Source organism: Cheilinus undulatus, linkage group 4 (genome assembly GCF_018320785.1).
Source record: "Cheilinus undulatus linkage group 4, ASM1832078v1, whole genome shotgun sequence".
NCBI lineage: Eukaryota > Metazoa > Chordata > Actinopteri > Labriformes > Labridae > Cheilinus > Cheilinus undulatus.
In genome coordinates, this window is record NC_054868.1 from 43,259,847 (window position 1) to 43,318,301 (window position 58,455).

The window sequence follows — 58,455 nt, forward strand, 5'->3', positions numbered from 1 at the left end:
TAATTTCCTTGTGCAAAAACTAAAATTCTAGAGGTGTATTTGTCCTATTCAATTCAAGGAAGAACTCATCACATGTAACGCATGCCCCATTATTACACTTCAGATTCTTAACTGTACTTAAATGCCTTCTGGTGTTGGCTCAATTTACTCAATAGACTTTGGCTCACTTTCAAAGTGATTCCCATGGTTTTATATAAGTAAACTACGAACATGAATTTGCATTGATATAACAGTCATTATTCTTGACATTTAGAAAAGTTACGGTTTTATGGTTTAATTCGTGTCACATGAAAAAATCTATCCAGCTTCCTATATGGGATGAGTCATCTTGCCCTCCCTTTCCTACATATGTTTGCCCAAATATGTACATATATTTAAACATCAAACATGATGGTCTGTTTAACTGCATTTTAAAAATATCTTTTACGACATAGTTGAATATACTAGTAATTTACAAATATGTGAATTATCTTTCCATGTGGAGACTTGTTGTAGCCTATCAACCGTTGTAGGTCACTATTCAGTGCCTATAGTTACAAATGACGATTAGACAATGTACATTATTTCTAGGTCGAAACATTGCTAAATGTGGTTGATTTATGAGACTAAAAATGGTAGATAAACTTCACAAAACCCCTGTAGGATCATAAAGACCGGAAAGTATCAACGCTTGTTTTTCCCCCTCCCGGCCGACAGGAGGTGCTGACAGAAAGCTAGTTCCCGTTGGTATTGTTTACTTCCTGGGTAAACGGTCGTCCGCTTTGTGGACATGTTTCTGAAATTTTGATAGCCCCCCTCCGTAAGAGCCAACAAAATATAGTCATTTAAACTACTTTTTCACCTCTGCTTATATTTTGCAGCTCATACCACCACAATGACTGAGGTAAGTCGATGTTTAAAGTCTGTTTTTGTCTCCCGCTCAGCGTGTAACGTGTCGGGCTAGGCTAATTGCTAGCTGAGGTTACGTTTACAACACGATTTCTCCGCTGTGGTTATTTGTGCTACAGAAAGAGAGAAACTGTATCGGAATAAAACTTTTGTTTTAAGATAACTCTTTACTTCACAGGAAGTCCAGAAGCACTCGGTCCACACCCTGGTCTTCAGGTCTCTTAAAAGGACTCATGATATGTTTGTGTCCGACCATGCTAAATCCGTGGCGCTGGACGACGTCAGGTAATGTTTACATCAAGAGGTTTTATATTGTAAAAGTTACTGTATTTTCAATGTTTTTCCTCAAACCAAAAGTCTGAAGACTGTTGTTGCCTTCATTTTAAGTGGAAAGTGCTTAAAATGATTTTAACGACAATAAAACGATCATTGTCTTATTTGTTTGCAGCTACAACTTAAAGATGGGTGTGAAACTAAAAGCAGAGTATGGTGCAGTCTTACACATGCCTGTCCTAAAAGAAGGAAAAGACAGAGTCTCACAGCTTCCAGGCAGCATGCAGATCCATCAGAGCTACACACAGCAAGGTCAGGACAGCCAGTTTTACATAAAAAATGCTCATATTTAAAAATTGTACCAAAACGCCAGGTATTTACAGGTCTATACAGATTAATCTGAAGATGTTCTGATGTCTTTAAGGGGAAGACCCCGAATACCTGATCACAGGGACCCATGCTTATCCATCTGGACCTGGTAAGTCCTGTGTTGTCAAACAAGTTACATGAATGCTTGTGATCACTTAGAGCAGTGGTTCGGGACCCAAAAGGTGATTGACAGAGGTCTTTCCAGTAGGTGGCAAATTTGTGCCAAGAGAAAAAGAATTTGTTTCTACTTATGTTTATAATATGTATACAGAAAAAAACAACCATTTTCCCAAAATAAGTTGAAATACCTCAAAAAATTACCAAATTTTGGTCCTAATGTAATGATTTGCTATTAAAACATGTCTTTTCTATTTGTTCAGTTAGGTTTTGTTCCATTTGGGTTCCAAACTACAAATTTGAGTGGTTGGAAATTTGTAAAAATTTTGGTTGCAATTTCTCTTAAGGGGATGGTGGTGGATCCTGATGCTGGACCAGTTCAGGACCACTGGTTTAGAGTATGTCCACTTCAACTAAACCAGCTCTAATACATGTTTTTCCAACAGGAGTTTCCTTGACTGCTGACACAAAGCTGCACAGGAATCCAAGCGAGGGAGGAGTTCACTCCATGGCGCTGGCTTTGCCCCCATCACAAGCCAGGTAAACCTGTCTCTGTTCCCTACACTTTAAGTACTGGACAGTTAATCAGTTTATAATTTTCAATCACAATTTTGGCTTCCAAGAGAAGCCAAAATTATTGGACTGTATTCCATGTGCTTTTGTTCATGGGTTTTGTCGTTTGTTGAGCACGTTTGTGTATTTTGCAACAATAGCACATTGCCAATACTTAAAAAATTAACTAATTTTCAGCTATTTATAATGATCATTGGTATGTTCATATGTATATTTTAAATATATTGCATGTAGTGCTTGCTTATCAAAGTGTTCTGATGTTGTTTAATGTTTAAGTAAGTAGATGCATGTTTCATGATTATGATCAATATCAGTTAAAATAATCATGATCATGGATGATTGAGCAACCCTACCATAAAGTGTTATTAAACAATGTTTGATTGTAATTTTTGCCTTGTTTTAAACATCCAGGCAGGATGCGAGCCGCACTGCAGCCAGTGTTGCAGACATCCATCGACACGCAGGAGGAGCAGAAAGATCTCATCCTCAGTCGTCAGCTGTGGTGGGTTGCAGTATGTTTTATTGTTAGCTTGAGTGTGTTACCTTGTTGTAGAATACCTGAAAAAATGCTGTTCTGATTATATATTTTAGTCACTATTGGAGGGAGGAGGAACCAGAAACTCAGCGCTCATGAGGAAAGCACCAACCATGCCTAAACCACAGTGGCATCCTCCATGGAAGCTGTTCAGGGTAATTACAGCTCATTTCAACTGTGTGAATTATTTAGCTTTTTTGTATATGCACTTGTACCCACTCCAACACCTGGGTTCTCTTCTTGTGCTATTTTTAACGGCAGTATTTTTCTAATCTGATAGGTCATCAGTGGCCACCTTGGCTGGGTGAGATCCATCGCTGTGGAGCCGGGGAATCAGTGGTTTGTCACCGGGTCTGCTGATAGAACCATAAAGGTAAAAAGATAGCAACTTTATTTGTTTTAATTGATTTCATTGTTTAGTAATTTAAAAAAGATAATAGATATCTTCCAAAGGTTTTTCACTTTGATTGGCTTTAAAAGCAATGCAATTAGTAATGAGTATTTAAGCTCCTATTTAACCTTGAAAAAATAAATTTAATATAATAGTCTTGACGCATATGAGGAACTTTTGTTTGCTTAGATTTTTGGCCCCTCCCTGAAGAAAATGGTACTTTTTAATCTTTGTTTTGTTCTAGTGTTGTGCTTTTGTAAGTCATGTTATCTCATTAAAGCTCTCCTGCTTTCTTTTGAGGGTCAGCTCTATCACTAGCTGTGAATATTTGCTGTGAAAATATAAAGTCAGCTTCTGCCACTTGCTGTTAAATTAATCTCCCCATCTGAAGCCAACCTGACTCAGTGAAGTTCAGCGTGTAGAAATGATCATTCTTATAAGTGATTATCTTTTTTTGTTTGTTTGTTTGTTTGTTTGTTTACAGATTTGGGACTTGGCCAGTGGGAAACTGAAGCTCTCGCTGACCGGACACATCAGCACTGTACGTGGAGTTGCAGTAAGCAACCGCAGCCCCTACCTGTTCTCCTGTGGAGAGGACAAACAAGTCAAGTGCTGGGATCTTGAGTACAACAAGGTATGAACCATGAATGAGTTGCACACAAATCTAAAAAAATAAAAAATAAATAAATAAATGGTCATACAATTATTTTTGAATTCTGAATTTTCTTCTTCATGTATTTATCAGGTCATCAGACATTACCATGGACACCTAAGTGCTGTGTATGATTTAGACCTGCATCCTACTATTGACGTGCTGGTGACGTGCAGCAGAGATGCATCAGCAAGGGTAAGCTTCTGCTCTTCTTATTCCTTATTAAATTTATGACTGACAAAGATGAATAAACTATTGACATGTTTTATTAATGGGTTAAGAAAGGATTCTCAGCATTGATTTCCATTCGTTGTTTTGGCATTTTCTGTTTTTGTCGCTAATATTTCCTTCCTCACTGTTTTAGTAAAAGTAAAACAAAATCTAAAGTTACATGAATGGGAGAGTGATTTTTACAAGTGACACAAATTTCCCTCTAGTCTTTATGGTCAGGAGTTAATCTTTCATTTTGCTTTCCAAGAGGAGAAACCTCTGGCTAATACATGTCTGCGTCTGACTCATGAAGCTCAGAGTGAACAGTTGTGAAATAATGCCCTCTGCTGGTTCATAAGTTAAACTACATGCATTTCTTTCACCAAGTTGAGCCCCTTTTCATTGAGTTTCTGTAAATTCTAGGACTGATTTTAAGATTTTATTGATTTTTTTTAAGGTTTTAAATGGTTAGCATCCTCCTTTGTGTTTGCAGTACCATACCCAGACTAGACCAGTGGTTCTCAAATGGTTTGGCAAGGCACATTGGTGTTCCTTTAGGAACGTTGAGGTGTGCCTTGGGAATTTGTATAACCATGCGTGATGAATTTGACTTTACAACAACTTAAGATACTTTTCCATATGTTTGCACTATTATTTTTTAATCCTATCCCTGATTAAGATACTCATTGCTACAACAATATTGTTGTAAAACTCATATTACCATCAAGTATCCAAAAATTGGACAACCTTTTAGAAAGCTTAAGTTTTTTCTGTGGTATGTCCGATATTCTCTAACTCTACATATTCTGAATAGTTTTGTATAAGAATGCTTAATAACCGGTGCAATTTTTTTTTCATTTATAAGCAGATTGCTTTAATAAACAACTGTGAATAAGATAGATTTAGCAAACATGTACGCTGCAGAAACACACATTTTAAAGTGCATTTGTGTACCTCAGTTGTTCCCAAATGATGATGGCTAGGGGTGTCTAGCTGGTTCTTGTGAAATTTAACAACCATGCATTATTACTTCAACTAAACATCAAATAAAAACATGTTCAAGATGGGATTTTGCATGAATATGGGGATGGTGTGTGTGTTTTGATTTTGGCTTGATCTTAGGTGTACCTTGGGCAAAAAACATTTGAAAAATCACTGGACGAGGCCACTTATCTTATATGGAAGGGGAGCCACTGCTGAAGACTCGCGTCTATATTTATCCATGACCCTGTGTGTTATTTTATATTTTATACTGTAAAGGAAGAATCTTAGTAATGTTTGTTGTATTATTTGCATTAATTGGTTAATTATCATTATTTGTGTAGATTCCTACCTTTTTGGTGTTTTTGTTTAAAAATGTTATTGTGTTTTTTGTTTTTGGGTGTTTGCCGTCGTTTGTTATGTTTTTATCTCAATGTTATTGTCTCCCCGTGGTTTTGCAGCACTTTGGTCCACACATATGTTTTTGTAAAGTGCTTTATAAGTCAGATTGACTTGATCTAACTTCTCTGCTTGTGCAGGTGTGGGACATCAGAACTAAAGCCAACGTTCACACCCTCACCGGCCACACCAACACTGTGGCCACAGTGAGATGTCAGGCAGCAGAACCTCAAATCATCACAGGTGAAGAATAGCTGTCTGTATTCAAAGAGTGCTAAATAAAGTGTCCTCTTTCATTAGAAATGTTGTAACTGTAAATGATGAATCACAGCTGATGACTGATGAATTTGTCACAGGCAGCCACGATTCGACCATCAGGCTGTGGGATTTGATCGCCGGCAAAACCAGAGCGACTCTAACAAACCACAAGAAGTCTGTACGAACTATCGTGCTGCATCCAAGACAGTAAGTTGCCTCAGCTACCAATGATGAACATTTGTAGTTTAAAATATCTGGTGTGTAATAGTAGTAGTGTAAAGCCTGGCAAAGTACCTCTAGAGAAGAAACTAAGAATTTGACATAAAGATGGATGGTACAGGTTGGTTATTTGGGACCCTGTCCAACTTTTAAACATGGAAATGCAAATAAATGTGTACGGACTGCTCAGTAGAAATGACCTATATATTTTTATCATATTCTGGATACTGTGTTTGCATGGGCACAGAGAAACCCAGTTATTCATATTCCTGTATACAAGAAAAGAATGAGTATCCCGGTTTCTGATCACTGAATCATATCTGTGCAAATAGTTGTGATGTTATTTTACGACACCAGACGAGGTAAGTTTGAAATTTGAGAAAAAATTGATCAGTTGTTTTGGGTTAAACACAGTTAAATGCCAACATCACGTTGCAGAAATGATATCCACCACGTTCTAACAAAGGGAGAAAACAAAAATAATCTCATTTATATTAAGAACGCTAGCTTACAGGTAGTAAAGCATCTGCAGAAAAAAAAGAGACTAAGAGGATGGCAAGGAGTGTAAGGGAGCTCTCAAATAAATAAGCTTAATATAACTTGATATTTCAAATTATTATGACTATTAGGCAATTAGAATTATTATTATTAAACACTACAAAAGTTTGGCAGACACGCCAAGAAAAGAGCGAAGAAACTTGCAGTTGACTAACTTCACTAAGTAACTGTCCCGGAAACGACTTCAAAACAGAAGTCTGTTAAAACAGGGGCTGCTCAAAGTGGGCCTTTAAAAAGGTTACGCTTTTACTTTGAAAAGTGCACCAGAAGAGTCATCGTTTCTAAATTTCATGACTGGAGGAGTTGACAAACTGCAGCATGCTTACCAAGTGTCGTCTTTCCATCTTCAGCTCACAGAGCTCTAATTCCCGGTAACTCGTGGCGTGAGCGGTCATTCTCTGTCTCCACAGTAAACTTCACTCAGGTTTCATTCATGGCTGAAAAGTTAAACTGTTCAGTTCAAGTTTTATCTTAACATGAGGGCGTTATGAAACAAAACTGCTGGTGGTTCACAGACAGATCCGCTGCAGACAGCCGCTCAGCTGTCACTCTCTCTTGCCAGAGCAGATAAGCTGTTCCTCCTCCACACAGATGCAGTATTTACAAGTATCTGAAGTTAAATTAAGTTAAATCAAATTCGTGTAGTCTGCAGCAGCAAGGAAACGGGATACTGCATATATATGACACAGTATCCCGTTTTACTTTGGAGTTCTCCGGGTTTCTCCAGGTTTCTCAAAACCAAGATACTGTAATATCCCGGTTTCTGAAGTCGTATACATGCACAAAGAGAAACCAGGATACTCAAAAAAACCCAACAGAAACCAGGATACTCAAGTCAGTGTAAACACAGTCAATGACTGTAAAGGATTTTCATCCAAGTATTAAAAACTGCTGTTATAGATTTAATAATATTAGCTTGTCCAAATACTTTTGAGTCCATGATAATGTAGGTACTCTGAATAAAACAGCTGTAATTCTTTAATGATAGATGCCACACTAGTATGAAACACCTTAACTCAAACCTTAAAGTCTACACTTAAGACACATCTTTGTTGATTTATTTCTAAACCTTTGTGGTGGTTAATAGAAGTAAAATGATTTTGAAAATGTGTCCAAACAATTATGGACCTAACTGTACATCCAGTTAAACTCTGAGTGTAGCATTGATATAAATATGAACAGTTGTCATAGTGCCAAGCTTGATAACTTTTCCTCCAGCTTTGGTTTCTGCAGCCAAAAGAAACAAATAGTTAATAATATGTGTGAAAGTCTGTTTTTGTATTTCCTGTGCTGTACAGATACACTTTTGCCTCCGGTTCAGCTGATAACATCAAGCAGTGGATGTTCCCAGATGGAAACTTCATCCAGAACCTTTCTGGTCACAACGCCATCATTAACACACTGGCTGTTAACTCTGATGGCGTTCTGGTGTCTGGAGGTACAAAAGAAAATCATAAACCTTTATACTTCTAATGTTAAATGTATTTCTAATTGTTTAATGATGCCCATTGTGATGCTTATTGAAACTTTCTCTCTCTGCAGCTGACAATGGGACCATCCACATGTGGGACTGGAGGACGGGATACAACTTCCAGCGCATTCACGCAGCCGTGCAGCCAGGATCCCTGGACAGCGAGTCCGGTATCTTTGCGTGCGTGTTTGACCAATCAGAGAGCAGACTGATCACCGCTGAGGCTGACAAGACCATTAAAGTGTACAAAGAGGACGACACGGCTGTAAGTTACACTGTCAGATTGTAAGTTAAACCAGATTTTAGCAGACGGATTGTTTGACAACTCTGTTTTCTTTCTTGCAGACGGAAGAGAGCCATCCAGTCAACTGGAAACCAGAAATCCTCAAAAGAAAAAGATTCTAATGTTTTTTATTTGTCCTTTTGCCAGTTTTTTTTTTTTTATTTCTACCTAACCTCCTGATGTAGATACACCCATGAAGCTTTTGCTTGTTACGTCTGTCAAAATTCTTCATAAACTCTCAAATGAACTTCAGCAGTCCTGTCTATTCTAAAAACCATTTGCAGTCTTCGTTGTACGATGTGAGTCCTATAAAATGGCCATCTCTGACAGCCAGGAACTTCCCTGAGTGTTTGTTCTTGATGACGACAGCTCTGAGGTGGCTCTGGTCCGTCTGATCCACCAACATCAGCCACTCGTCAGACACAGACAGACTGACCTCAGAGTGGACTTGGTTTCTGATCGGGTCGAACCCTGCAGAGGAAAAAGATGTCAGTTGTACAGAGGAAAACAGGCGTTGTGCTTTTTCTAGCTTGCTTTGTGAAGTTAACTTGGCTTCATTTAATAAAGACCTCATTTTTTCACACATTTGCTGTCCCTTTTCTTCAACGCTGATTATTTTCAGGACTTACCCAGGTATCTGTGGGTAATGACATTCCTGTAGTACTTGCAGCCGTTTCCTTTGATCTCCTCCCAGTAACAATGCTCTGTAGGCTTCTCATTGAGCTCCACTTTGTGTCTGGTGTCACCAGTCGTGCGGATTAGCTGCTCACCTGTGAAACATTTCAGTGTGAAAGGAAGCATCAGATACCCTGTTTCTAAAAGGAATCTGCTTTGCTACACTGCAGGGAAGTTTTTGTTTTTTTTGCAAGTCTCGGACTGATAATGGATCAAAAAACGTCTCAGTGGAAATCAAACTACTTGACATTATAGAAGCCCTATATCCACACATTTATGTACTCCTTTTGTGTTTGGTTTCTGAAGATTTCAACTCATTTATCTTGCTATCCCAGGATAACAACATTGCAACGTTGGTTTTTCCTTTTTAGTGAGTTATTTTTGTTGTACCTTGGGAAATTTAGCAGCATTGTCCTGGAAAAAACAAGATATGTGAGAGTTTAGAAAAATAAGCAAAAACTTACTCTTCATCACAGGAAAACTGTAAAAAAAATAAGACTGGATGGCTTCCATATATGAGATATGGCTATTAAAAAACAAAACTAATGCTTGTAATACAATTTTATAGAACAATAACATCTTTCAATGTCTTTCTCCTTCAATATTCTCCCCTTCTGCATCAACACACCGCTGCATTCAGGTCTTCCACTGATCAAAGCAGTGCAGTCGGTCTTCTTCAGACAGTCATCTAAGAACCTCTGGTTCTTGTCTTAACTTTGGACACAGACTCTAAACATTTTCCTTTGAGCACAGATTTGAAAAAGGAAAAAGGAGAAAGTTGCACAGTGCTAGATCAGGTGAAGGATGGATGATGGAGCACTGATTTGTTTTTGGGTGAGAAACTGCTTTACTGAGAGCGCAGTGTGAGCTGGTGTGTTGTCTTGATGAAAAAAGAAACCATTTTTCTCTTTTGGTCTCTTCTGACTTTTCCATACAGTTTTTCTAGAACCTGTTTTTAATAGTGCTGATTCACCGTAACCCTCCTGGAACCCACTCCTCCAAAGTGATTCCCTTAATGTCAATGAAAACAATTCACATGGCCTTGATTTCGGACTTGCTGTCTTCATCCTTGGTGACAATGGTGTTTTTCAATGCATTGACTGCATACTCTAAACCACTGGTTCTCAACTGATCCAGCCTCATGACCCACCAGTCTGTCTTACAACAGATCGCGACCCAAGTTTCCAAAACATTTTCAACAATGCATGTTTAGTTAATTGAATATGTTGCAGTTTGGAGCCTGATTGGACCAAAACATCTGATATAAAAAAGAAAAGGGATAAAACCGACTAATTTCATACCCTCTTTCCCCATCATCATGTGTCAATTTTTACCAATTTTCCTGAGAACTTGTGAAATTACTTCATTATCATGGGAAAAGTAGCCATTTATTGCAAGAAGAGGAGATTAATTAGCTGAAATATTTATCAAAAAAATTAAATTTACCCAATTTCACAGTAAAACAGGGTAAAATAATAGGTATCCAATGCATGTCCAATGAACACTAAAGGACTTTAGCCACCATTTTCTGTAGACACCTATTTGATCTGCTTTCTTATTGACAGACTATTTTTGTGTTACCTTGGGGGCTCATCCGCAAAAAAAAAAAAAACTATACTTGTCTGTCGATAAGAAAACAGAGAAAAATAAAGTCTGTGAAGAAGGTATGAATTTATTTGGATTCAAGTATGTTTTAGTTTCTGCTATCATGCTAAGTCTGTAAACAAACATTTTGACACGACAGTTCATTGATGTGCTTTTTTTGTGACTTAAACTGACACAATGTAAATTCTCGTTCTGACCGTGGTTGAGCCAGTAAAAGCCAGGGCCAACCAGGGGCTCCCCTGATATCTGACTGGCCTCCTTAACAAGCTATATCGAATCACTTAGCATATCTTTACCTAAATTGGACTCTACTGACTAACTTTGATATTATAAAAATTCAGTGTGAGAAAGTGGCTCCACCCTCCCTAATGTTTTCTGTATGTGGCCCATGGCGGAAGAGATCTAAACTCAACACCCAGAAAGGTATTCCATAACCACGAGAAAAGCAGCGTTTTTATTCGAAGAGAATAAGATCATTTCTGAGTTACAAGCTAAAAACAGCCATTTTAATTTCCAGACAATTAAATAAATAAGACATGTCCAGAAGAAAATGACTTGTTATCAAAAGTAAATGGAGTAAATGAAATCTGTGGATGCCTGTCCACTCGGGGCGTTGGCTTCGTGGTGTTAAAGTGAGTACCTGAATCATGGATGTAAAGCTTTGACAGCGCATGCCGAAACCCCCGGCCTGGTTTCTTCTTCAGGCGGCGTCTTGACGGTTGTGGCTCATCCACTTCCTCTGATGGAGGTTGTTCTTCTACTGCCAGGAGGTGACCCGCGTTATACATGATCTCCTCCTCCAGAGAGCTCACACACATCTCAAAATTCTCCTCTTTTTCTGCATTTCTGAGAGACATCATCATTGCTGGTTAATGTAGAACATCTGAAGGCTTACGTGAGCATTATGCACAAACTTTTCACTGTCTAGGTGTAGGCCATTTATCCATCTAACCTTTAAAGAAGATGAACTGTGCTATCTTTGATAGCTGCCTCCTCACCTGAAGTCAACCCACAGCAGACCTGCAGTGATCAGTCCTAGCCACTCACTGGCCTCCCAGTTGTTTGCCACCATGACGGGGACTATGATCACCTCCCGGCTGTCTGCATAGTTCAGCTCCTTCTTACAGCTTCTAGACGCCTGGTAGGCCGGAGTCATGAAAGGACAAATGACGACAGCCTCCTCTACTCCTGCAGCCATCCTAAAAACACACAAAGGACCACATTTATTCTTGTGTTTATCATCAGTGTGTGAGCAGAGATTTGAAGAGGCTTAACCCCATCCCTGTGTACTCACGCATCATTTATGTTCCCAGTCACCCCTCCTTCGATATCCATCCACACCGGCAGACCGTCCTCTCTGAGTCGGTCGTAGATCTTTTTCACAAGAGCCTGATCGTCCCACTGGTAAGAGAGCATGATATGAGAAGGCATTTTCCCTGTTTTCACTGAAATCTGTGAGGAAGTTGTTTTAAAGCGGTGGTTTTTACAGTTTATGGAGTCACTGAACAGAGCAATCCAGACAAAGGGACACTCTGTCGTTATGCCGCTTGTTTATCCAGGTGTACAGTTCAGGTTACACCTGTTGCTGGGTAACAGCTATAGAGCTCACAAACACAGATGGGAGAGTGTGCAGCTGAGTACGGAAGCCCACAGGGGACATGAATATGTATTTTATTTTACTCCATTTTTACATGACAGCTGCTAAATTCCAGCTGCTTTCTTCAAATCTTACCTTTTCGTTATTTGTATTATCTCAAGATAACAGTGATGGTTTTCCTGAATTGTTATTCTGATATGAATACATAAATTAGGTAATGTCAAGAAAACAACTCAAGTATCCTCATTATCACGGCACAGCAGATTAAAATGAAATGTATGGATGCATGATCACTTAGGGCTTCCATAGCAACTCATGAAAATAGATCCTTGCATTTTGAATTTGAACTTCACAACCGTCAATACCTTCATACTGACGTGTGTCTATTATTTTGGAGCAGACATTGAAAAATGAATCCACTAGAGGTCTTCGCTTCTCACCAAGCTACTTTGATGCTGCTCTGGGTTGAACTGTCAGTCGCATTCCTCAACACTGCCCCACAACTGTCAGCAGTATTGCAGCATTTGATCCCAATCTGTAAGCTTCGAGAGAACAGACTGAGAGGTCCGACTGTCAGGTTCAAAATGTAAATAAGCCTTAAGACTAAGCCCAGACACCCTCAAGAGAAAATGTATTATATTTATTTTGCTTGTATTTGTGATTTTCTGGTCATTACCCAAAGCTCATAGTTGAGGGTTTTGAGGTAGCTCGACAAGTGAATCCCACTGGCTCAGCTCGCTCTTCCCCACAAAGGTCTGGCACAACACCTGCAGTACTGCTGGCGCTGCACCAGTCCACCTGTTAATCTCACACTCACTTTTACCCTCACTCGTGAAGAAGACCCATAGCTATTTGAACTTCTTTACCTGAGGCAGAGACAGGCTTCCCAGCCATAAAGAGCAATGCACTGCTTTCTGGCAAAGAACCATGGCCTCAAATTTGGAAAAACTGTTGCCTCTGGCAAAGCACATAGCCAATCACAGTTGGCTAAAATTTTGGGTTGGGGTCAGATTTACAGGGTGGATATGGCCACCCCATGAATATGCCTATGTTGGTTTGCTTGCAGCTTTCTTTTCAATCTCATAGAAAGGCACCACCAAAGTGAACTGATAGAGTAAACCTTAACGCCAGTAGAGGGAGCCAACAATCACTACATTGTTTGGGCTTTTATCAGCTAGAGAGCCACATTAATCTCTTTAGCTTATTATCTTTAACCACTTTACTCTGGACAAACATCTACATTAGGTCTTTAGTGTATTTACCCACATCTCTATTGTTTAGGCCTACCTTCTTATTTATTTTGAATGGATATTTCAAACATGTATAATGCATTTATGCTTATCATGAATGTGGAGTTCAAGCTTTTACATTTTTTATAGCGTTTCTGTCCTATAACTATCAAAAATCAGATTCATATCTACCACACTTTAGTCTTGTTCTTTATTGTTCCATATTAGTTGTATATTTGCATCAATCTCTCTGAGCTCTCTGACTTGAACACTCTCAAACCCTAACACCTCCTTTTCGTTGTTTACGTGACTTTTCATGGGTTTTGTATTGGTTTTAAACTTTTCCCCACCTTTCAGGACATTTACTAAGTCAATAGGTCACACACATACCGTGCCACATTCAGCACGCGCTCCTGTGGGTAATCTCTCGGCCTATTTAGTGGACTCTTAAGCAATCATGGCCACAGATGGAGCTGATAAGCGTGGGACGCACGCGCCGCCTGCCAGGAGGTGTGTTCAGTGCGTTTAGTTGGTGCTCCGTGGTCACTCGGTGCCATGATGTGTGAAGACGCCAAGGGGGATTTACGCTTCTGCATGTGTGGATTTCTACCCTTTATAATCACGCAACAAGCTGATGGATAAGAAGAACGAAGTGATGGATACTGAAAGGCTGATAGGTGCTCTGTTGCGCGCGAAAATGCACGGTTTTGTTTACCTGTTCTTCTTTGGAAATTGCTCTAAAATGTGAGTTGGGGGAGTAACTTCAGCTCAGAAATATGTAGTCTAACTTGAAGCCTAAAGTTAAGAGCTCAGAGCCGTGCGTAAAGGAGCTATGGCTCGCGTAAAAGTGCTGCTTCCGGCGCTCGTTTTGTGGCTGCTTTGCGCGCAGACCCTTGGACAGGTGTTCAACCTAACGCTCTCCGTAAAGGAGGGGCTGCCCGCTAAAACTATCGTAGGGGATCTGAGAGCTGTGTTGAGCACGCCAAGCACCGGATTCTTCATCTCAGAGAGCAGGGACTCTTACGTGTTCAGAGATTTGGAGATAGACGCGGACACAGGTATCATCTCCACAGCTGTGGTCCTGGATAGAGAGAGCAGGGAGAGGTATGAGTTTGTAGCAGCCACTCTTACAGGAGAGATGATAAAAGTGAGAATAGAAGTGAAAGATGTTAACGACCACTCGCCTGTGTTCACCTCAGAAGAGGCTGACTTGGACATATCAGAGCTGAGCCCACTGGGGAGTCGATTCCAGCTGGAAGGTGCCAAAGATGAGGATGAGGGGGAGTTTGGTACCCAGGGATACAGGATCACAGAGAGCGAGATGGGCCAGTGGTTCCAGTTGGATTACCGCACTGGATCTGACAGTCTGGATCTCATTCTTGCAAGAAAACTAGACCGAGAAACCAAAGACTCCTATAGAGTAATTATTGAGGCCTTCGATGGCGGCATCCCAGCCAGGACGGGGACCCTCCAGGTGAACATCAAAGTCCTGGATGAGAATGACAATCCTCCGATGTTCAACCAGACTGAATATCATGTCTCACTTCCTGAAGATGCTGCGGTGATGTCTGCTGTGTGTCAGGTTCATGCCACTGACCTAGACCTGGGTGAGAACTCAAGAATCACTTATGAGATCAACAGGCGACAGAGTGACCCAAACGAGGTGTTCTCCATCCATGAAACCAGCGGGGTGGTGTACCTGAACAAGCCGCTCGATTTTGAGACCCATCCGTTCCACGAGTTGATCATCAGTGCCAGAGATAACGGGGCTCAGCCGGAGTACAGCAGCACTTTTGTGGGGGTGAAGGTGCTCAACATCAATGATAACAGCCCCATCATCAGCGTCCTGTTTCTAAGTGAGACAGGAGATCCAGTGGTGCCAGAAGCAGCAGCCATCGGGGATTATGTTGCACGGATTTCAGTGTCAGATCCAGACTTTGAAGAGGAACAAGTCATTGTCACGCTTGAGGGAGGTGATGGGAACTTCACCCTGAAGCAGACAGATGATTTTCTGTATGCCTTGTGCGTCAGCGCCGAGCTGGACAGGGAAGAGAAGGATCTCTATGAGTTGAAGGTGCAGGCCTCAGACTTTGGGAGTCCATCACTGAGCAGTGAGATGGTCTTCCTCCTGAAGGTGGCTGACACCAACGACTGCCACCCAGTTTTTGAGAAGAATGTCTACACCACCAGCATTCCAGAGGACGCTCCTCTGGGGAGCTCGATCATCCAGATGCAGGCCCGAGATGCAGACGAAGGAGTCAACTCAGAGGTCAGATACTCCATCCTCAGATCCAGCCAGGACAGCTTGATCAGCATCGATCAGGAGTCCGGCCTGATCACGACGGCTGCAGCTTTGGACAGAGAGACACAGGAGGAGGTTTGGTTCCTGGTGGTGGCGGCTGATGGAGGGGAACCATCGCTGTCGTCCACGGCTACAGTCACGCTGCAAGTGGAGGACGTCAATGACAACGAGCCGGTGTTCCAGCAGCAGTTGTACAACGTTTCCATACCAGAGCACAGCGACATTGGGAGCTGCTTTCTACAAGTATGTGGAAAAGTTTTACTTTTAGCATTCATCAGCTCAAACTACAAAAAAAAAAATCCTAACTGTGTTAGGGGCCATTCTTTCAAAAAAGGATGTTAATTTTGATTTAAACTAAATTAAGATTAGATTTGAAAAAAGATTATAAGTTAAAAATATATGACAAATAAGACTTACTGCTCTCCCTCAGATTAGTAAGTCACAAATATTACCAGGAATAAAAGCACACTCGATGATGCCTCTGAAACTGAGTTTTGTTACTTATAATCTGGTATATATATATATATGGCACCTTTAAATTCTTGAGATTGCTCTAATATGCTGGTATACTGAGGTAAATCTTTTCATGCAAAAAGTGTTTAAATCCTCAACTTTGGGATATCTGTCCTGGAAAGGTGAAGTTACTTTAGTGTTAGTACTTGAAGAAGAACGTTTAAATGTATACAGTGATGGAATGGAGTCATAAAAAGGCCCTGGCATCTGCAAAATCTACACTGAGCCAACTATTGGCACAACCCGAGACCAAATGCCCAACCAGGAACACTTAAATCATGTAAAATATTATCACTAAAGTTGTTGATGTATGTTGACAAGGATATACAGTGCGTTTAGAAACTATTCAGACCCTCTTCACTTCATTAAGTTTGTTATGTTGCACAAAGGAGAAGCTTCTGTCCAGCCACTCTGGGCTGCAGCAATGGTTGTCCTTCTGGAACTTTGTCCAGTCTCTACACAAGATCTCTTGAGCTCAGTCAGAGTGACCATCAGGTTCTTGGTCAGCTCTCTTAATAAGACTCTTCTCTCATTGCTCAGTTTGGCCAGGCAACCAGCAAGAGTCCTGGTTATGCCAGTCTTCTTCCACTTGAGAATTATGGAGGCCACTGTGCTCTTGGGAACCTTTAAAGCAGCAGACATTTTTTGTAGCCCTCTCCAGATCTGTGCTTTGCAACAATCCTGTATCTGAGCTCTGCAGCAGTTCCTTTGACCTCATGCCTTTTTTTTTTTGCTCTGATATGCATTGTCAGCTGTGAGGCCTTCTATAGAGATGTGCGTGCCTTTCCAAATCCATTCACATTAATTTACCACAGGTCAGGCCAGTCAAGGTGTAGAAACATTTGTGCAAAGATCAGGAGAAATGGGAGTAACCTTAGCTGAATTTCAAGTGTTTTTTGCAAAGGGTCTGTATACTTTATACTTACTAGTTGTTGGATTTTAAATAAACTGGAAAAAAATCTAAAACTCAGTTGTCATTTTGCCAATATGGTGTACTGAGTGTAGATCAATGAGAATAATTTTTTTTTTTTTTTTTTTTGACTGCATCAGGCTGCAACATAACAAAGTTGAAAAAAGCGAAGGGGGTCTGAATATTTTCTGAATGCACAATGTACAAGAACACTAGGAGGCACAAGGATATGGTCCCATAGAGGGAAACATTTACCACAAATGTTCCCTTAAAAGGCCATTTCATAATTATTACAACCATTTTTGCAGTTTCTCTTTCTGACTCTCTAACATCTACTGACATCTCATCAGACAAAAGTAGCTCTCAGTCTGTTTGCACAAAGACGGCAGTGTTCTCCCTCAACACTCAACACAAACACTCTGTCCAGCTTAGCGCTGAGGCTTCGATACAACAGATGTGATGCCTGGTACCACACTGGCACAAGCTGACGCCTCATTACAGAAGACGTCTTATTTGGCAACAAATATCACACCAGAACACAAGAGATAACTTAATGTATAGCAGTGGAATAAACAAAATCTTCTTGCCCCACTGGAATATATTTTTACTGAATTTAAGCAGTGCCGGCATTACTTTTGGGGTGGATTATCAATTGCCAGAAATGTTAAATACAATAAATGCTATACAAAACAAATATGTGAAATTTTATGGCATTTTTTCTTCTTCTGGATTTTAGTACAAATTTAAAAAAATCCACTTAACATCTCAGTTCCAAAAAAAGACATTCTGACTATTATTATTTGAGGTTTTAGGATTTAAAGGGTTAAAGTGCAAAGCATAATTTTTGTAGTGTGCATGGATGGGCAGAATAACAGAAAAATGAAAAAAAGAAACTTTTTCTTTTGTAAAATCTTTACACTTTTATGAAAATAGAGAGACAAAGGTTCAGGTTAATGACAGCATTCATTAGATTGGCTAATAATCCATAAAATGAGAGCTAATGACTGAAACATTAAAATCTGTGCTTTTTGTGTGGTGCAGAAGTCTGCCTGCCACATTTGGATGTTCGTCAGTATGAGGTTGAAAGAAAAGCCTCCTGGGAGTGTTTCAAATCTAATCACACCTTGACCCATGTCACTGAAGTTTCCTCTGATCAGAGTTCATCGAGCCAGAGATGAGATCATGTTTATTGCTTATAGTGAGCGCTCTCTCTGTAGTATTTGCCTCTTGTCACAGTAACATGAAAGAAGCTCCGTCTGAGGCGTGTCTTTACTCGACAGTTTGGCCTTGACAGTTACACTCTCCGCTCTTTGATTGTGGGGATTTTTTATGCTTTTATAGTGTTGACTCTCTCTGAGAGAACAAGACGAGTCATTATGATACGAGGTTAAAACTTAACATTTGTACACGACAGATGGCACGGATCACTGTGGAACATCTCAGTGAATACACAGCTTGTAGCTGAGCAACATCTATATCACTTTTAATATGAAAAAGAGAGATTTATCAGGAAAAGATAAATATTTATGTTGTAAATGGTGTCATTACTAGCTGTTGTTTGGAAATGAATTTACAGTTAAAGTTGAGGGGATGAGCCATACTGGGGCAAGTCTAATGTGTCTGGTAATACATAAAGGAGCTACAGTATATGCTAGATAAAAAAGACAAAAATATGACTAGAATGATTGGTACATTACTGTGTTAATTTCATCGACTAAAACTATGACTTAAAGGTCACATATTTTAACCCTTTAAGACGAGTTTATATTGTTCTCAGAGGTACCCAAAACATTCATGTGAAGTTTGTTTCTGAAAAAACACCCCAGTACTGGATTTGTGCATGTCTAAAAAACACTCTGTTTAGTCCTCTCAGAAAATGGATGTGGCTCTCCTTATCCTCCTCTCAACTCTCAGAGAGGAGGATCAGGAGAGGAGGGTGGGACATTCTTCCAAGAGGAGAGGGCCAACCGAACCTGGGGGCGGGGCTAACTCCCCACATGACATCATGAGGGGAAAATCTGAGAACGGCTTGTTTCAGTACACATTTCCTGAAAGGTGAAAATGGGGGGTGGGAGGTGGGGGGGATTTTCTGATCCTTGGGGGAATTGTGGACAGGCCAGGGGCACATACTTTTGTTAGAAAAGCCCGAAAAAGTGTATTTTGCATAATATGTGACTTTTAAAATGTTCGTCAACAGCCTTTTTTCCATGAGAAAGACTTAGACTAGCCAAAAATAGATCTTTGATGACTAAAACTGGACTAAAAGTAGGTTTAGTTTTTGTCACGATGACTAACACTAGATTGAAATGTAGTTTAGTTTTCATTAGACATTAAACATCCATGATATTTTTCCACTGTGGGTAAATTTGTCAAACTACAATGCATCTCTATCTATTCGGCCTCTCACCTGTAGAAAGCAGGGACCCCAGGTTTGGCAGGGTGAATAAAACATGCTACCATGATTTAGTACCAGATTCAGGCAAAAGAAGTGTGGGGGCAGAGTTGGGGCCTAATACCAGTGTCTGGCCTAGTTTTTACACTAGTACACCTTACATTTAATTTTCATTTATTTCCTTTTTTACTAACATGAAATCATTTTTCTACCCGTAGGTTGTGGCCACTGATGCAGACAGCCGTGAGTTCGGCACACTTCTCTACTCTCTTTCTGATGGCTTCGACAAACAGGACAAACATCCTCTCTTCAAAATCCACCCACATACCGGGGAGCTGTGTGTGTCTCAGGATATCGATCGAGACTCAGGCCAGACAGTCCACGACATCCTGATCAAAGCTGAAGATCCAGTGAGTGGACGTCATTTATCAGTTGTTAACTGTGACTTATTTTTTAAGCTGTATTCATTACTGAAACTCAAACTTCTCTTATTTACACTGTAAACTCCAGGGGGGACTGAGCGCACAAACCTACGTGCACATTGAGATTGAAGACCTGAATGATAACGCTCCAGTGTTTAACCCTGATGAGTACACCATGAGCATCAGCAGCCACACGCAGCCCGGCACAGAAATCCTCAACGTCATCGCTACCGACCGAGACTCTGGGCGCTTCGGACTGGTCACCTACAGCATCCTGCCTGGTGACATGTCCAGTCTGTTCGCAATGGATAAACACACAGGTAGGAGAACACAAGAAAACTTGTCACATTTTTACTGAGTACACAAAGTTATGACAGTAAAAACCTGCAGCAGGCTTTAAAGCCATTTAAGAAGATCATACCTGTTTAAGAAACAAACTGGAATTAATGGTGATTACTCAAAAGCAAGCAAGGCCATCAGCATAAAGATTTTATTTTTGTGAAAAGTTATCTTGCTTCAGAAACATTGTTTAGGTTTTCCACTGCAAAAACTCACTGATCTGTCCGAAAGATATATTTTTGGCCTTTTCATGCCTTTATTGATAGAGGAGGACAGTGGATAGAGTCAGAAACAAGGATGAGAGAGCGGGGAGAGATAGACAGGAGAGGGGGTTAGCCAATCTGCACTGAAAGAATTGATTTTTTGACTACTTAATTCTAAATATACCTGTGCATACACAGCCATCTTTTGTCTATACTGTTTGTCCTGTTAAGTGCACTGCAAAAAAGGTGGGCTTAACATAAGATAAAAACACTAAATCTAAGAAGAAAGGTACTCAAAACTAGTAAAATTTTCTGTCCATGCAGCAAGATAGTTAGACTTAATAAGATATCTTGAAATAAGATTGTTAAATCTAGAAATAAGTAACTCGTTAGAAGTTACACACTAAAAATAAGAAATTCACTTTTAAAACAAGATAAATTATCTAACTCTTCTTAATCCAAGTTTTCAAATCTTGGTAAGCACCAAATAATTCGCAGTGTGTCATCCCCGTCCTGGAGCCAATCCCAGCTGTCATTGGGCAAGAGACACGGTATATGCCAAACTGGTTTCCAGTCAATCATAGGGTTGACCTGTAGAGATAAACCATAGACTGTAAAAAGAATTGGACAAAGCCATTTGATTACAGTAGACGGACTCAAACAGTTTTTGAAGCCAATCCGCGGCAGCTTCCATATTGAAATTGCTGTCTCAACCGAACTTTGGATCAACCTAACGGCAGGCAAGAGCTCGACTTCCTGTCAGCTAGCCAGCAAGCGTTCTGCCTGTCAAGCTATCATCAAATGAGACGTGCCAATCAGTGCGCAGTGAGGTTTTTCCTAAATATAATCGAAACAAATGTGAACCAGGCTGTAAACCAGTTTATTTCTAGTGTAAAAAAACGGTTTGTACATACGTGACTTCCAGTGTTCCTGCAGTCAGCCTCAAGAAGAACACTCATGGTATTGTAATTTTTTGCACTTCTGCATTGGCTTCTTTTTTCAGGACCAGAGGTTGCCACTTGAAATAAACAAGCTGTAACAATCACAGTCACATCTAAGGGCAATTTAGAGTCAACGATTAACCCAACAAGCGTTTATCGCTCTGTTATTTTTTCCTGCATTCCTATTGGTTGGTTGGTCAACGTAGCTCATAGCAGCAGTCACATTGTAAGATGATCATCCTAAATTTCTGACACTGTCATAATTTTATCCCAGGCTATCTTTGGTTGCATGACTGTGACAATGGCCGTCTGTCAGTCTGTCTCACAGAGCCACATAGCCACGACCAAAGATGTCGCCTCAATTGGTCATCTTACATTTGGGACAGCCCAAAATCACCAAGTTTAACACAGTCCATTATATTAAAAAACATGCCACTTTTTATCATATAGTCATTTAAATTGTTTTTAAAATTTTCTTTGGCTGTTCAGTGCCGCCGTACATGTGCCTCTGTTTCCAGTTTCTATAAATTTGCACATTTGCGTTTCGTTATCGAGGTGTTTAAGGTGTACGGTGATGCTTAAATAAAGATTTTATAGTGTGCCACGATGGACTGACTTATCTTTAATTGAATGTGTGACTCACAGGCCGAGTGTTCAGGGATAAACAACGTCTTACTCCATGTAAGTCCTCGTGAGATGATTGGTGGTGTCAGCGCTCAGCAGGGTGCTGCACAAAGCGGCTCAGTGAGAGATAAGATCGGCTCTCTGCCACAATCAAACACTGAATCAGATCTGTTTATTAGTAAATAAGGGGGGCAGTTTTTAGATGAAAGACTTTTGATATGCTTTACAAGCAAATACGCTATGTTTAGTCTTCCAATAACATGAGCAGAGGTGTAGATGGTGTCAGAATAGAGATTAATGCTATAAAAGGGATTGAAGAGTAGATCTAGGTGACAAAAGTTAGCCAAGGTCCTGACCCACTTATCATCACGTTGTTGTTTATCTCTTAATGAAGTTACCAAAATGCTGACTAATGAGGATGTAGTCAACATCAATGCAGACTGTTGCCAATTTTCTCCTTTAAAGAATTCAAAGTAGCAGCTTCTTTCAGTTTTAAATTTCTAAAATAAAAGAGAAATTATTACCAAATATCAAACAAGGAAAAGCAGAATTGTGAAGCCAAGCTCAGTGAAATGTTTAGAAAAAGAGGAAGAGTTAATGATATTAAACATAAAAGTCCTGTGATGGTTGCATGCCTTGATTTTTAAAGCTATTATAATCAAACCTTTCATATTCTCCTATCCCTTCAGGAATGCTCTTTCTGACCTCGCCGCTCACCCACCTGGGTGCTGCCAGTGTGAAGCTCTCCATAAAAGCTCAGGACGGGGAGGGTTTGACCTCCGTCAAGCCTGCAGAGGTCACCATCAATGTTTTACGCAGCGCTCAGGCTCCAGCTGTGTTCCAGAGGTCACGCTACTCCTTCACGGTGTCTGAAGACGCTCCGCCCGGGACCTCTGTGGGGACCGTGCACGCCGTAAACCCAGCGTGTGAGAGTTCGTGGGGCTGCAGGGTTTATCAGTGATAGTTGACATCATAGCAGAATAACCACATTATGATTGGTGTATTTCCTTAGATATTGTGTTTGTTTGATATCACAAGGTGCTGATGACTTCTAGCTTGTCCACTGAGCTATCTGAGTTTTTTAAAGTGAAATGAAACATTAAGGGGCAGTGGTTGACTTATTTTGAATCACTGTCGCTGCAGTAGCTTAACCAAAGTGTGTTGAAAGAGCCAATGAAGTATGCAACTAAAGAATTCAATGCACATATCATGGACCTGCCATCGTCCTCTCCTGCTTGTCTGCTTCTAATGAGATATACACGTGCACATGCACACAGAGTTGCTGAGGTTCATCCAAACTACAACATACAATTACTGAGGTGCAACCTTGTAAGCTTGAGGAACTGAGGAACTGAACTGAACTCTTAATAACCCAAAGAACAGAGAACAATTAAAATGCGATAGCTAGAAATAACCACAGGCTGTAGACAGTATTGAACGAAGCCTAAAGTGAGGTCAGCCATTTGTTAGCTGCTTTCTTGCAACGCTGTCTCAAACTAACTTCGATTCGCCCAGTAACAAGACAAAGGTGGAGGTGAGGCCGGTCTTAAGCCTCCTGACAAACAGCTACAATGTGCTGGCTTGCAGTCGTATTGGCCCTGCTCCTAATTTCACACAACCTTGCAAAGCCAAAGGATCTGCCAGATTCCATGTCTGTCATCGGACATCTTATCTTCCAAAGCTCTGATCTGAAATGTGTATGCTAGGTCTGAGAATGAATTAACCAATCAGTGTCATTTTAGGAGAACAAGGTGGCAGCTATGGGCATGGCTTAGTTTTACAGCAAACAATGGCCGCCTCTGGAGAAGCAATGAGCACGGATGCAGCTATAGCAGCAGTTGTATCAGAAATGGAGAACATTCATTTATAAGAAGAACAGCAAAGAACCGCACTGAAAGCTTTTCTTGATGGAAGAGATGTTTCTGCTCTATTGCCGACAAGCTTCGGCAAGAGTTTGATTAACCAGCTGATAGTGAACAACAGATTTTGCTACCACTGCTTTTTCCAATAGACGCATCTATCGACTACCCTAACCCTACCCTAATCCTTGTGGGTGAGACACTGATGGCGTAGGGCGCATGTGCAGAACCACAAAGTAGCAATTTTTGATGGGTAGCAAAAAATGATAGAACACCGGCTGTCAAGCTCACATTGTGTAGTTTCCTCACAGGGCTACACACGGCTCCTACATCATCTGTTTTGTAATGCAAAGAGAATGAGATCATGAGTTCAAGCAGTCGAAATAAGATTTCTCAGGAAGGTTGCTTGGCACACCCATCCTGATAGGGTGAGGAGCTCTGACATTTGGATGGATCTAGAAGTAGAGCTCCTCCTCCTTAAAGTGGAAGGATGCTAGTTGAGGTGATGTGGTCATCTGATTAAGATGCCTCCTGGACGCCTCCCTGTGGAGGTCTTCCAGGTGCGTGAATTCACTGAAGGGATCATATATCTCATATGGCCTGGGAATGTCTTAAAATCCCCCAGGGGGACCTGGGAGAGAGATGCCTGGGTTGACTTGCTTAGCCTGTTGCCACTGCAGCCTGGACCGGGATAAGCAGAAGAATAGATGGCAATAGATGTGTTTAACAGTCTATCTGGTGTGTCAGGTTAAATTTTGCATAACTCATTTCCATCTTTAAACCAGAGCAGGTGAGATATAAAAAGTCCCTCTCCAACAACGAGTGATTGAATAAAGTGCTGTTACTGCTGTAAAAATCATCATTCTACCATGGGATGTGTATGCAGCTTCTGTTGTTTCTGCAGCCTTCTTCATGCTTCCCATAACTTCCCTTCAGTTTAAAGACCTGTAGCTGGGCCCTCTGGCAGGCCAAGAGAAGCAGCTCAGTTGATTAGGAGACTGAACACACTGTGATATGCTTGGAGCCTTCAGATAAGCAGTAGTAGGACCTGAAAACAAACTCAGAGCTTACTCTAAACAGAAGTTATTGAAGTATTTAAAGCTACCTAAAAAAGACAGATCCTTGCAGGTGAAGCAGCATTCAGGCAGGATTTGTCCTGATAGATGATTAAAGACAGTCCTGTGATCATTGTCGTCATTTAAATCTCCTCTCAGACATAAGGAGGAAGTCTGCAGTTTAATCTTTAATCCCTTTATAATCACATGTACTGACAATAAAGATCAGAGACTGTAAATGAAATTTATTTAAGACATGAAGGATAGTCATTTTGCCACACAGACAGGTGCAGAATTTATTACTAGTATAAACCTATTTGTCATATCAGTCTTTTTTATGGGTGATTTGATTCCGTTGCTGGGAAAAAAAGCAACTTTTAGATTTTATAAACGTCCTGTCAAATTAAGTACTTTTGTTTGACTTTATAATATTTAATAACTGGAGATTTTTGCTTCTCAAAGGTTACCCGACACCCCAGACTATCCTCTAAATGTCCTCTCCATACGTTCCTCTCTCCCTCTAACAGCTAAACCATTTGTTCTTTAAGAGACAGTCATTTCAGGTTGTCTAGTCCATTAACAGATTAACAACTCGCAGCACAAACAAAGAGTTGGACGTGTTTGTCGGGGTCGGGCAGCGTTAAGCTCTCTGCTTGTGTCACAGGTTTGTAATTACTGCTGAAACACAGCAAACACTGAGAGGGGATTAATGAGATCTGCAGTCTGCACTCTAATTACTTAATGTTGCTTACTCTGTCAGTGTGTGGGTGTATTGTGTGTGTGCAGAGTGAGGATATCCGTTTCAAGACTAAGAGATAAATGAGCCGTATTACATCCTTTTTGTTGTTTATTTCCTTTTCTGACTGGTTTTTCTGATATTTTCCTTTGTAATTTTTTTCCAAATGCTTCTTTTTCCTTTAGTCTTTATTGGTTGAAGCTTCTCAGCATGATCCCTCTTATATAAAACTCCCTAGCAACAGTGTACATTATTTCCTCCATCAGACTATCATTACACACTGTTTCAACAGAAAGGTCATTTAATGTGTTTTCCTTCTGTAGCTTTATCTCAGTTTTGTAAATCCTTCTAATTTTTTTTAAATTTTCTTTTCCTAGTTTTTCTCGTTTTTTCACATATTGTAATAAAATATTAACACGATAGGAAGAAGGCAGGGATGCATTAATGCTCTTACCTGACTAGCCAAATAGACTTTCATATACTGTATCCCTTTTTCAACATTCATCTGGAAAACCTTCCACACAAACAATTCCCAGAAGGTGATTGGATGAGCATTCTGTCTGTCACAGTTATCATGGGCCAATTAGAGTGACAAGACTAAACGAGCTAGTAGACAAGTACAGCTCCAGTGCTACCCTAGTGAACACTGCTGTAGTGTGTGAATGGCCGCCTCACACCAAAGCCGGTCAGGAGATGTGCAAAAGCATTTTCTCTGCTTTTGCTCTTGTTTAAAAAACGAATTGTGCCCAAATTCGGATTAAACTGCCTTTATTCTATAGAGACATCCGTGCTAATAGTTACCACAGCCATTGTATACACCCACCCATAACTTTGACTAAGTCATGCCAAAGCAGGCCAGGAGGAGAATGAAAACATCTTTTCTGTCACAGAAAGCTTTCAGTGTTTTATTTTCCTCTTCGTTTCATGCAGAAATGTGGTCCAGTTCTGATACAACTGTCACTATACTATTGCTACGTCTGGGTGATTGCTGCACTAGCTGCAGCCGTTGCTGTCGGCTTTCAGTACAGATAAACCCCTCTCATAGCTGCTGCCTCATTCTCCTCAAATGATGCTGATTGGTCAGAACAGCATAAACACTGCAGACTGGAGCTTTGCAAGATGGATTTGCCTGATGACAGACATGGAGGCAGAGAAATCCATCTGCTTTGCAAGATTATCAATGTTCATCCTGACAACCTAACTGGAGATTTTGCATGTTTTCTTGTAACTATTAGGTTTGCTTTCTTCTTTAGGTTCAAGTAAGTTTGAATATTTGTTGTTAGTTATTTGAAGAATAATTTCTTCATCTTTATTTTTATAGTGAAGGGGGTGTCAACCCTACCTGTCCTTTAATACCAGCAGTCCCTTTATATGGAACGTCATTTAATAGTCATCCTCACAGAGAGTTGAAGTTTTATTTGCCTCTTTTGGGTTGCAATGATTTCTGCTTCCAGACAATGGAGTTGAATTGATTTCCATGTGCCACACTCATAGAAATAAGAAATTACTATTTTAAAGAACTAAATAAGCAGATCATCTCTCGTAGATAAAGCTGTTTTACTGAAAATAATCAGCAATCATCCAAACTTATCAGATAAACTTTTATATGAAACTCTTTTTAGATTGGGATTTTAGATTGGAAAAAAACAGCTTTGTCAAATATTGTTATAAAAAATGCAAATATATTGATACCTTTTTTTTGTAACCAAACTTTATTCAACTATCTGCACATAGAATGAACAGAACAGTGTTACAGAATATTTTTCACCTTTTAAACAAGGCATCTGCCCTTACACCCCCATACCCATACCTTCCCTGTTGTATTCCAAAGGAAGAAAAAATAATAATAATGATAATTTTTAAAAAGAAGAATGGGGTAACAGTAATACACAGTATCAACTTGACCGATAATTCCATCTGAGCAAATACACATATCTATTAGATATCCACAACAGTGCCTTTACATGTATACCTACAAAACTGTCAGAGCAGTCCACAGTTATCTGTCTCCAGATTAGTTAAAATTCTAATTTCATAAATTAGGTCTTGCAGCCAGGATGCGTTAGAAGGGGGGCAGATATTTTTCCAGAAGAGGAGAATTTGTCTACGTGCAATTAAAGAGGCATTTAGCTGTTTAGCAGTCAATCTGATGCTGTCCCTGGGGGTACCGAAGATGGCAACATGAGACGATGGGTCTAGAGTCTGTTTCAGTATTTCAGAAATAGCACCAAAAAAAGACCTTCCAGTAACTTGTCAGCCTCAGACATGACCAAAACATGTGAGTCGGGTCTGCTGGTGTCTGGGAGCATCTGTCACATTAATCAGAGAAGTTTTGGTACATTTTTGATAATCTAGCTTTGCTGAAATGAATCCTATGAAGGAATTTGAACTGAATGAGATTGAGTCTTGCACAGGAGGATGAATTTATTGCCCTCAGTGCATTATCCCACCGTTCATCTGAGAATGTGACACCTAGTTCAGTTTCCCAGCCTGTCTTTATCCTGTGTAAAGCAGGAGGAGTCACTTTAGATAACAGATCATATATGTAAGAGATATGACACTTTGGAAAGTTGGAGACAGCATAAAAATGGTCAATGCCAGAGGCCGCTGGGGCCTGTGGAAATGATAAGGTGTTGGATTTAATATTTTGATACTTTTGATGCTTTAAAATGATATAGTCTGTCCCAATGTAATCATTTGTATTACCAGAGTGCAGTGTCTAAATCAGCAGCACTTCAGTGCAATTGTATTTTTGTAACTTGGACCGTTTGAAAGGAGTTTATTTGCTATTTTTTCTCAACTTAAAAAAGAATTAACCCCATAATATCTAGACCTACCTAGATCGTCTATTTTTGTTGCTTTGGCATCAAAACAGGTGTTAATTTTGTCCGATTGAACTAGTGTCATATCTGGTAAGACAAATAGTAAGAGCTGCTTCACATCAAATAAAAAAAAAAACTCTGAAGCACAGGATCAATCAGCATTTTTAATGTGGTGCAGACATGATGTTTCAACACTGCCCGTGACAAAACAATGTACAAAGGGCAACTTTAAAAAGCAGCCCACACAGAAGAGAGACTGCCAATAAGTGATGGACGAACTACTTAAAGTGCTCATTTGTACATTTTTTTTTTGTTGGCTGTGAGGAAAACACATGCAGTGTTGAGACATCAGTATGTGTGCAGCGTATAAAATGGCTGAATGACCTTTTTCCTCTTTGCTTTAAAATTCTAAGACAATGACAGCCTTGATACACAAGTACTGCATGGTAAATCAAGTGATTTTAGATTTTTCTTGAGACCAACGCTTACATGTTCCATCTTTACTAAAGTCCTCTTTTGTCTCCTCAGACTCAACAGAAACTGTGTCCTACAGAATCTCCTCTGGAGACCCTCAGGATTTGTTCTCCGTCCATCAAAAGTCGGGCCTGATCAGTAACACCAAACCTCTGGATCACGAGTCCCAGCCGTACGTCCTGCTGGTTCTTCAGTCCTTCACTGACTCCTCTCCAGTTTACAGCACCACCCAGGTCAACATCACGATCGCTGACATCAACGACAACGCTCCAGTGTTCCCCAAACTCAGAGACAGCATCACCGTATCTCAAAACACACTCCCAGGGACGGTACTGTTCATCGCCCATGCACACGACTACGACAGCGGCGCCAACGGGAGGGTGCAGTATCACCTGAGGAGCAGCAGAAATGGTTTGTTTGACGTTGATAGAAACTTTGGCACAGTCAGGCTGAATCAGAGTCTACAGGCAGATCATCAGCAGAGGTACAGTCTAGACATCCTTGCCAAAGATGAAGGAGCACCCTCTCTTAGCTCCATGCTGACCCTCACTGTAAACGTCGACCGCACTGCTAATGAAGACAACCTCGCCTTTGAGACACTGGTCTACCAGGTGGAGATCGGCGAGGGCTACAGGAAAGATTCCAGGGTCATCCAGGTGAGGGCGCACAAGAGCCGGGGAGCTCACATGTCAAACTCAGGGATCATGTACTCTTTGGAGGGAGAAGCCGGATTCCCTCCTGCTCCTTTTCGGGTCCACCCAAAGACCGGGTGGTTGTACCTCTCTGAGAGTCTCGACTACGAGGCAGAATCCGTGTTTCGCTTTCGTGTGTTGGCGACATCCAGAGAGACGTCACTGGTGAACATGACTGCTACAGCTACAGTGACGGTGCTAGTTCTGGATATCAATGACAACGCCCCTGTGTTTAGTAAGGAAGTGTACTACTTCACCGTGTCAGAGGGAGCGTCGCCTCGAGGCCTGGTGGGAACAGTGAAAGCTGTGGACAAGGATTCTGGGAAAAATGCACAGCTGTCCTACATCCTGCTCTCAGATGGGAAGTTCTTCCGCATTAATTCTAAAACAGGTAAAAACAACATCTTAATTAAAATATTCAGTCAGTAAATAAGTTGTCAATCTTTCCCTGAGACCCAGGATTAATAAACCATGAGCTATCACCTGGCAACAGTGTTAAGGAAAAATCTTAACAAGACAAAAAACCTCAAACAGACCAGCGTGTTTGGCCCCCAGGCAGACTTAATGGCCATTTCAGATGGGTTGCGTGACAGCCACATAACCGCTGCTGTACGGCTTGATTTTTATTTCACAATGCATGTAAAAAGTCATGGTCTTCAGTCTGCAGTGTGAGCACTGCGTCTCTTAAGTGCAGGCTTGGCCAAAATAAACAAGCAAAAGATAAGTAGAAAGGCATACTGACCTTGTTTTTGCAGGCATAGGTGAAAGTATTCATCCTACAGAAATGACATTGTATTCAAATACATGCACTTCAACATGGAGTTGGCCCCACTTTTGCAGCTATGACAGCCACCACGCCAGATTTTGGATTGTTTTTGTTGACTTTTGTGCCCATTCATTCTGTAGAGTATTACTGAGGTAAAGGAAAAGAAGGAATTTAGAATTTGCTTTCTAAATTTTTGCTTCTATAACCTTCCAGGTGAGATTATAAACTGGGTGGCGTTGGATCGAGAGCAGCAAAGCCAGCACAGCCTGAAGGTGATGGTGACGGACCAGGGACACCCTCGTCTCAATGCCACTGCCACTGTTCACATCCTGGTCACAGACATCAACGACAACACTCCTCAGTTTACACACCTGCCAGCCAACAAGGAGCTCAGTGTTCAGGTAAACAGGATGTGATTATCAGTATTGCTACAACAATGGTAAATTTGATCCCTGAGGATCTGTAGAGAACTGATTAAAAGGTGTTCAACGTGCAAATAACATATGAGAGATTTTGTTCGAGATTCTTCATTTTTGTTTTCTTTAACAGTCCTTCACTTCTGCAAACCTATAAAGGTTTGTTCAGGTGTAGTTATATTCTGTGTATTTCACCATGTTCATTTGGCTCTGTGTACTGCAGATCTGGGCAGGTCTACCAGCAGGATCCTTGGTGACAAACATGTTTGCTAAAGACTTTGACGCAGCAGAAAATGGGACCGTCACCTTCTTTTTGCACACAGGTGACTTATTAACAATGATTTTTCACTAGTATTTCTGTCCGTCGCTCATTTTTACCACTAGATCACCTGAGTCTTAGGAGTCCTTGCTTACGTCTCCTGTATCTCTGTCACCTGGTTTAGAGGATCACAGTTTTGGATGCTTTGAGATTGACAGTGAGAGTGGAGAAATCAGGACTACAGAAGTTTTCACACAGGGAGCTGAAAAGTTCTACACGCTGAGGATAACGGCCAGAGACGGCGGAGTCCCAGCGCTGGAGGACACCGCAGTTGTTCATGTACAGGTACATCCCTCTGATTAATGATACAGTCATGGACCAAAGTATTGGCACCCCTGGAATTTTCCAGAAAATACACCATTTCTCCCAGAAATTGTTGCAATTACAAATGCTTTTGGTATACACATGTTTATTTCTTCAATGTGCATTGAACAAAACAAAAAAGCAGAAGAAAAAAGACAGAATTGACATAATTTTACACAAAACTCAGAAAATGGGCCAGACAAAATTGTTGGCACCCTCAACTTAATACTTGGTTGCACACCCTTGGGAAAAAATACCTGAAACCAATGTTTTCCTATAACCATCAAAAAGCTTCTTACACCTCTCAACTGGAATTTTGGACAACTCTTCTTTAACAAACTGCTCCAGGTCTCTCAGATTTGAAGGGTGCCTTCTTGTAACAGCAGTTTTGAGATCTCTCCATAGGTGTTCAATGGGATTCAGATCTGGACTCATTGCTGGCCACTTCAGAACTCTCCAGCACTTTGTCTCCAACCATTTCTTGGTGCTTTTTGAGGTATGTTTGGGGTCATTGTCCTGCTGGAACACACATGACCTCTTACGCAGACCCAGCTTTCTGACACTAGGCCCTACATTGAGGCCCAAAATCTTTTGATTATCTCCAGATTTCATGATTCCTTGCACACAGTCAAGGCACCCAGTGCCAGAGGCAGCAAAACAACCCCAAAACATCCTTGAACCTCCACCATGTTTGACTGTAGGTACTGCGTTCTTTTCTTTGTAGGCCTCATTCTGTTTTCTGTAAACAGTAGAATGATGTGATTTTCCAAAAGCTCTACTTTAGTCTCATCTGTCCACAAAATGTTCTCCCAGAAGGATTGAGTCTTCCTCAGGTACATTTTTGCAAACTCCAGTCTGGCATTTTTATGTCTCTTTGTCAGCAGTGGTGTTCTCCTCGGTCTCCTGCCATAGTGCTTCATCTCATTCAGATGACGACGTATGGTCCGAGCTGACACTTTTGCACCCTGAGTCTGCAGGACAGCCTGAATTTGTGTGGAAGTTGACCGAGGATGTTTATCTACTATTCCAACTATCCTGCGTAGCATTCTTTTGTCAATTTTTCTCTTCCGTCCACGTCCAGGGAGATTACCCACAGTTCCATGGGTTTTAAACTTCTTGATTACATTACGCACAGTGGACAAAGGAATTTCAAGATCTCTGGAGATGGTCTTGTAACCTTGAGATTGTTCATATTTTTCCAAAATTTTGCTTCTTAAGTCCTCAGACAATTCTGGGCTCTTCTTTTTCTTCTCCATGCTTGGTGTGACACACACAGGCTCACAACTTTTATACATTCTAACTGGCTTCAGGTGTGATTTCTAGATTGCCAGCACCTGTTACTTGCCATAGGTGAGTTTAAATGAGCATCGCAATGCTTGAAATAAAATGATTTACCAACAGTTAAAAAGTTAAAGGGTGCCAATAATTTTGTCCGGCCCATGTTTGAGTTTTGTGTAAAATTATGTCAATTATGGCTTTTTTCTTCTGTTTTTTTTTTGTGTTGTTTCAATGCACATGAATGAAATGCACATGTGTAGACCAAAACATTTGTAATTGCAACAGTTTCTGGGAGAAATGGTGTATTTTCTGGAAAAAATATAAGGGGTGCCAATACTTTCGTCCATGGCTGCACTTACAGAGCATCCAGAAAGTATTAAGATCCCCTTCACTGTTTAAAATGTTCTTATGTTGCAGCCTGATTCTACAGTCAGTTACATTTATTTTAATTCTCTTTTATCTATATTCTGTCCCCCATCACGACAGAGTGAAAAACGGATTTTAGTAACTGATCACATTGGCATAAGTATTCAGGCCCTTTGCAAAAACACTTGAAATTTAGCTCAGATTCCTCCCATTGCTATTGCTGAGATGTTTCCACCTGTGGTAAGTTAAATTGATTGGACATAACATGGAAAGGCAAGCACCTCTATAGAAGGCCTCACAGCTGACAATGCATATCAGAACAAAAACCAAGCCATGAGGTCAGAGGAACTGCTTGCAGAGCTCGGAGACAGGATTGTTGGCAGACACAGATCTGGGGAAGGCTACAAAAATGTCTGCTGCACTGAAGGTTCCCAAGAACACAAGGGCCTCCAGAATTCTCAAATGGAAGATGTTTTGCACAACCAGCTCCCTTCCAAGAACTCTGCTAGATGTCACTTAAAGGATGTGATGAGTGCAGCTGTTCTCAGCTGGTGGGTTGGGACCCAAAAGTAGACTGCATGATTTGTTTTTCCAGTGAATCACAGATATACCTGGATATAAGGATTGTGATTGTATAATGTGTAAAAGCCCTAAGCAGGAACACATTTCTCTGTTTTACTAGGGTAAGGAGAAATTTTTGGTTGTTTTCTCAGTTCAAATTTGGGACATCCCTGCTAATACAAGGTGGCTGGCAACCCTGATTAAATGCAGGGGATTGCACGGGTAGCTTGCATCAAGTCTATGGTTGCAGGAAATGAATGTCATCACCCCTCCAGCCCTGAGCTGGTGAATTTTCTTAGATATTTCAAGCTTCATCGACTCATCCTGTAAAAATTTCAGGACTTTTTTAAGAGTTTAATGTCTACAGGGATTTAGTATCATAAGTCAGGACATGGAGGTGAGAAATGAACAGATTTCTTTGACAAAGGGTTATAAGTCATGGGCTTTATTAAGACTGTAGTTTGGCAGGGATTTTGTTTGTCTTCCCCAGAGATCTTTCAATTGAACCTACATGACAAGAACTTTAGTTATTTTTTTGTCCCTACTACCTAAGCTTCTTATTCCCCCCTTGTTTCTTGGCTTATCATTGACCACCATTAACATTAACAGCAAGCATTGTTTCCTTGTTTACAGGTTCATGGATTGGAGGCTCTTTACAGCCACTCTGACCACCAGATGATGAGGTGTTTCACTGTTAGAGAGGACACAGAGTCGGCAACTGTTATCGGCTCTGCCAGCATTTCAGGTAAAGGCAGACTCCACTACTCCATTTCTGAGGGTGACGGGAGCGTCCACTTTGGCATAGACAGCTCTTCTGGTGACATTTACATCAACCAGCCGCTGGACTACGAGTCTGCAGCGCAGTACTTCCTCCTGGTTCGAGCTGAAGACATAAGACTGGTTCCTGGAGTGAACACATCGGTGCTGGTGAGCGTGATGGTGGAGGACGTGAACGACAACACACCCTGGTTCCCTGACAAGCTTGTGACATTCGGTCTGCCGGAGGACGCTGCCATCGGATCGCTGGCATTTGCTTTTCATGCCAGAGATGCCGACGGGACCTTTTCTAACAGCGCCCTACGTTACTCCCTGGCGTTTGACACTGGAGTCAGTGGCTCCTCATCACGTTTCCCCTTTCAACTCAACCCGTACACGGGGAGTCTGACCATCACAGCACCTTTAGATCGAGAGACCAACCCCAGCTACACCTTCACTGTGACTGCCACGGACCAGGCGAAGAAGAAAGAGGAGCGCAAACAGGCGTCGGTGACGGCTCAGCTCTTCCTGCTGGATGTGAATGATAACCGTCCCGTGTTTGTGTCAGCAGATGCGGTTCAGGTGATGGAGAATGCAGAGGTGGGGAGTCTGCTGCATCATTTCGTGGCCATAGATGGAGATCAAGGGGAGAACGGGGTCACTTTCTTCAGCATCTTGGCCGGGAACAAGAAAGGATTCTTCACTCTAGAGGAGCAGTCAGGTACAGATCACAATTTATGACTTTGAATTTATGATTTAGGACCTGGTTTCAACTTTGCCAAATGTAGTTTGACTTCACCTTTTTAGTTTTTCATTTTAGTTTGAGGTGTCCTGTCCATATTATTGAGTCAAGTGTAGAATTTAAAGGGTCCTGCTAGATAACTCTTTGTTGAATTACATGGTAGAAACCATAAAAGAGCTACTTCAAGTCCTTTACAGAGCAAAGGGTGGTGTCACCAGTTTTACCAGCCCAAACCTTTAAATTCAAAGAATACAGGAAAAAATCTCTTGGAAACTTGTTTTCAAAGCTACACCAAGAGGCTATATGATAAATCATATACCGTTGAAAAGCCTGTTTATTTCCCTTTTGAATGGTGCCACATATGTAAGAACCATGCATTTGTGGGATGAGCAGCAGAGCTGAGTATGTGACATAAATAAAGCATCCCGAACAATAGTCATGGCCTTAAATGATTCTACCTCTCTCGTTAATTGGTTTTATTTTCCTCCATCCTCCATAGGCCTACTGTTCCTGTCTGCTCCTCTTGATTATGAAACCCAGCGCCTCCACCGTCTGACCGTGCGTGCATTTGACCATGGCCTGCCATCCCTCTCCTCCACCCAGACTCTCACAGTGGAGGTTTGGGATGTAAACGACCAGACCCCAGTCTTTAGTCAGAGCGTCTACAATGCCAGCGTGGCTGAAAACAGAGACCCTGGAGAACCTGTAACCAGAGTCTCTGCAACTGATGATGATTCAGGTAATAAAATAGGGTTTATATCTGCCAGTGGAGCAAGAGAAAAAGGTGCTTTATGTTTCTTGATGTAAGATAATGGAACAGAATGTGTCCCTTACTTCAAAACCAGAGATAACTGCTGCCACAATAGCCAGATCTTAGTATTAGTATTATAGAATTAGTATTACAAATTCCCCCCCCCCCCCCCCCTGCAGCTTGTAGGATTATGAAATTTGGTGATTGTACAATGCAAATGAAGTCCCCCATTTAGATATTTTGGTCAAAGCCATTTCTAAGGATCCTTCTCATGTATCAACTCAAAGGGCATGGCCATTGTGGCTTGTTAAATTTAAATGTCTAAAAGTTCCTCAGAAGTTTATTTTATCTTAATTAAACAGTAACAGTTTCTTCAGGGTTGACCATATTTTTCAAAGTTGGTTGAAACATATTAAATATGTCCTGATGCTAACTTTGCAAGCTCATAGATCAGTGAATAATGATCTATGGCAACTTGTTAATTGACATGAAACAGGAAGTTGTTTTTTTCAGGGGCTTAAAACAGGTGTACTGCTAAAAAATATTGGAAGACAGAAGGCAAGCACACTGATTACATGTTTCTTATGGGTTTGTTTTGCCATGAAACAGGAAGTTGTTGCTTACAACACTTGTTCTGCTACAAATATTGGTAGACACAATGCCAGTGGAGAGATTACAAGTGTGCTGTGGGTTTGATCACTCGGTATGCCTCAATGGCTCAGTGGTGCCCCAAACAATATTTTAAAAACTCCACTCCTGCAGTGTGTTCAGCCCGTGACTACGATATTTGGCAGGCAGTAGGATGTAGGATGAAGGATGAAGACTAAGATACTTAAACAAAAACAAGCTTCCTGGACCCATATTGCCAAATCAACAGGAAGTTGAATTTTGAAATATTGGTAAACTGAATTGGTTATACTGAGCATTTACAGGCCCAAGTTTTGTGCAATGGCTGCTGAAGATGTAGTCGAAAAAGACTCATTTGTCTCGTGTACAACACCTAAAGGGTGCGGCTCCGGCAGCTCTTTAAAGTTTGATGTCTCGCCATGTAACAGGAAGGTATTATTATTCAAACAAACAGGGACCAAACTGCCTCAAAGATTACTTGTGTCAGACCATTTTTGAACGTATCTGTATGCAAACATTAAACCCATGAGTAAGACCAGTTAAGCCCTGCATCACATAATTCAGTCAGGATACTCTGGCATTTACACTGTGTGCTCTCACTACATGCTGCATGTTGAAAAAAAAAACATTACTGCAGCAGTCCATTATGCTGCTTTGCCATGACTACAGTATGCACCAAACCCAGACGTGGAGTGAGCGCCTGCTCAGTCCTGATGGCTGGCCTAGTTTTTACTATCCTGGGTGAACAGTAAGGTTTTACAGTAAAAGAACTTTGAACAAGTTATAAAGTTCTCTGTAATGATAATAAGCTTTGGAGCAGCACAGATCAAATATCTGAAAAGACAGGACAACATTGCAAAATAATAGTGACAAGTTTATCAGAGTGGTTTGTTTTCTCTCAAAAAAATTACATTTAGGTCATCTTTGAAAACAGTTTTTGCCTGAAATGGTCCCTCTGTGAAAGTTGAGGAAGCACTTTGCCTCCACAGAAGCTAGATGGCAGCACAAGCATGAGCCTAGAAGCCTGACTGCCTCATAACAGGAACTCAAAACATGTCAAGCCAGAGTTACGTGAGAATAGGATTGAACTCGGAAAGAAGGAATACAAACTCCAAAATAATTTCATATTAATCAGGACTGTATAGATGGTGTTTGTCTTGTAAATGTTCTGTGATAGTCACACTAGTTGTTCGATTAAAAAATATTTGATGTTTTTGATATAAGAAGACACCAGTTCTGTTATTATGCAGCAGAACAATGGTTAACTTCTGTTATTTTTAGTGTATATCCCACATGGCAGAATTAAACCTAAAGGCTGCAGTGGATCAAAGTTTTCATCTGTTTTGTTTCACTCCATTAGCAGTTTAATTTAAGCTGACCTCTGCCCTCTTTCTGTCCTCATTTGTGCTTAACATTCACTGAACATCCAGCAAATCTCATTCATCTGACCCGTCATCATATTCACAAATCTTCACTTCAGTCCTGTTTATTTAAACACTTAGTGCTCGGGGTCTCCTAAATCCCATTTCTCCTCATCGTATTGACAGTACATCTAAACGCTGGAGGTGGGGGGGGGGGGGGGGCATGTATGTAGCAGAGGACTGTACAGGAGGGGTGGTGGTTTGATGTGAACTAACATTCTTGGGGGTGAGAATTGTCCAAGAACAGCAAGCACACAGCTCCTCTGGGAGATCTGAAAGGTCCTCGCTCATGATGATTTCTGTAATCCAAGCCATGTGTGCCGATAGGCGCCGTGTCTGGCAGCTCAGCTCGCTCTCCAAACTATCTCATTTAGTCTCACTTGACTTGAGTTTATGCTGCTTTGTCTCCCCCACTGTTCCCCAAAGATGTCCATCCGCTGGGTTTTGTTATATCTGTTACTCCAAAGCTCATAAGTCTCATATCAACCTGTAATGTTTGTCCCTCAGAGGAGAATGCAGTGGTGTGGTACAGTCTTCTGCCCGGCCCCGGCTACGAGCTCTTCAGCATCAACCCGTACACCGGTCTGATCACCACCACCTCGTACCTGGACCGGGAAGAGCAGCAGCAGTTCACCCTCAGAGGTACAAGGGCATGATGATGTTTACACTGAAAAAATTTGTAAATATTGAAGTTAAAAGAAAGCAAATCTCTGCATCCACTTGAGACTGGCTACAAAAGCCCAGGAATCAACACTAAGCTCCTTATTCAAAGGCCTACATTTACAGCTGCTATAACCATGTTATATTTAGCTATTTATTTATTCATTAAAATACTAAGAAGAGGGTCAGTTTTTAATAACTAATGTTTAGTCACATTTAAGCTATAGTAGACTGGCTATATTTTGGGGGAAACCAAGGGAAATGTTTCTGCACTAACATGTTTTTTGTTTTTCCTCAATTAAGAAAGTTTGTCTATGTTTGGCTGCAATTCTTGGTAATTAAAAGCAATGAATTATCAATGCTGTGGTGTAAAAGTAGGAATCTGTATTCAAAGTTCAAAGTTCAAAATTCTTGTATTTTGGCAAACCTGATGCAAATGTACCGTTATCTTGACTGTATTATCAAAGCACTGTAGCATAAAATCTAAGGGTGTTCTAAAAAGATTCCCCTGACAGTGTGACTCACTGTGTCAACGCTTTGTGATTCCTCATGGTGGTGCTTATTGGTTAAAGAAGTTTGCATAAAGATAAAAGAAGACAGCAAGACAAAGTTAGACATCATCACAAGCAGGTGCACTATTGTGAAAATCAGGGCCAATACCAATGCCAACATCAAAGTTTTAACTAACAGTTTAGCCAGTTACTGATACCAATGTTTTTCTTTATATTTCTCAGTATAAAATTCCCAGAACACCAATATTTTCTAGTTTGTCAGACAAGTGACTTCCTCTACACTAATCATAGGGTCTGTTAGTCCTCTGAAACAGCTGTAAGGCTGGCCACACACTAACGGAGTTTAAGCCTGATGTGAGGCAAGATTTGCCTCCCCCGACGATCGTGGGGGCGGATCTCATGTGGAGCCTCGTCACAAACAATTATTTGTCTGAATAATCCTTGAGTGTATGGTGTCACCACGATTGTTTTACTGCCACAAGTCGCGTCATAGCCTACCAGACCTCAAATCATAAATCTCCTCTGACGGAGCACCCACAACAACCGTTGAGAGTGAGCAGACCAGGTAGCATCACCAGCCAGATCATACATATTTTCACTGCTCACATGCATAAACTTTAGCTTCATTTTAGCCAGGATTTCCTCCTGATTTTGTTCCTTGTTGAATGTATTTTGCTGCAACTGTAACACATGCCAGGACAGCTTATTGTGGAGGGGTATCAACAGACAACAGTGTTTGTTTTTCTTGTTAAGTCACGTGATCACGGAGGGTCGCAGGCGGGTCTGCAGGTGTGTGGGCAGCAGTGATCAACGGTCTTTTTCGGAGGATTAGAGATGGAAAATCACTTGAAATTGTCCTGATGTCGGTGGCCTTCCACGTTTTTAAAATTGTTTCAGATTTGAAAATCGTCTTGTGTGTAGCCGGTCTAAGGCATACTAGTTAACAGGAGTTAAATCGATGTGAAACAACAAAAAATATCTGCTGTTGACGTGTAATGCCACACTGTTCTCTGATGGGTAGATATCTGCAGACAGTCTCTATCAGCCAATAATGATGTTAAACTGATTCATAAGGTACTTACTAATAAAAGGAGAATTTACTACCTGAATTACCTTGACCTTTTTCAGGGAAATGTTATATTCTTCATTTAATCAGATGTTGTATTATACCTGGCTCTATTATCACAGATTCCCTGTACAGGATCTTGACATTATCATTTCAGTCCTATCATAAGTACCTTTCATTTTCCATCCTCACTGAGTAAGATTTCCTTTTGTTTCCTGTCTCCAGTCCAGGCTCGGGACAGCAGCACTCGGCCTCTGTCCGGTACGGCCACAGTACTGTGCTCTGTCCTGGATGACAATGACAACACTCCAGAGTTCATGCAGTCGTCCTTTCAGATCAGCCTGCCAGAGAACCTGCCACCCGGGGTCATTCACACCGCTCGGGCCTCTGATCCAGATCATGGAGAGAACGGAACCATACACTACTCCATATTAGGTGAAGAATCCTGAACTCTATTAAAAGTTATTTATACAACTGCTTTTGAATTTGCTTGTCGTTTTGCATCAATGATAACATCATACTCACATCAATTGCCTTGATTTGTTACAAGTGTGAAAAGAGCAGAAATAAGGTATTGTTGTGAGATGATTTTGGCATCCACTGTGTACAAAGTGGTTAAAACTTTGAAAAAGACCAAATTTAAGAAAATTCTGAGGAATATATTGAATGACGCCAAATGTCTTATGTCAAAGTCTTTTCATGTGTGATGAGTATGTTGTTAACTGTTGTCCTATGGCAGCATTGGCGAAGAGCCCAAGACCAATTTCACTCTCATCAAATTGTATGTCCTCTTAAGGCTTCCATAGTTTTTAGTAATCTTGCTTAAATATTGCCTTGTTGACAGCCTGTGTGGAGGTATGATTGCATCAAAATTTATGGCAGCAATGTTGCTGCATCAATCTTAGAAAAAGTCTTCCAGAGGACATTTTCCTGGGAATCTGAAGGAATTATTCTCTCATTTGTATGCTGTTTTCAGGTGAGGACTACAGAGGTCTCTTCAGCATCAACAGCCACACAGGAGTCATCAGCACCACACAGCTCCTAGACAGAGAGGAGAGGCAGAACTACACTCTCACCATCCAGGCCCGCGACCACGGCCTCAGCCCGCTCAGCTCCTCCACCCAACTCCAGCTGCTGGTTCTTGACCAGAACGACAACATCCCCTCCTTCACCCGAAGGAGCTACCAAGCCTCCATCAGCGAGGGTCTTCCTGCAGGAGCAGAGGTGCTGCAACTCAGAGCCTTCGATCCGGATGAGGGCCCCAATGGAGATATTACATATTCTATAACACAGGACAGCAGCCAGGGGGCCTTCTCCATAGACCCTCTAACAGGGGTAATCCGCACCACCAGGTCCCTGGACCGCGAGAACAGAGCTTCATACACCCTCAGAGCTGTGGCTACTGACGGGTGCACCCAAGGGCCGCTGAGCTCCATGGCAACGGTGACCATACAAGTAGAAGACGTGAACGACAACATCCCGGTCTGTGATGAAAACCCCATCAATGCATGGGTCTCTATGCGGACTCTACCTAATGAGATAGTTACCACCGTCACAGCAACTGACGGCGACCAGGGCGAGAATGGGGCGATACGGTTTACGTTGTTAGACGAAGAGAATCTGTTTGACATCAACAGTGAGACGGGACAGATCTCCCTGAGAAGACGAGTCAGAGCTGGGTTCTCAGGGAGGAAGCTGCAGATTCTGGTTTCAGACCGAGGACGACCCCCTTTATCCTCCACCTGCCTGTTTTTCATCCACCTGAAGGGAGAGCACAGAGGACTGCAGTTCACTAACAAACTCTACAACGCTACAGTCAAGGAGAACAGTAGAGCTGGTATGTTTTTATAACTCTGTTTCTTCTTTCACTGAAAACATTGAAAAACGAATAATGGAGACGCTGCTTTAGCTAAGTTAATACAGCAGGCACGCCATCCACAAAGGCTACAGTCCTCAATGTACTGATTGCAGGTTCGGCTCTCGGTCCTGTTGCTATTTTGTGCATGTCATCCAACCAGGGTTCCAACCTGTCTATCTAAGTAAAGCTGAGCTCCCACCCCCAGGACTCACAAAAACAAATGTGCTGCTCATTTCTAAAACAGGAGTAAAAAAGAACTAGGACTGCATACACCAGTTCTTACAAAAATCCATAAATATAATGTACTTGGTTTGCATGATTTTAGTAAATATGTACATAATAATTACTGTGTAATCCATCCATCCATTATGTATATCATTCATCTCACTGGGGGTCTTTGGAGGCTTGACAACTCCAGTTTGGATAAAGCTTCATGTACGAGGATCTTTGGTGAGACCAGGGACCCCCACTGTAACTGAAGGTGGTTGAACAGCCATGCACATTCAAGAATAGTCATGTGCAGACAAGACCGCCCTTAAGGGGAGATAAAGGGGAGAGCTTTCTAAGCCTCAGCTGAACTGGGGGACCATGGAGTCAGCAAAATCATAATCAATTGAAAAGTTTAGCTGTGATATCCTTATTTTATATTTAACCTGAATAATAACCGCTCTTGTCAAATTAACACATTTTTTAAAATTGTTTTGTGCCATAGTAAATAGCCTTCTTAAAAATGTAAATCCCTTTTCTTAAACAAATTAAAAAAAGGGTTCAAAATGGCAAAAATTGGTGGAAAAGTTGGTGAAATGGGATTTTGACAGCAGCAGAAATGGGATAAACTGGCAAAACTGGATAAAAGTAGCCAAAGTATAAGCAAAAATGGTAAAAATTGGTTCAAAGTGGCAAAATGGGCTTATAAAGTAGTAAACTGAGATTAAAAAGTGGCCAAAATGGGTTTAAAGTGGCAAAAAGGGCATTAAAAGTGGCCAAAATCGGATAAAATAGTGGCCAAAATAGAATTAGAGTGGCAAAAAGGATGGGAAATTTGGTGAAATTGACAGAAAAAATGGTTGAAACTGATAAAAATGGGTTAACTGAGGTGGAAAAACCCGCAGAAATTTGCAGAAATAGTTTAAACTTGCAAAAATGGGTATTACACAGAGTGAAATGTTGTTAAAATATGCAATACTGGGAATAACTAGTGGTTAATAGTTGCAATAAGGGGACAACAGAGGGAACAACAGGCAGAAAGTGGCAAGAACTGGTATAGTGGCAAAACAACAAAGTGGTGGGATGGGTTTAAAATCAATGAAAATGAGATGAGCTGCAAAAATGGAAAAAATGAAGTGATGAATACAGGTTAAAATTAGGCAAAATTAGTGTGAAGTTGCAAATGTGCAATATAAAAAATATTCTTAGTATTTTCAAGGCATCCGGAGACCTCCTCTCAGTGTCTTGCAACCCCCATTGGGACCCAATCCCCAGGTTAAGAACCACTGAACTAGACAATCTACATTGTTCTCTACTGCTCAAGCCTGTTTGCTCTGCAGGTGATCAGAAAGAAACAGAGGAATCTACTGTAACATCTCACACATAGGTACTACTGTTGCATCTCACATTTAATTATGAATTAGCTACCATTGTTCTGCACTCCCAGGTTTCCTTGCTTGTCCTTCCTTTGCCAGTCAAATTCCTGGTTGATGTTTCATGCACTTGTAAAAGTGAACATGCCTGTATTGTCCAACACGACTCATTACTAACGTGTAGATTATTGTGAGTTTGCAGGTATTTTTAACAATACACTGTGTCCAAAAAAAAAACACCTTAAAGCCAGTTTTCAAAAATATGTACTGTAAATGTTGTACCTCAGTTTTTACATAAAATCGATGTAATAAAAGATCTGTATTTGACCCAAGTGCTTTAATAAAATCTTAACTTTCCATTTTCTGTTTTCCATAAAGGCACTTGGATCACTAAAGTGGAGGCCAGCGACCAAACAAACAGCAGACTGAGGATTACATACACTATATACAGTGGCAACGAGAATTTGATTTTCTCCATCAGCCGCCACACTGGTAAGGAACAAAAACTGAAAAGATGACAAGTTTTTCCTCCTTTTTCTCGCTGTAAGTCCAAATTTTAGTTCTGCAGCACACCGTTCATGATTAGCAGCTGGCTCTCTTGATTCTTACAGGAGCATCAAGCATGCTCTCATTGTTTACGTTAAGCTAATAGCACTAATTCCCATTCACTCATTTGTTTCATTTTCCACAAAAGCATCCAGAAAATAAGCTTTTATTTCTCCTTCTTACTATTGTTTATGCCAAACCAATCAGAGCTTCAGAAACGTATTTCACACTCTGTTTAATTTAATCAAATTTCCTCCATGTAATCTGGTTCATTTTGTTGTTTATGTCCGAGTCTTCCCTAAAGAGTTATGACTGTTGCTTTTTCTGCTCCATAACAAACAACCCTTCTTGGACTCATGTCCCAATGAAGTAATGAAGTAGACACAGTTGCATTCAAATCTTAATCTAAAACAGGACTAAGAAGTTTCCTTAAAAGCTGAACCAACCTGCTTCATTCAGCACCTTATTTGAAAAGATAATACATTTTCCTCTCTGTAGTTTTCCTTCGTTTTTCTCTGAGCTGAACGATGGAACAGAGAGAAGAATTACATCCTCTGTTTGAAAAAAGAAGTTGGGGGTTTAGCTCAGCGTTTTCCTCTCCTGTAGGTGAGATCCGCTTGCAGAAAGATAACTCCTTAGACTTTGAGGTGAGCCCTCAGATCCAGCTGGTGGTCCTGGCTGACAGCGGTCTTCAGACGGCTCACTGCAGAGTCTCCATCAGCCTTCTGGATGTCAATGACAACGCGCCTGTGTTTGAGCACAGCAGCTACAGAACAGCAGTGTGGGAGGGGCAGGTGCACAACACCTACATCATGCAGGTAGATGCAGATTTATTCAGACTTTCCCTGATAGGAATATCAAATATGTTGTTGCAGTACTCTTATAAGCCCTTCCTTATTTTTTTCAGGTGTTTGCATCTGATGCTGACAGCGGGATGAACGGGCAGATCGAGTACTCCGTCGTGTCTGGAAACACAAATGGAGCTTTCATATTGGACTCAGTTCGTGGGATTCTTGCTACGAATGTCTTACTTGACCGTGAGATCATCCCATCATACAAGTACGCCAACATCATGCTTAAAAGTTTGACCTTAATATTTCTGGAAAAGCATAAGATCAAACTAGATTTTTTTTAAGCGTATAAACATTTACAAAGATATGTATTTTCTGGAAGAACTAAATGTGTTATAAAACTAGGCCACATTTGATACGAGTAATTGCAAAGTATTTAAAACTAAACTACTCCTGAAAAAGATCTGCCTCTTAAAACTTTTAAAAACTACCTTCTAAATTCTTCAAACTGTCTTCTAAGAGACGCATTTGCAGAATAAAGGCATAGCGAGCCAGAAACCCTGCAGAAAGTGATGATAATTTGTTTTCCGCTGAAAATACAAGGTGTTCATGAATTGTAAAATGGGACAAAAAAGATTCCAAACAGCCAAAAATCTACAAAAACGTTACAGTTTTCTTCTTTCAAAACTACAGACACTGCTCTCCTAAGCTGTGAAGGTGTTGTCTAAAAGAAGAGGTGATGCTACAGAGTGGTTAACATTCTCATACCCCATTATAACAAAGTGAAAACAGAATTTTTGACATTTTTGCATTTAAGGCTCTTCAGAGGTGTCCAATAGGGTTCAGGTCAGAGCTCTGTCTGGGCAACTCTAGGACACTCACAGAGTTGTCCCTAAGCCACTCTTCTGTTATCTTGGCTGTGTGCTTAGGGCTATTGTCATGTTGAAAGGTAAACCTTCAGCCCAGTTTGAGTTCCTGAGGTGCAGGTTTTCATTGAGGCTATCACTGTTCTTTGCTCCATTCAGTTTTCCCTCAACTCTGACCAGTACCCCAGTCCCAGCTGCTGAAAAACTCCCCCACAGCATGGTGCTGCCACCACATTGCTTCACTGTTAGGATAGTATATGGCAGTAGATAAGTTGTGACTGGTTTCCTCCAGACATGGCATTTAGAATTTAGGCCAAACAGTCCAGTCTTAGTTTCATCAGACCAGAGAATCTTGTTTCTCCCAGTCTGAGTCCTTCAGGTGCTTTTTTGCAAACTCAGAGCAGGCGTTCATGTGTTATTTACTGAGGAGAGGCTTCCGACTAGCCACTGTGCCATTGTACTTCTTGAACTTTGTCCCACCTCCACACAGGATCTGGAGCTCAGTCAGAGTGACCATCAGGTTCTTGGTCACCTCTCTTACTAAAGCCCTACTATTCCAATTGCTCAGTTTCAGAGTCCTGGTTGTGTTAAACTTCTTCCGTATGAAAACTTTGAAAAAAGTGGTTGGATATGAAATGTTGTATAATATGTGATATCAATATATGTTGACTGCCTTTATATTCCAGGCTGGTTCTGCAGGCAGTAGACAAGGGGAACCCTCCACTCAGCAGCTCCACCACTATCAGAGTCCAAGTGGTGGATGTGAATGATAACAGCCCTGCCATTCCTCCCATGGAGCCTGTTCTCATAGCAGAGAGTAAGACCACCCTCATCACTGCTCTGCTTTCAAAACCTTGTCTTCAGTAAAAGTCTTTGTTCCATATCATTCTAACATCTTCTCTCTCACTACAGATCTCCCAGCTGGTTACATGGTTGCCCAGGTGACTGCCAATGATGTGGACCTGAGCGCCACCATCACCTACAGCTTTTCAGACAACAGCAGCACCAACGTTCCCTTTGCCATTGACAGATTCACTGGTGTGGTTACTTTAACTCGAGCTCTGGACTATGAGGAGCAGACGGAGTACACGCTGTCTGTCTGGGCGTCTGACTCCCTCCACCAGACCACCGGAGAGCTGCAAGTTCAAGTGCTGGATATCAACGACAATGCACCAGTCTTTACCGAAGTCTCCTACCAGGTACTGATGTAATACTGAGCCCAACTTGTAGCTCACGTTTACTTGAGTGTTGGGAGGAAAACTGAACTAGAATGACAAACATTACAGTCAAGGCTGTGCTGTTGTAAAAAACAAACTTTCTTTGTGAGATAAATTTCATATTACTGAGGCAGGTTGTTCATGGGCCCCACAGAGTCTGTCAGAAATATAAGCATCTATTTGATCATTTCTAATAAAGAGTAGACTTCATGCCCTTGCTGCAGATGTGACTCATTGTTTTCTCTTTAAGGTGGAGTTATCAGAGCTGGTCTCAGCAGACACTTTGGTTCTTTCTGTGTCTGCTACTGACAGAGACTCTGGATTCAATGGCAAGATCACCTACAGGCTACTGTCATCTCCTTTACAAGGCTTCTACATCCAGCCTGACAATGGTAAGGACCACTTAGGTGATGGAAAAGAATTTGCTCTGAAATAATAAAACTGGCTTTATTCTTATTTATTTACTCTGTTATGATCAGTTTTTCTGGCATCAATTAAGAGATAATGTCATGAAAATAGCAGAGAAAATGTTTGCTTGTCTATGAGCAGCTCAGAATTAAGTAACATTTAAACTTCACACTTTAATCATGATTTCAGGGAAAATGGCTGCAGTTTAAATACTGTGAATCCCAGTTTGAAATCTTTTTTGAAAGAGGAGGTTGGAGGTCATTGTAGGTCCGTTCACCAGATGTTGTTTAGTATCTCAGAATCAAAAATAAGACGGTACCTTGGTGTGAGTGTTTTAGCTTTTAAAAAATAAATTTTAAACCATTTTGAAAAAATGTATTTCACAAATAACAGGATGATAATTCTGGTAGAGGGACTGAATATAACTGCCCTGATGTCTCCATGTATTCGAAAGCTGATAGAAAGCTTACTTAAACCAGAGATGCACAAAAGCAAGTTTTTGCAAGCCCAAGTCAAGTCTCAAGTCTTTGGTCACGAGTCCAAGTCAAGTCTCAAGTCTAAAGTCTCCGATGGTTGTAATGAGTGTTCTATGATCTGCCTCTGACGTCCAGTCTGCTTAGACCGCTGTTCTAAGTAATTGAAATCCTGTACTATATTATCACCATTGGTAGGGTGGGGTATTGTCTTTGGCCGGCTCGCCGTGGTGTGCGCATGTGTACACTTACATATGAACAGGGCTTGACATTAACTTCTGTCACACCAGCCGCTGGGACTAATGGCCACTAGCCACTCAGTTTTTCCACTAACCACAGTTATGTTGTTGGGAATGTATTTGCTATGTATCATATGTACCTCTGCTATAAGATGAAACACATGCTCTCTTTTTTCCCCTCATCAACATGATCAATACCAGCTCCCCTCTTAATAAAGCTCTTCTCTGTGTACATATGAAACACTACAGACACATGAGTCAGACTTCACTGATAGAGACAGACACTGAGACATTGGAGATTAAATGTTCTTGTTATTTGTCAGATATATTTCTTTAATGGTAGTTATTTTATACTAATAAAAAAACACTAACTGTTAATGAACTGTTTATTCTGAAATAAAATAAAAACTCAATGATCATTTCTCATTCTCAGACAGATCTTCAATAGAGTATGCTGAGTATTTCTCCCTCCATTCTCCTTAAAAAAACTTCTGTCATCATTTATGGTGTACTTTTCTTTATATGGATAAAATCAAGCTCAGTGCGACTCGAGTCCAAGTCGTGGACACGAGTCCCCACCTCTGACTTAAACTGAGGGGAGGTTGGTAGTGATTGTTCAATGGCTAAGCATCTCTTTTTACATTGCACTACCAACGGATCCATCGTCAGTATGAACACTAACAGTCTCATTCTCCTGTGTTGTCCTCTAGGGTCCATTTTCACCAACAAACCTCTGAGGGCAATCTCAAACAATAACCTGATCCAGCTCCTGGTTGAAGCCAAAGACGAAGGCGATCCTGCGCTGTCTGCTGTGACTTCCATAGATGTGCAGATCACGGACGTGAATGACCATGCACCTTTGTTCCATCAGGACATCTACACAATCACAGTTCCTGAGGACACACCTACTGACACCACACTACTGACCCTGTCTGCAGAGGACCAAGACTGGAGCCCTGAAAATACCCATTTGGACTACACCATCATCAGGGGGAATGAGGAGAAGCGATTCTGTCTGGAGGTTAAAATGGCTCAGTCGGAGAATCTGATGAGGAATGTAGGAAGGGTTGTTCTGTGCAACCCTTTAGACCGTGAGGTCACAGAAAGCTACGCTCTAACAGTGAGTGTGTCTGATCGAGGAACGCCTCCGCTGAACAGCTCTGCTGTTGTTATGGTGAGTGTCACAGACTGCAATGACAATGCCCCTGTCTTTGCCAGCACAGAATACCATACACAGGTGAGTGAGAATAGCCATGTAGGTACCAGGCTGGTCCAGGTCAGTGCTCAGGATCCAGACCTGGGAATCAATGGACCGCTGCAGTATGAAATTGTCTCAGGGAACGGCAAAGGTCACCTCAGGCTTGACGCTCAGTCTGGCCTTCTGGTGGTCAACCACTCTCTAGATTATGAAGAAGACTCAAAATACACCCTCACCATCCGAGCATCTGATGGCGGCGAATCCTCTGAAGACCGTAAAGTGGCGTTTACAGTGGTCTTCATCACAGTGTTGGATGAAAATGACAACAGCCCTTACTTCATGTTCCCCACTGTTAACTGTTCTGTGCTGGAGAACCTCCCAGCATTTACCCATACATGTTCTGTCCATGCTGTTGACAATGACTTGGGTCCCTATGGGCAGCTCACCTACTCTATTTTGTCCTCATGCTTTATGGACTATGGAAGCGGTGGTCCTGAGAAGAAGGAGGCTTTTGCAATCGATTCCCTAACTGGTGACATTCACACCAGACAGACCTTTGATTTTGAGCGAGAGAGTGAATACTGCTTTGTTGTGGAGGCCAGGGACAAAGGTGACAAAGCAGCCACAGTGAGAGTACAGGTGAGCATCAAGGGTGTAGATGAGTTCAGTCCAATCTTCACCCAAAAGCAGTACCACTTCCTCTTACCAGAAAACGTCAAGCCTGGAGAAACTGTTGGCTATGTAATGGCGATGGACCATGATGGAGGTGTTGATGGACTGGTGGAATTCTCGCTTGTCAAATCGTCCCAGTTTTTCTCAATAAACAAAACAACTGGTGCCATCTTTGTATCAGGTCCTGTGTACCGTAGACGGGGCAGCTATCCTGATGACAACATGGCAAAGCTTGTTGTGTCTGCAGGCAGCCCCAAATTGGCCTCCAAGACTACCAACTGTCTGGTTTTCATCAACATCTCCAGCTCAGCGGAGGCGCTCACTGGCACGCCTCTTGATGCACACATGCTCAGTTTGAGTGTCTCACTCATAATGTTTCTCCTTTTCCTTCTTATCTTTGTATGTGCTGTTCTGAGATTCAAGGTAAAGGAAGCGGCAATCAAGAAAGCCGCTGCCATCACTGCAAATTTGAACCAAGGCACAGGCTCCCTCTGTGGATCAAATAGCAGGTCACAAAGTCCGATCTCTTTGCAAGAGATGAGGCGACCCGGCATCATTGTAACCAAAAGAGACATTTCACATCCATATGTTCACTCTGACTCAAGCGGCCGTGGATCGGCAGAAGGTGAGACAGCTGAGGACCAGGAGATAAAGTGGATTAATGAGTACCCCTGCCGTACGAGAGATGAGTCTTTTGAGAACCAGACCACGGAGATGCAAAATGCTGCCTTAGATGCAGACACTGTCTCTTGCCACTCTATTGATGTAGGGCCAGAGCATATGTTACCACTCAATAAATGTTTAGTCTCTGAAATGGCCAGCACAGAAAGCCTCCACCACTTCAAAGTAGAGGGAGGAGGAGAGGGACTTCTCCCAGTAATACTTCGAGTAAAGGATTTGGAGGAGTGCATGCAGACAAGTGGGTACGCTCCCCTCTCCGGCGTGTCTGCAGATTCTCTATCCTCACTCCTGTGTCTAGATGAGCAACTGCAAGGAAGCTACAACTGGGACAATGTTCTGGACTGGGAGCCACGCTTCCAGTCTTTGGCCTCAGTTTTTAATGATATCGGGATGCTCCCTGATGAGGAGATTCAAGGGGGCCGAGAGGACTTAGCAGCTGAGGCAAGCTGCCTCATGTACCCCCCGCCTCTCATAACAGGAGTGGCTCAACCTGGCATCAGAACTGTACCGCCTCGAAAGCCAGTGCGGATGCCAACTCTGAGGAGGAAGCCCTCTCACCGTAAATATGCGTATTCTCCCTTAGCTAGGAACACAGGACTTACCCCTTCAGTAATGACCCCAACTTTCTCCCCATCACTTTCTTCTCTTACTGTTCGAACCCCCAGTGCCTCACCTGTTATCTCTGACACTGGGGTGGGAGGTATCAGACTTGACTCAGGGCCTCTTACTGCCAGTCTGTTGGAGTCAGAAATCCAGGTGTAGACATGAACTCTGTCAAGGTTGTGTGGCATTTAATTCCATTTCAAATACAGGCATACCTGTGCTGCATTTTAAGTGACTTCAACTGATGTTACATGGTTAGTTTTTATCACATTCTGGTTCATATCTATTAAACCATGCATCTTCAAACATATTACTGCTTCAGACAGTTTAGTACTGGACTTTTCTTTGACTTGTGGGCTGAGATTAGTGTCATATTGGCAGTACTCAAGGTTGCCACTTTATCACAATGAAGCCATTTATACTAAGATTAGACTGGTTTCATAACTCACTTCTCTAATAAAGCTAATGTCTGGAAAAGCCTCAACTCATTCTTGCATCCCATTCTTCTACTTCAGTGCCTTAAGTAAGAGCAGATGTTTGAGTCAGTTATTGAAACTCTTATTGTAAACACATTTATACTGTAAGTTAAAAAAACTGGAACACTCACTTGATGAAAATGTTTGAAGATTCTGTGTGCACAGTTTTCAAGGTTGTAGGCCAACATAGTTCTTATAGACTGTTCAAAACATAGACATAGATGTAATGGCATCATTCATTAGCATTTAAAGAGGTTTTTCTGTGTCCTGGCAGTTTCTGTTTTAAGAAATTCTTACCATCTATCAAGAAGTCTTGAAACAGACAGTGAGGTGGGGCTTAAGGGAGGTTCAGGCTAAATAAAGTCCTCGTCCTCAAAGCTCATCATCAAATGTCAGGCATAAATATAAATGCCTGGTTCAACAAATGCTCCTTTAGAGTGACATAATCAACGATGCATTCCTACTGCCCCGTAAACAAGAATCAAAAATACTGTCATGCCCCAGTGTTTCTTACATCTTTCAACTTGATACCCTGACCGGAGATGTCGTGTTCCTTGGCACTAACCAATGAGATAGCATTTTTCCCTAGAAAACAACAACATAAGACATATCTTTGTTTTATCATTCACCGGATTGACATTGTCCAGTTCTCCAAACTACAGACGCACAATATTATTGGCTTGATATCTGTATCTGCAGATATTAACTTAATTGTAGTGTTTTTAGTCTGTCGACCGAAACATGTCAAGACTTTTGTTGTTTATTCTGAAATGGTGCCGTCTAACTTTGAAAAGCAGATGGATACGCCCGTTTCCAGGTTTATCACTGGCGAATCCATTTTGCAAATTTCCCGACTGAACCATGTGGGTCCGGTTAGAAAGTGACAGGACCAATCAGCGACGAGGGGCAGTGCTTTTGGGCATGGCAGAGTCGTGACGTAAGCAAGCAGCAACAAAAGGGCCGGTGCAATTATGGCAGAAGACATTAGCGTAGATGCTGCTAAAGCATCAGTTTTATCAGAACTTGACCACATTTCTTTAAAAGAAGAATAAAGCACAGCAGTGAGTTGTTTTCTTTTAAAAAACTTTAGAAGTCGTGCACTGACATGTCTACAGTCGCCGTGGTTTGTGTTATGCAGTTCTCTATGGAGCTTACTCCTCGGTCGCGGTTATGTCATGTGTTCTGTTGCTATGATTGGCCCGTAAAGATGTGACAGAACATTTATCCAATTACCCTCTGAGTTTTTTTTCCGAAGCCTCCACCTTTTCCAAATGGCATCTGGCATGTCAGGTTAGGTGCCATCATGAAAGCTCCAAAAAGAATAATGTAGTCTTAACCCAGATTTTAGGTGACCCTTTAGCTCCCTAGAATATAGCTGCAACGCACCCACCCACCATTTAATCATCGAAGTCTTAGTGACTTCACCCGTTTGGTTACTGAAGGGCCCTTCTGAGGCTTGTCACTGGCCATGTCATTCTACACATTAGAAATGCTTTCTCAACCTAACATTTGATCTACCTAACACCAGGCACAGAGTTGGAGCTGAAGAGGGTCTTAAGTCACCGGAAAATCAGCAGCTTGCTATCACTGATGATTAATCAGCATTTTTTGGACACATTTCTGGTATTTTTCTAATCAACTCTACTTACTTTAAACTTGTACTTTATCTTCCTTTGTTTTCAGATGGCACCTGCTCTTGGCAGGTGATGCTCTCAGTTCTATGTAAACCTCAATATAATACTGGTATGTCGTTTTGGTATGTCAGCTATGAATATAACATTTCTGCATTAGACTGGAAAACAAGCTCTACAAAAGGGTTGAGAAATACTCAGAAATGTCAGTTACCCTTAAAAACATTTTAAATCAACTTCAGCCTTTGAAAGTGCCTCTGTGGAAATGCAGTGTTCGTCCAAAGAGCCTAGATGGCAGCACTAGCATGTGTACCTGAGGCAATATAGTCTAATACCCAGGGCCAGTTCAAGCCTGACAAATCAAGGTGGGCTGGTTTGGGTTTAAGTCAGGCAATTCAAATCCCCAGTGGCCCACAATATGAATTCAGTGAGGTACAAATGACAAAGTAAAGTCTGAAGTCCCCCCCAAGGAAACCTGGGACATATGGGTGTCCTAATTCCCTGCATTCTGATGAGTTACACCAGCAGTTCCAATAACATGAATAATTTTCAGACTGTTTGTTAGGAAAATTTGCAATTTAGAATCATCTTAAATTGATAAATTGTGAAAATCCATACTTTTTATTACACTCAGCAGTCTAAATAACCTTTGAAACTGTAGTGTGTCACTCACTCACTGACCCAGTGAATGGTTTTGAAGCACTCATTTCCATGTTTTTCTTTTGATTATTAAAACACACTCTTTAGTGTGTCTCACAACATGTCAGAGCTCATATCACACACTAAAACCATGGTGTTTAAGACCCCATTCATATGTTGCAGGGCTTAATTTTGGACATTCATATACCAGGATAACTTGATATCCACCTGCTCTGACTGAATATGGAGGCCTGTTAGTACAGAAGCAGTAATCTACCAGGAAGATAAAAGTATAGTTAGATTACTGTTGTTCAGCTTCATTCAAAGTCATGTAAATTCCAGCTCCCTTTAGAGATCTTCTAAAAAGAGCTGTCTCTTAAACCAGCTTATTAATGAGCAACACATCACTAAGAGCATGTCGCTTGTTGTCTAGAGCTGAGGAGTCATTTCAGTCTAACCAGTACCTACAATACTTATTTGCTAAATAAACAGTGTTTCCTTTAAAAGCATGTTAATGACATAGTGAGGGAGAAAAACTGTTAAAGAGGCACCACTAGCCTAATTTGCCCTCATTCATTTATATAGCCACTCACACAGCGTGCAGGATACCAAGCAACATTAAGCCTGAAACCAAGGACATGATGAATGGACTGTTGTTTACAAAAGAGGCGGCCAGGTTAGTTTCGATTGCACTGAAGACGTTACTGCATACTGCGGACGCACCATAAACTGCAGAGAGTGCTGGAGGATGTCTGAGTGACAACAGACGTGGTTACTGAAAGAAGCTTTAAAAGACTCAAACTTTACATCAACCTAGAGACAGACAAAGAGGGGGAGCTGAGGCTGGTCTAAGCTCCACCATGCTGGCTAGCAATCTTATCAGCCATGTCCCTAATTATGCTATAACTCATATCCATTAAATAAACAAAACGAATGAGTTATTTAAAAAAAAAACAAAAAAAAGCATCCACTGTGCAGTGCTGTTGAGTCAGACTGTTCATTTTTGCATGTCTATTTTTGCTCTAAAAAGCCGCATTTGTGTGTGTGTGTAATTTTTTTCTCTGGTAATAGATGAGTACATTGTGAGTTCATAATGCATTCCTTTTACCACGAGGGAAATAAAGCATCCAAAAAAACAAAAACAATAAACACAAACAAATGAATGGAAAAATAAATTTAAAAAACAAACAGTGGTATTTGACTGAAAGCCATTTCAGTGGATGGGCAGCTCTGTTGTCTGCAGCTTACTTCCTGTTTTGATTGAAAACTGCACCCCATGATGTGGATTTACTTAACAGCAGAACCAATGTTTTGATTTCACAGATAAATTTCACATAAATAGGGAGAAAAGCTGTTAAAAGTAGCTCTTCTGGTTGATGGAAAACTGTTCTGTGGTCAGATAAATTGAAATTTGAAACCCTTTTTGGGAACCAGTAACCAAAGTAACATATACTCCTTTTAGGGGAAGGCATTGCATTGCAGCCACTTCAGCAGTTTGGGTGCTGAAGTGACCTGCCTACAGTCCAGACCTTTTGCCAAACATCTGACACATCATAAAATGAAGAGTCCAGCAGGGAAGACCCAAGACTGTTGAGCAGCTAGAATCCTACATCAGACAAGAATGGGACAACATTCCTCTCCCAATCTTGAGATTGGTCTCTGATTTTCCCAGATGTTTACAGACTGTTGTTAAAAGAAGAGGGAAAGCTACACATTGGTAAACATGGCCCTGTCCCAACTTTTTTGACATGAGTAAAAATACTTTAGAATTCAACGTTAAAAACAGGAAAACAAATGCAAATATTACAGTCAATGACAGAATACAGTTGAGCAGCAGCTCACCTTGGCGTGTTTGGTTAAACCTCAGCACTGCAATGGATCAAAGTTTTCATCTGTTTTGTTTCACTCCATTAGGAGTTTAATTTAAGCCGACCTCTGCCCTCTTTCTGTCCTCATTTGTGCTTAACATTCACTGAACATCCAGCATATCTCATTCATCTGACCTGTCATCATATTCACAAATCTTCACTTCAGTCCTGTTTATTTAAACACTTAGTGCTCTGGGTCTCCTAAATCCCATTTCTTCTCATCATATTGGCAGTACGAGCCCTGTTTAAAGCCAGAGGTAGTGGTGGGGGGGGGGGGGCATGAATGTAGCACAGGACTCTGTACAGGAAGGGGGGTGGTTTGATGTGAACTAACATTCTTGGGGGTGAGAATTGTCCAAGAACAGCAAGCACACAGCTCCTCTGGGAGATCTGAAAGGTCCTCGCTCATGATGATTTCCATAATCCAAGCCATGTGTGCCAATAGGCGCCGTGTTTTCATCTGTCTCCTCGAATCGCCGCATCTGGCAGCTCAGCTCGCTCTCCCACCCGTCTTACTTAATTTGAGTTTGTGCTGCTTCGTCTCCCCCGCTGTTCCCCAAAGTTGTTCCTGCATTGGTCTTTGTCTCCAGTGTTCAAAAAAGAAGATGCACAACATCAACAAAAATGACAGCTAACTTTTATGGTAATATGCGTGTCCTGACTTTCATGTTGTTGATATCAAATGCTCCTCAGTGGAGGGTTGTTTTTTCTTAATCAATTGGGCTGTATGTGGGCCCATTCTTTCCACATCGTCCTTGTCTTGTATGTAATTTGTTTTAGATGGTCTGTTTCTGTTGGATAAATCTTTTATCTGTTTATTTGTTCATTTATTTTCTGTTGACATGAAATGCTGTAACCATGTGATTTTCAAAAGCATACTTTCCCACTAAATTCAGACTTGCGTCCATATGGTTGGTCTGAAACTAAGTGCAGTTTTTCATCTCACTCATCAGATCATGATTGTGATGGATTGTGCTGTTTGTCACTTCTCTCCCGCTCGCACATTAAAACATGCCACTCTGATTTATTACCATCAAGAAAACATACAAAGTGATGTGATCAACCTGCTGAGGTGAGCAATGCAAACACCAACATGTCCCGTTATTTTCCATGTAGTTAAAAGATGATGGTTGAACAAAAATCAGACTCATTAAATTCTATATGATGTGATGCCGCTGTTTGTTTTCCTCAGAGTTAAATGAGCCTACAGGAATCACAGAAGTTAAATTATTACTCTTGGCAGTAAGAATATGTGCTGCATATCAAATGAGGTGAAAAATACTGTGGGAACTCATGCTTTCCCAATGTCTAAATGTGTTTGACTTATATTTAAAGGGGTTGTTTGGTATTTTTGAAGTGGGGTTGTATGAGGTCTTCATCAACAGTACATCTATTAAATACATGGATGTTTATTTTTTCCTGTACAGCACTTTGGTACAAACTCTGTTTGTTTTGAAAGTGCTCTATAAATAAAGTTGACCTTGACCTATTAGCCATAGGAGATGCCAGTCGGTGGGGTCCCTTTAAGGATAGACCAGCTGGAGTGTCAATATGGAAGAAATGCTGTACAGCTATGTTAACCCATACAATTCCACCTAAAAATATCAAACTATCCATTTAACAGACTGGATGGATGGATGGATGGATGGATGGATGGACAGACGTATGGATGGATGGATGGATGGACTGAAATTCTATAAGGTTTGTTAGATGGATGGATTGATGAACAAACAGATACATGGATGGATGGATGGATGGATGGACAGACGTATGGATGGATGGATGGATGGACTGAAATTCTATAAGGTTTGTTAGATGGATGGATTGATGAACAAACAGATACATGGATGGATGGATGGATGGATGATGGATGGATGGATGGATGGATGGATGGATGGATGGATGGATGGACAGACGTATGGATGGATGGATGGACTGAAATTTTATATGGTTTGTTAGATGGATGGACTGATGAACAAACAGATACATGGATGGATGGATGGATGGATGGATGGTTGGTTGGCAAACTGTTAATTTTTAGAGTTTCAGTGGCTTTATCTTAATTAGTCATAAATTTTGTTCAGCACTTTAACAATGGAAACTCGTAGTTAAGGAGAGAAATAAATGAAACAAGTTATCATCAAGTAACATGAAAACAATAAAATACATCAATTTAAAAAAATCTCCTCATATAGGCACATTGAGGTGTTCATTACACCTCAGTGTACACTGAGGAACTGTTGGTACCTCAATGTACCAACAGTGTTTTTGTTGGTTGCAGTATATTGATGTAACATCTACATAACAGAGCAACATTGCACTAGATCAGTCTGAGGTCAAATGAAGAGAGATAATCTTGATAAGATACAAATATAAAACGTACAGAATCAAAGCTGTTAAAGCAGTGCTCTACACTCACCATCAAACACTTCTGTTTCTCCTTCCTCCCTTCTTTCTTGCCATGCTTCACAGCCAAAGCTGTAAAGAATTCAAGGTCTGAAGGCGGCATTATTCGGCACATTGATTTATGAAAAGGAAACAGTAGACTTTAAAAGGTTTGAGCTACAGTAGATCTAACCTCTGCTGGCTGCTCCCTCT

At 41.2% G+C, this 58,455-nt stretch overlaps 2 protein-coding genes across 2 annotated transcripts; both read left to right on the forward strand.

Annotated features, from left to right (window-relative positions):
• The first annotated feature begins 722 nt into the window (after nucleotides 1–722).
• On the forward strand, nucleotides 723–8,762 carry plrg1 (pleiotropic regulator 1). The gene is made up of 15 exons (XM_041784204.1): nucleotides 723–883; nucleotides 1,067–1,173; nucleotides 1,337–1,473; nucleotides 1,586–1,639; nucleotides 2,094–2,187; nucleotides 2,632–2,722; nucleotides 2,812–2,910; nucleotides 3,036–3,128; nucleotides 3,631–3,780; nucleotides 3,892–3,993; nucleotides 5,529–5,631; nucleotides 5,745–5,853; nucleotides 7,722–7,861; nucleotides 7,966–8,159; nucleotides 8,240–8,762. The coding sequence occupies exons 1-15, from the start codon at nucleotides 875–877 to the stop codon at nucleotides 8,297–8,299; spliced, it is 1,542 nt and encodes a 513-aa protein (XP_041640138.1). The 5' UTR covers nucleotides 723–874; the 3' UTR covers nucleotides 8,300–8,762.
• A 5,342-nt stretch (nucleotides 8,763–14,104) lies between these two features.
• Nucleotides 14,105–51,559, forward strand: dchs2 (dachsous cadherin-related 2). The gene is made up of 20 exons (XM_041785588.1): nucleotides 14,105–15,828; nucleotides 19,619–19,810; nucleotides 19,911–20,142; nucleotides 22,619–22,861; nucleotides 28,939–29,958; nucleotides 30,547–30,734; nucleotides 30,973–31,072; nucleotides 31,193–31,353; nucleotides 34,210–35,053; nucleotides 35,574–35,813; nucleotides 38,381–38,515; nucleotides 40,337–40,546; nucleotides 41,088–41,948; nucleotides 43,928–44,041; nucleotides 44,702–44,913; nucleotides 45,003–45,154; nucleotides 46,439–46,569; nucleotides 46,665–46,951; nucleotides 47,220–47,361; nucleotides 48,800–51,559. The coding sequence occupies exons 1-20, from the start codon at nucleotides 14,116–14,118 to the stop codon at nucleotides 51,400–51,402; spliced, it is 9,780 nt and encodes a 3,259-aa protein (XP_041641522.1). The 5' UTR covers nucleotides 14,105–14,115; the 3' UTR covers nucleotides 51,403–51,559.
• The last annotated feature ends 6,896 nt before the right edge of the window (nucleotides 51,560–58,455 follow it).

Excerpts from the sequence above, each read along its gene's own strand:
- plrg1 (XM_041784204.1), top strand. Across the intron at positions 1,640-2,093 it reads TGCTTATCCATCTGGACCTG|GAGTTTCCTTGACTGCTGAC; the intron begins GTAAGTCCTGTG and ends TTTTTCCAACAG. Across the intron at positions 5,632-5,744 it reads AGAACCTCAAATCATCACAG|GCAGCCACGATTCGACCATC; the intron begins GTGAAGAATAGC and ends AATTTGTCACAG.
- dchs2 (XM_041785588.1), top strand. The coding sequence starts at position 14,116 with ATGGCTCGCGTAAAAGTGCTGCTTCCGGCGCTCGTTTTGTGGCTGCTT. Across the intron at positions 46,952-47,219 it reads TTACCGAAGTCTCCTACCAG|GTGGAGTTATCAGAGCTGGT; the intron begins GTACTGATGTAA and ends TTTCTCTTTAAG. Across the intron at positions 47,362-48,799 it reads CTACATCCAGCCTGACAATG|GGTCCATTTTCACCAACAAA; the intron begins GTAAGGACCACT and ends GTTGTCCTCTAG.